Source organism: Ochotona curzoniae, unplaced genomic scaffold, assembly GCF_017591425.1.
Source record: "Ochotona curzoniae isolate NIBS_2020 unplaced genomic scaffold, NIBS_Ocur_1.0 contig_430, whole genome shotgun sequence".
Classification (NCBI taxonomy): domain Eukaryota; kingdom Metazoa; phylum Chordata; class Mammalia; order Lagomorpha; family Ochotonidae; genus Ochotona; species Ochotona curzoniae.
Window position 1 is genome coordinate 20,723,327 of NW_024466219.1, and position 71,026 is coordinate 20,794,352.

A 71,026-nucleotide genomic window follows, 5' to 3' on the forward strand; every position below is an offset into this window, starting at 1 on the left:
GAGTGAATCATCAGACGGAAGATCTTTCTCTCTGTCTCTCCTCTCTGTATATCTGACTTTCCAATAAATAAATAAATCTTTAAAAAATATATAAAATATAAAATTAAAATTGTATCAAGTCTACAAACCGATATGGAGGCAGTTGACAATTTTACTTGATTGACTTGTCAATGGACATGGTATTTCAATCCACTACTTAGGTCTTCCTTTGTGTTCTGCAGTAATACTGTCAGAGCTTTCTTCAGAGATATTTTGCATATATTTTAATAAATGTTCCCTAAATTATAACAATATTACCACTATGAATATGATTTTTCTTACTGTATTTTCTCTTCTATTATTACTATTAATTAATGCAGGAGGGGTGTGTATGTGTGTATGATTTTTTTGGTATCTAGTCTTCTGGTTAAGCACATTCTTTTTCTAAGCATATTTCTGAATTTTATTGAGTTCTTTTTGTAGAAAATCCCATTTCCTGCAAACAAGGCCATTTTCTTTCCAGTATCTTCCCCAACCTTTTTCTCTTTCTCTCTGTCTCCATTATTTTGTATTATAATAACAGACTTCCTTAATGGACATGGCTCTAAAATATCACCAGTTACTGTATTTCCTTGTAGAATTTTGAAATATGGCCTTCACCAGGTAAAGAAACCTGTTTTCTGTGCTTCATTTGCTAGGGTTTTGCTTGTTTTTTTTTTTTAATACCATAAGTGATTGTTAACCTGTCAAATGTCTTCTTTAAATTTTTTAACATGATACAAAAAACATAGACAAGAAAATCTTATCATTTCACTCTATTAGTTTAAATTGTTCTTCTGTTTTTGAACTACATTTTCATTCTTGAGATTAAATATACATGGTCATATTTTCTAAAGATTCTATGTTTACATGAAAGTGAGAATAATTATAATTTCCTTTCATTACATTATGATTATCTGACTTTAATAGCTCAAGAAGTAAATTCACTAATACTATTCCTTCTTCCTTCCCTCATTCTCTGAAACAGCTTTTAGTTTTTGCTTTTAAAAGCACAATTTATCTGTATTCTGAAGATCTGACAAAGCCATTTGGGCCTTGTGTTTTGGAAAAATTTTAAATAATAATTTATTTAGTGGCTAAAGCTTTATTCTGATTTCATGTGAATAAATTACTAAATTTTCTCTTGCAAATGATTCACTTCTTCTACACTTCTCTATTTATTGAGACAAAGTTGTCAATTCTACTCTTCTAGGCATTTTGAAATCTTCCCTGAATTTATTCTTTTTGTATTTCTAGTTTCTATTTGTGTTTTTCTTCTTTTTCATAATCACTTCTACTCAGGCTGTATTAATCCAAAAACTTTTCTGAAAAATCAACTTTTTTATCTATAATGCAATTTCTTTTGCTTTTCTCTTACACTTATTATTTTCCTAATTCTAGTTTAGGTTTCTCTGTTATCCTCTGCCTAGTTTCTTATGTTGAACATTTATTTATTGTCTGTGTTTCTTTGGAGTTTCATCTTGCTTTCACTGAACATATTTTTAAAAGTAGAACTCCCATTGCCCCTTGATCACAAGGGCCTAGTCCTTTTTAGTTACATGTTGAATCTTGTTTCCCATCTTATTTCTGCTCCAGAGTTTCAGTCTTGCCTTTCTTAAATATAAAAATAGGTTTCATTTTACAATCAGTATTTAGGTTATGCTATCAAAACATAACACCTTTCCTAGTTCTTTCAGAGACACTCTGTGGTTGGAAAATTCTCTTGATCTCTGAATGTCTCAAATATCTATTTGTCACAGAATTCTAGATTGATAATTATTTCTCTCTACACTTTGAACCTATTACCCTTATTATCTTCTTGAATTTACTGTTGACTTTGAAAGGCTGACATCAGGCTAATTTTCATTCTTTTGTAGGTGAAGCATCTTTTATCTCTGTTACCTCTTGATTATCTGTTTCTCCTTAATGGTCTGCAATTCTGCCTTAATGTGTCTAGGTATGAATTTATTCTTAATGTCGTCCTTGCACTAAGGTTTAAATCTGACTTAAATCTTCAACTCTGGAACATTATCAACAACTCTCTGTTTAACTATCACTTCACTGTCGGGCCCTCCTTGTCTCTTCCTTCAGAACTTGCACCCCACAGTACCCATCAGTCAGTCGACTGTGCCTTAAAACTGTCTCTCCTTTGCCTGTATGCTGAGTGGGTTCCTCGGAAGCTTCTCCCACTTCAACCAATGTACTTTTATACTTTATCCAGGCCAGGACCTGCATTACCCAGTACACTTTGAAGTTCAGTGCTTACATTATCCATTTCTGAAGCCTTTAGGAGCTTTTTTTCATAATACTCAGTATTACAAGTGTCTCTACCTATTTTGTCTTGTAACTTATCCATCTCCTCTGACATTTCGACTGCATCATCCTAAATTCTGTGTTAGCTGACCTATCAAATGAGCTCCAATCTGAAGTAAAAATGTTGACTGATTAATGACTTTGTTGACTATCTTCTTGAATATTAGAGTTCTTTCTGTCTTGATGGAATTTGATTTTTTGCAGGCACCTTTAAATGGAAATTATGATTGCTGTCTTTCTCCCTGTTTTGTACTCTAAGCTCACCCCTCCCTCTTCTCCCACTGGTGCAGTGGCCCCACTCCACTCACTAGAGTCTGACCCAGAACCAGTGTTTCCCTTAGCATTCACAGTAACTGCTACCTTGCTGATAGGCACCCAGCTGACTCAGTTCCAATCACCATCTCGTGCTTGTTTACTCCCACACACATAAGACGGCAACTTCAAGGAGCCAGAGCCCCAGGCTGGCTGGCTGGTTGGTTCGTTGATTTTAGTCTAGGATTGTCAAAGCTATCCCACTATAATTAAAAGAGCCCTGGTGCCCTTTCAAGGGAACAGGAAGACAAAACTTTTGACTGAATACAACTTAAATTTTATATGAAACCTTACAACACTCTTATGTGCCTTTGGTGAAGGGGGCTGACAGAGTGGGCTGGCTGCCATGGGAAGCACATCCTGGCTGTGTTGGTTTTTGAGTTCTTGGTCATGTATCTCAGTGGGGCTTCTGTGCTTGTTAACTCACACTTTTCTGGTCTTGTTGTGAATAACTTTAGTGGAAACTCTGGCCACCTCCTGGTTTGACTTCTACTGCTCCCCTGGCAGTGGAAAACTCAAAAGCCAAAAAGTTGGACTGGGTATTTAGCACAACTGAGACACCGTTTGGGATGCCTACATCCTATATTGGTTGAGTCATGTCCCACCTCTGTTTTCGGTTCTAGCTCCTTACTGATACATACCTTGGCAGGCAGCAGGTAATAACTGTTGGGACCTTGTTACACTTACGTGATAGACATGGATTGATTAAATAAAACAAACAAAGCCAAGAACTCAGATCAATTTCCAGGAAAATCAGCTTTGAGCAGATAACTGAGAAAAGTTTAGCTGTGTGACCTGAGTAAACTGCGTGAACATGAATTCCCCTGGCATCTCTTATAAAAGCTGAGAGAGCACAGGAGCTCTGCTTTGTTACTGCCATTGATGTTTTTACCAATGGAAGCAGAATTTAATGAATTTTAGAATGTGAAAAAAATCTATGGCTCCTTAAACATTTACACTGTTACAAAAATTATGTTATATTATAATTATAAATGATTTGAAAAGAAATGAGATAAACAATATATGGCCTTCACTATGAAAATGCAAACCACACAAATTAAAAGCATAAAACAATACTTTGAAGCAGACTTAACATGAATATGAAATATATCATCTACACTTGCAATCATCTCTTAGTGATAATTTGATATTTAAAGTTGCCCAATATCCTCCAGATAAGGAATATAACTACATATTCACAAAGACACACAGTTTTTTTAAAATTCCCAAGCACACAGACATTAGCACTTAGCTAGCAGGGGTCCAGCGTGATGGCTCAATTGACTAATCCACCCCTTTCAAGTGTCAGGATCACATCTTGGTGCTGGTTTGTTTCCCAGCAACTTCACTTCCCATCCAGCTCCCTGCTTGTGGCCTGGGAGGGCATCAGAGGATGGCCCAAAGCCTTGGGACCTTGTACCTGCCTGGGAGACTCAGAAGAAGCTCCTGGTTCCTGACTTCGAATCAGCTCAGCTCTGGTCACTACAGCCACTTGGGGCATGAACCAGCGGACAGAAGATCTTTTTCTCTATTTCTTCTCTGAAATTCTGCCTTTCCAATAAAAATAAATTAAAAAATTTTAAAGGACTTAGCTAGCAGAATGTTACTATATGTTACTTTATGTTCTCCTATTGAATATAAGGAGCACACAGGTGCTTCTGAGAGGTGTCAGGGTTACCTGCAAACAACGTTCTTCTTAAAGCCCCAGGAAAATGTCCCCTCTCCCATCTACAGGTGCCAGCTTTGGCAAATAATGATATAATGTCCACATAAATGTGAATTTGGGGTAAGAAAAAGAAAGATTTTTAGCAAAATTACAGCTAGTGGTTGCGTTGGACATATGTACACTAAATATTTTCAGTTGTTTATGTGAAACTCATATTCACCTGGGCCACCTGTACTTTATCTGGTAACCTTCGCAGCTAACATGTCGACCTGCATTTTATAACACCTTTAAGGAAGTTGGCCAACCTGGCCCAATCCCCATAAATTCTGTATGAAGAGAACTCATGTGAAGGCGTAGTCACATAGCCACTACGGAGCTTAGTGAGAGAAGAGGTCTACCAACTAGTGGCTCTCAAAGCCACCCCACCCTTACACAGCATTGTGGCTTTTGGAACTTGCCCAAGGGGAGGGCCATGTAGGCCCCCCCTCCTCCAAAGCCCTATTTTAGTCACAGTCATTAGCACTGGAGGAAAAGCACACTGGTCATGAGATCTAACTTTTGCCATGTCACAAGAGAGTCACTAAATCTGAATGCCTGGAGGAAGCGTCAGAAGAGACATGTTCCTTAGCTGGGAACTCTGCAAGCTTCCTCCTGGAATAGACCTGGGTGAAAACCCTTCCATTCAGCAATCAAAATCCCTGACATCTCTCCCTGCATAGACATCCAGCAGCACTCTTTAACCTGAGACTGAGTGATTCAGGGCAGGTATGCAAACTAAGCCCAGGAGACTTAAACCTGAGGTGGGGGTTGAAGGGGAATGAAAGAATATATGAATGATCTGTTTGAGTTTGCCATTTTGGATGGATAATCCTGGCCAGAATAATCTTGGAGAAAGTGTTCACAAATTCAACTTGGTGAGAGTTTAAAATCTCTACCATGAAGCATACGTGTCTTCTGCAAGACATACAAAAATATTACAGCCTGAGGCTGGGTGTTGTAGCACAACCGAGTAAGCTACTGCTTGGGATCCCTGCATTGCCTGCGCCAGCCGCTCTGCTGGTGATTTAGCTTCTCCCGATGCTCCTGGGAGGCAGCAGGTGACTGCTCCAGGACCTGAGTCTCTGACGCCCACATGGGAGTTCCAGGCTCCAGTTCCAGCTCTTCTGCTGCTGTTCATGCTGCAGATGGCCACAGTGGCCAGAGCTGGCCCAGGCCAAAGCCAGGAGCCTGGAACTGCAACCCAAGTCTTCCACATGGGTGCAGGGGGACCAGGGCTTGAGCTATTTTCCACTGTTTTTCCAGGCCTGTTAACAGGGATCTGGATGGGAGGTAGAGCAGCAGGGACCTGAACAGACACCCATAAGGGATGTGGTGACTTGACCCACTTCACTACAGTGGCTAGGACATGATTTCCACTTTCACCCAAGTCACTGGAGCACCCAGGGAAAACACAGTGAGCGACTTTTCCCGATGTCCCTGAGCTGGACCCTCCTGAGGGCTGAGAGGTCTTCAGGGTGCAGCAGAGCATTCACCAGGGGTTTACTGACTCTAACAAATGAACAGGTTTATGTCCTCTGACATCAGCTTTCCTTTTTCCCCTGAGGGTGGGATGATTGAATTAGGGAAAGAGACACAGCAAGAAATTTTAATTTAAGAAAGCGAGAGCCTTTTGGAAGTTAAAAACAATGAAAAGGGCCCAGTGTGGTAGCCTAGCAGCTAAAGTCCTCGTTTTGCACACACCGGGATCCCATATGGTCACTGGTTCTAACCCTGGACACCCCGCTTCCCATCTAGCTCCCTGCTTGTAGCTTGTGAAAGCAGTCAAGGATGGCTCAAAACCTTAGAACCCTGCACCCACGTGGAAGACCCCAATGATCCTCCGGGCTCCTGGCTTCAGATCGGCTCAGCTCCAACCACTGCGGCTACTTGGGGAGTAAATCAGGCAGATCTTCCTCTCTGTCTCTCCTCCTCTCTGTATATCTTTCACAATAAAAAAAAAATCTTTAAAAATATGAAAAGTGATATGTTTAAAACACATGATCATGGCATAATGGTTGAATTACATACAGTTGGCATTCAGTAAGTGAGAATTAGTGCAGTAACAAATAGAGTATATCGGCACCTATGATATTTATCTGAGTTAAATAGATTTTCAACAGCTAACCTGGATGTGAAAATGTTCCTTTATCACAATGTTTCTGTGGGAAAATAAGCTTTGAACTGCAAACAAGTGGCTTTCAAGCAAACGTTTGCAGAAGTTGAGGTTGCTGCCATGGGAGTGGGATATGCAACATAAACCACAGTTTCTGGCATGGAATTCTTGTGACCCACTCACATGTTGAGAAGGCCAAAGGCTGGATTTGGAGAAGCAGCCATTGGCCAGGGAACATTGTCACAGGGAACAGTGTCACAGGGAACAGGATATTTCCAAGGAAATATCCTGGAATGTGAACTTACGACAGGGCTGAGGAACTTGATCAATCTAGCCTTTCCATTTAAAGTTAGGTGCCAGTTCAGTTCAAATGAAACATTGACCACTCAGTCACTCGTTCGTGAGTCCATGCAAATCTTGTTTCTCCTCAAGTCTTGAAAAATAGCACTAACAGAATAGACAAAATGTGTTCCCTTTTCAGGACAGAAAGCACAGTTGATGGATAATGTCAGGCAAGAGATAAGATCAGCACAAATCAGCATACTTTCTAAGACAAGGAAGTATGAGGTGGCGCACCTGCAATTCACTCAATACTCCAGAAGGGCCCTAGTGCCCGCAGGAGGTGAATTGAGTGGGAAGTCTGAAACCAAGAAAATTATTTCTAAGTCTGAATCAAGACACGTGACTGCCTCAGTACCTCCCTCTACCCCATAGCCAGCTGTCTGCCCCCTTACCTTAAGAAGCTTCTTTAAAGGACAAGTTGAAATCCCAAAGAAGCTGAGATGAGAAGAATCCAGGTAGGGAGGGTGTGGATATGGATGAAAAGGAGAACGAGGGGCTGGGGCCATGCCAGAGTGGCTTAAGCTACTGTTTGAGATGCCCACATCCCATATTAGAGTGCCAGTTAGAATCCCAGCTACTTCACTTCTGACCCAACTTCCTGTTGGTGTGCCTGCCTGATTGAGAGGCAGTAGATGATGATCCAAGAGCTTAGGTCCCTGCCACCCACGTGGGAGACCCAGATGCGGCGTTTCTGGCTCCTGGCTTTGGCCTGGTTGGTTCTGACTGTTCTGGCAGTGAATCAGCCAATGTCTCTCCCATCTTCCCTATCAGTTGAACTTTCAAATAAATAAACCTTTTTTAAAAAAAGGAAAAGACCCAAAAGATTAGATACCACATGTTTGCCTTGATTTAACCTGTAATTTTTTGTTTGGTTGTTTGTTATTTTTTGAACCTGTCATTGATACTGTCTCAACCCAGATGTTTCGAAGAAAGGAACTTGCATTATTTTTAACATATTGTTTACCCAATACTATGTCAATTAATTCCATAATGTTGTATAATGATACTGAGGCCTTGTTGGGGCTTTTAACTGACTGGATCTTTACTCTGTTAGACCTATCTTCAGACCATAGAAGGTCTCCCCAAGAGGCCACTGAACTTATCTGGACAATAAGACGCTGAACTTTATGCTAGGCATGTGTTTGCAAGCAATGAATCTCAACTGAACTTGAACTATGGTTATGCAACAAGGTGGAGGAATCCACCATGGGGGGAGGGGTATGGGAGGGGTGGGGGGGATCCCCAGCGCCTATAAAACTGTACTACATAATATAATGTAAGCAACAATAAAAAAAAAAAAAAAAAAAAAGGAAAAGAGCGGTTTGAGTAGCAATCACATACTGAATTGGAGGATGCCCAGCATGCATCTCTCCTTGCTCAAGTCCCTGACCATGCATGTCAGATTCAGCATCACTAGAGGGAAGTTAAGAACCAGTCAGTCCCACAGCTGAGACTTGGATTGCTAACATTTGGCTTGAGGTCTACCAAGGAAGACTCACATGTCATCATCCCAATGGTTGCCACTAGGCAAGAAGACTTGTCCCATGCAAGGGGTCTGCCTCCTACTTTCAGTACCTTCTTCTTGTCTGTCAGTCACACTGGGTCAACAGGGATCATTTGGCAAGTCACATGAGAGGGATATTTACTCTTCCAAATTTTAAATTTAATTTGTGTCAAAGCAATACCTGTTACAAGTTTTAAAAGTCAAACATCCCAGCAATTGCTTTCACCCACTATGCCATAAGGCAGGCCCTTGTTCTGGGCACTTGAAAAAGGAACCAGCAATCGGAAAATCTCTCCTTCTCTGTGCCTTTCAAAAGATATCTAAAAGTTAAACAATATAAGCACATGCCCTGCACAACCGTGTGGTGGGTGCTAGGGGAATGCTGTGCAAGGATCCTGGGGGCCAACACATCTGCCCCTACACCACCTTTCATCGCAGGTAGGTGCTAAGCTTGTGCAATATACCAAGTTAGGGACTAGACAGAATGGAAACCACTGAGGACTTACTTGAGTGTTTGTAGAAAGCCTGTAAAAGTTTCCAGGGGCCAGGACACTGCTGAGTGAGAGGAGCAGGGCTGGGGGTAGATCACATAGGAGGGCCTGTTTCTTCCACTGGTGCATGTAACAGCCAGCTCTTGGGGCTGGCCTGGTAGAGGTTCTGGAAGGTGTCCCCAAACCAGGCCAACCTACCCACCTGTGTACACAAAAACCAGGGCCGCAGCAGGCTGAGCCAGACTGCCGGGCCGGACGATACACAAGATGAAACTAAGAGTTAAGGGCGGACTGGGAGGGTGGCTTACCCAGGAATGGGCTCCCTGAATAGCGTGAGTGCCTTAAACCAACAGGATCCCCCATCTCAAGGAACATCCCGTAGATGTGTGGTTTAGCTTTAGAGAACATGTTGCAGGATCGGGCCACCTCTGTTGCCAACTTCAGTGTAAGTATGAAGAGCATTCCCAGATGCACTAAAAAAAAAAAAAAGACAGCTGGCTCTTCTAATCCAATGGAAGACCTCAAGAACCTCTTCAAGGAGTAGGAAGAAAAGTTGAACAACACTTCAGGTTAAGTTCTACAGCAAGCACCCAAGTCTGTGGAAGTCTGAGGGAGACATAGCCAGCCATCAGGCCTTAGAAATCATTCACAGAGAACAAGGAGGAGCAGAGTGTGTGTGAGTGTGTGTGTGTAATGTGTCACCTTTTGTTCAAAGAGGCTGACAGCTTCTCAGAGTAATCAAGGTGAAGGGGGTGGGGGAGGACACAGCCATAGCCACCAAAGGGAAAGCCTCCAGCCAGGGATAAGGATCTCTAGATATGGGTCAGAATCAGGACAACTAAGCAGCTATCTCAGGACCACAAACTGGATGTCACACACCTGCATGTCAACTCCCCTCCCCCGTTACCTGGTACTATCATAGTCTGATAGCACTAAGCAGCACACCCTCGCCCCACCCCTGCAGACACAGGAGGGAAAGTATAAACATTTCTCCCACTCACCTCCCCCTCTCCACTCCATCCCAATCTGTAACCCACCTGGGTCAGCAACCCCTTAACCTCTGTAATAAATTGTAAAAAAAAAAAATTTAAATAAAAACAAAACAAATAAAAACAACACTACTCTAAGACCTATGACTAAGAACAACAATCAGTTCATGCAACCCCATCCAATTCCCACTCCCAGGAGGCAACAACTTTCAATTCTTTTAACTTAGTCTTTTATGTATTTACAAATAATGTTGCATGTGCTGTCAGATTCCTGGTGTCTTCATTTTGAACACTATCTCTCAATTTCCAACTTAGGGAATATTGGATTTTGTTCTCTTCTTTGCCATCCATATATTCCTCCCTTCAAAATGTTCAAAATTATGTCAGACTTTAGGTGTTTTCATATTCGGGCAACAGGTTCCCTTTCAGGAAATATAAGCAACACATGTATATGATTTTTTTTCTGTGAATAAGTAGACATATTTGTGTTTTTTAAAAAGAAAATTATTGGGCCCAGCACTATAGTCCAATGGCTAAATCATCACCTTGCAAAAGCCAAGATCTCATAAGGGAGCCAGTTTGTGTTTCAGTTGCTGTTCCACTTCCCATCCAGCTTCCTGCGTAGGGCTTGGGAAAGTAGAGGATGGTTCAATCCCTTGGGACCCTGTACCCATGTGGAAGACCTGGAAGAAGCTCTGGGCTCCTGGCTTCAGGTTGGTTCAGCTCTGGCCATTACAGCCACTTGAGGAGTGAACCAGCAGACAGAAGATCTTTCTGTCTCTCCTCTCTGTAAATCTTTCCAATAAAAATTAATTTTTTATAAAGATTATAATCCTTATTTAAAACTAAGTAAAATGCAGCACTGTTTTGAGTATTTGAAGTTGTGTTATAAGAAAGGGACTGGCATTGTGGCAGAGAGGGTTTAAGCTACAGCTTGTAACAATGGCATCCCATATGTGCACTGTTTCAAATCCCAGCTACTCCACTTTTGATCCTCCTCCCTGCTCATGTGCCTAGAAAAGCTGTGCAAAACAGCCTAAGTGCTTGGGCCCCTGTACGCACGTGGAAGACCAGGAGTAAGTTTCCAGCTCCTGGCTTCCATCTGGACCACTCCCGACTGTTCTGGCATTTGGGGAATGAACCAGTGAATAGAACACATCTCCCTCTCTGTCTCTTCCTCCCTCTCTTTAACTCCTTTCAATAAAAATCAAATATGTTTTTTAAAGAAATAATCTGTTGGACTGTTTTCCCTAGAATGAGTCTTTCTAGAGAAGGAAACATTGGCTAGGTCACGAAGAAAGTTTAGTTCAAGTTTATAGTTCTGTAATATGTAAACGCTATTCATATCCACTCTTCAATCTGTACACAAAGTAAGGATGATTTCACTAGAGTGACAGAGCTGGTTGTAAATATTCTCATTGTCTTTTAAAGTTTAATTTTTAAATACACTTGAGGAGCAGAGAACGAACACAAGCTCCCATCCATTGGTTCATTCCCCAATTGCCTGCAATGGTCAGAATTGGCTTGGGCTGAAGCTGGGAGCCCAGAACTCCTTCCAGGTCTCCCATGTGTGTGGCAAAGACCACAGTACTTGAACCATCACCTGCTACTTTTTTGAGCATTAACAGAATGCTCAAATGGGAGGAGAGCTAGGACTCATAACCATACACTCTGATATAGGTCGTGAGCAACTCAATGTGTGAAATTAAAGCTACAAATAGCAGATAATGGGAGAGGAAGAGAGATGGAAAGAATGGAACTGTGCTAATGACCTTTACTCTACAACAGGGCCTCAAAAGAAGTATGTAGATTGACATACAAGTGTATCATGTACAGCTGCAGAGAAAACCAAGAAAAGGACTAAATTTAAAAAGCTGGGAGGAGGAAGCTAAATATCCCAGTTTCACAGAGCTGAGTCCACACAGAGGTCTTAAACTAAGGAACAACAAGCACAGTATTTAGAGTTAGGAGGTTCACTTTCCAGCTAATGTTTAAAAGAGGCAGTTGAAGGTAGCAGTATCTGGAAGCACGCACGATGTGGGTGGGTGAGTTCTGTTACTTTTCACTATAAAACTATTTTTATTCTTATCATCTTGTACATAGACCACTTTCATTTTATAAATGTAGTAGGAGAAAGCCTCATTAAGAGTTGAATTTTCTATGAACACAGCAGCCATAACTACAGAAGGACATGTCATGATCTCAATCCACATCACTCCCTCAGAAATCGCACATTTCCTGGGCACTTCTGTAAATGGTAGCATAAGCATAGCGATCCTCTTCCTAAGTCTTACAAAGCTAGTACTGGATGAGGGCAACATTGCAGAAATAAGATAATGGTTTTTTTGTGTGTATGTGTGTTTTTTGTTGTTGTTGTTGTTCTTACTTGTGGCTATAAGCTAAGTGTGCTGACCACTTTGATAATGTTGGAGAGACTGAACTGAAGTGAAACCTATTCCTTTCAAATGGATCTGATTTCTTAAATCTACTGAGACACAAGGATCTAGGTTTTTGCACCAAACCTTCCTCTGAGTCTGGAATTGACTTTGATTAAGGGATTGGTTTCTTGGACTTTTCCTGGTGCTATTCACATCTGTAATACTGGACTTGCCAGAGTACTAGAGGCTCAGAGTGCAACACATAGCTTTGAACCCAGAGCTAGATGGCCTGGGTTATGCAGTGGGTATTAGTTTCCCTTTCATCATCCTTATTCTCAAACATCTTAGGAGGGAAAGGCACCATGTCTACTTCTGCGAAGATGGTGACCCTTAGAATGCTCCCAGATTGTGAACTTAATGAACGTCATGGCAGGACACACCGGACTACCCAAAATCTGACCCCAACTGACTTCCCCTGCTTCAACTTCCCTTATGTGCACGAAGGAAACAAAATCCTCTGTGCTTCTATGCCTTCACATACTCTTGTCCTCTTAAGGAAATGTCTTCAAGACCCGTCTTTTTAAAAGAAGCCAACTTCAGCGCAGTGCCCCCCTGTTCCTTAGACAGAGGTCTCCTGTTGCTTGACAGAAGTTCCTGCTCTATATTCCACAATTGCCACCCAGGCCCTCTTGTTAGGTGTCGGGGAAGAGGGAGGACTTAAACAGACCTCTTGGCTTATGTGTGTGGGAAACACCTGATCCAGAATTTGATCAACTTAGTTGAGACGTGCGTTGGGTTTTCCTACAAAGGCAGAGAGTGAGATACAGTTTTGAAAAAGTAAGCATGCTTTTAGACATCAATGAGCAATGGGTTAATCATGGGGAATGTTTTCCACAACCCTACCCCTGGCCTACTGTGTGTGTTGGGCCAGTTTGTTGGGCTGTTATGTCATGCTAATGTTGTCCATGTCCAATGCTCATGGAAAGCAGAATTAAAAGACAGTTTACCTTGGTTCAAAAATTCTGAAATCCATGAACAGGCTTTTAAAAATTTGCATATTCCATGAACTCTTGAACACCTTCTACATTGGTTTATCCTCAAAGGAAGGCATTTGTGCTCATTATGCTGTAACTCTGTGGATATGAATTCCTGTGGATCACTTTAGCTAGTCCTCTTTCAGTGGGCATCTAGGTTGTTTCCATGTTTTTGCAATTGTTGATTGTGTTACATTGAATACAGGGGTACAAGTCGCTTTCTCATGTGTATGTATCATATCTTTTGGATATATTCCCAGGAGTGGGATTGTTGGGTCATATGGTAGGTGAATTTTCAGTTGCCTGAGTTTTTCCATACCAACTTCCACAGTGGCTACACCAGACTGCAATCCCACCAGCGGTGGGGTAAGGTTCCTTACTCACCACATTCTCACCAGCAGGTATTGTTGGTAGTTTTCTGTATGTGGGTCATTCTCACGGGAGTTAAGTGGAACCTTAGTGTTGTTTTTATTTGAATTTCCCGTATTGCTAGGAAATTTGAGCATTTTTTCATATGTCTGCTAGCCATTTGGATTTGTTCCTTTGAAAAGTGCCTGCTCATTTCCTTTGTCCATTCCTTAACTGGTTTGTTTGTTTTGTTGTTATGGTTTTTCTGGAGTTCTTTGCATATTCTGGATATTAGGCCCATGTCTGTCAACAGATATTGTAATAATGTGCAAAGCAGTGGACATGGTAAGAGGAACAAAACAGGTTGTTATCCTCAAGGAGCTCACAGAACAGTGGGAAAACACACCTAATAACATGTGTTTGTACCAATTAAATAGATGTGCAAGACTCTTTTGCAAGGATCTGAAGAATCAGTTCAAAACAGCTTTAACAGTGCATATAATTGAACATGCTCAAGTAACTGTGACTGGCGCACTGCCTCTCATCACTTGGATCCAAACCCCCACCATCCCTCCTCTTCCCTTCCCTCAGCTCCCCTCCTCCCTAGGGGCTGCAACCCTAGTCATCCCACGTTCTCATCCCTCCAAGTCCAAGTCCACCAAGAAAATACGTGAACAAGAAACACTCCAAACCCCTCTACCAGCTACCAGCATCTCATGGGTTCTGATTGGGTCCTGAGCCTCTTCCTGTACCAACAGTGGTCTATTCTGACTGGCCACTTGCATGGAGTGGATCAGGTATTTGGTTTTAATTTGGATCAGGTATTTGAGGGCCCTGGCTTTCTTGGAGAACTGGGACAGAGGTATTAAATTGGAGCAGAAGAAGCCAAACCACTGAAAAATGACACCATCCATTAAGAGCTATGGGAACATAGAACAGGCATGAGCAGGGCTGGCTTTGTGAGTGTGTGGTCTTGCCCTGAGAAGGACCTGCACTTGGCTTAATTGCTCCGCTGTCATTAGTTTAACAGTCTTGTTGTTTTTCCATGTTTTCACCTAGCTTATCCTGGATGTGGCTAACATTACACTACCTGATGGAGGAAATGACTTTGGAACTGAACTTTGGAAGAGCAAACAAGCATAGCAATTTCCAAGTGGAAAAAAAATTGTAGAGACATTGAGTGGTGAGGGGGAGGGGTAAGATATGGAAGGAATTCCAAGCACAGTGATCTACATAGGTTTGAAAAAAAAAGGGGGGGGGCCAGGAAACATTTGGTGAGATATTGAGCCCACCACCAGCACCTCAGGTGGCAGGGCCCTGGGTGCCAAGCTGGGAGGACAGGGACTAAGAAGTGATCAGTAAATACTTCCTAGAGAAGTTCAATGTTAGAAAAAGAGGAGCTATGTATAGTAAGTCTCGGTGACTCCTAGAGATCATTATAATGACTAGATTCTCTACCTCCTGGTCCCACTGAAGAGGAAGGCAAACTCCTCACTGTGTAATCTGAGTGTCCAATGATCTTTATCACCAGGATGTTAGCAAGGTTAGCGTTCCACCTCTGTGATTTCATCCTCCAAGCATTTATGAATCAGAGAGATGTTTCTAAGAATGTGTTTTCCAACTGTTTACTTTATAACAATAATAGTGTGCTGCAATTACAAAGATGACGTTTTAGAGCCTAAATAGAACAAGCTTCCATTGTGTGGGTGTGCATTGCTTTGGTGATAAAAGAGAAACACAGACAGTGACTCAGGTGGAACATGTGTTTCATTTTCATTTTGTGTTTCCTTTGGTTCAGCATGTCAGGGCATGTCATAGGGCCGGTGCAGAAAATGTGCTGTAGGCAATGTGAAAGCTACAAATTGAGGCTTTACCTGTCAGGGAGAAAGTACAAAGCCTCTTTCAGGCTCTCAATTTCTAAGGCTAACATGAAAAGAGGATGGGGACAGGAGGCAGCACACAAACCATGACTTAGTAATGGTCAATAGTTTGTTCCCATATTCTTTCAAGAAATGTTGAGGGGACAACACCAGTTCTTCTGAATTGAGAATCTCCTTGAGTTTTCCCTGCAGCCTGTCGATTTAAGTGTCAGAGCATACATTAATATTCAGGTAGCTAAGTACACCAGGTGTGCTGCACTTGCCTGCCTTATTCATTCTTGTCCTAGCAGTACCATGAACTAAGCCCAGCATGTAGCAGGCACTTGACATGTATTTAATGAAGAAGTGGATGAATTTATTCCTAACAGCAATCTCATATGGCTGTGACAATCTTTTAAACCAAGAAACAGAGACTGAGGGTTGAAAATTAGGGAAATAGATAGTGTATCCAGCCAAGGAGGTCCTACCTAAGACAATATAGACCTTCTTGGGGACTGTTAGGTGAGAAAGTGTGCATATCTTCTGTAAAACCCTTGTCCAACCAAGAAGAAGGCAAAAGAAGCGGTCTCTCAAAGTATAGCACTGCCATTAGGATCATCGCTGACTATTCACATTGAGCTTGAAAATCACAAGGCTGTAAATAATTTCAAAATTCACAGTAGCAAAAGCTCTCATTTGTGAAAGATTGACTGTATTCCAGATACTGAGTTACTATTTCTTTTTCTACACACACATGCACACACACACGGGTACTTCAAGAAAGGTTATGCGGTTGGACACCTGGCCTAGCAGTTAAATGACTACCTCCCACCTCAGAATACCCAGAATCAATCCCACTTCCAACTCCTGTTTCCAGCTTCCCGTCAACGGGCAATGGTGATGGCTTCACTTACTGAGCTCCTGCCATCTACTTCTGAGACTTGGATTGAGTTTCAGCTCCCAGCTCTGACCTGGCCCAGCCCTGGCTTGCCATTGCAGACATTTAGGAAGCAAACCAGTGAACAGAAACTTCGTCAATCTCTCTCTCATTTTCTCTTTCTTTTTCTCTCTCACTCTTGTTCTCTCTGCCTCTGACATCCAGAAAAGAAAAAAAAAATGAGTTTATTTTCATGCAAAAAAAATTTGAAGTCCAGGTATACTGCTTTAGTAATCTTTTTCATATACTCTGAAAAAATATTTGTACCAAAATAAACTATTTTTACTTCCATTTTTCCATGAGTTGTTTGAAATGTGTGTGTCTGTCTCTATGTACATACACATGTGGGTAGCTACAATACCAATCCTGTGAAAGCAGGCCTGCCTGGCTCCCTTTTCAATGTCCCAGGCCAGTCAGTGGCCAGTAAGGGGCGAACCAAGACTTGAACCTTAGTCCTACACTATTTCCATGCTATTCTCAGCCTAGAGCAATATGCTTGGGATTGTTTTTGTTGTTTATGTCCATCACTGCTGGGTTTAGCAGGGCAAATACCAAGTCTATTAAGGACTAATTAATCATTCCACCCACCCCCAACTCCCCACCAGAAACTGTAGGCACTAAAGGTTTGGTACTTCTTATTCAGACAGGCTATGACTTGGATGGAATGTCACCCTTTGATATCCTTTAATAGCAGAACTGAAGGGGAAAGCCACCCTTAGATAAGCACAGGATATTAGTTTTTTCTTTCAGTATAAAATAAAGTATAATTTTTTTTTTGTTTAAGCATTAGCATGTCCCAACTACAGAACAATTAGAACATTCAGAAAGGTACAAGAGGAGGGAAAACTAGTCAGTTACCTATCTTTCTGCCATATAAACATTCATAGTATTTTGTGGTAATTTTTTCTTTTATTCTATTCTATATTTTAGTGGGTTTTTTGTTGTTATTTTAAAGATTTTTTTCAAGATTTAATTATTTTTGGGCCCAGCGCGGTAGCCCGGGATCCCATATGGGCGCCGGTTCTAATCCCGGCGGCCCCACTTCCCATCCAGCTCCCTGCCTGTGGCCCGGGAGAGCAGTCGAGGACGGCCCAAAGCTTTGGGACCCTGCACCCACGTGGGAGACCTGGAAGAGGCTCCTGGCTTCGGATCGGCATAGTATCAGCTGTTGCGCTCTCTTGAGGAGTGAATCATCGGATGGAAGATCTTCCTCTCTGTCTCTCCTCTCTGCATATCCGCCTTTCCAATAAAAAAATAATAAAAATAAATCTTAAAAAAAAAGATTTAATTATTTTTATTGCAAAGTCAGATACACAGAGAGGAAGAGAGACAGAGAGGAAGATCTTCAGTCCAATGGTTCACTTTCCAAGTGGCTGCAATGGCTGGTGCTGAGCTGATCTGAAGCTAGGAGTCAGGAGTCTCTTCTGGGTCTCCCACATGGGTGCAGAGTCCAAAGGCTTTGGGCCGTCTTTGACTGTTTTTGCAGATCACAAGCAGGGAGCTGGATGGGAAGTGGGGCACCCAAATGGGATCCTGGAAAGATTTATCTATTTTTATTAGAAACGCAGAATTACAGAGAGAAGGAGAAGCAAAGATCTTCCACCTGCAAGTTACTCTCTAAATGTTCACAACAGTCAGAGCTAAACACATCCAAAGCTAGGAGCTGGGAGTTTCCTCTAGGTCTCCCACATAGATGCAGGGTCTCAAGGCTTGGGGCCATCCTCCAATACTGTCCCAAGCCACAAGCAGGGAGTTAAATGGGAAGTGGAGCAGCCAGGACATGAACTAGAGCCCAGACGGATCCCGGCATTTGCAAGGGGAGGATTTAGTCACTGAGCCCTTACACCGGGCCCAGCAATTTTTTGTTTGTAGCTTATGTTGAGTTGTGATTGCATTCAGTTTACCATATATGTGTTTTGACTTTTAAGACTTAGGTTACTTCTACAGCTTTCCTAGGTCCTAAACTGTAAATGTCTTTTACATAGTAACATAGCATTGAGAAAAGAGGCTCTGTTTTAAATAAGTGTCTCCTCTGTCAGCATCCAATTATATCAGATCACTGGCTTTACCTGGTACTTCAGTGACTGCTCATTGCTTACTTAATCAGAAAGTTAAATGAGGGTCAATGTTATTGTCAGAATCCTGAGGGAAAAACACAGATTCCAGGAGCTACCAGAGAGTTAAACCAGTATTACACCAGGACTGGGTGGAGTCCCAATTGTTGCTCCACTTCTGATCCAGCTCTGTTAATATGCTTGGGAAAGCAACAGATGATGGTCTGAGTGTTGGATCCTTGTACCCACTTGGGAGACCAAGGCAGAGTTCCAGGTTCCTGGTTTCAGCCTGCTGTGGCCATTAGGCAAATGAACTAATGATGAGAAGGCACTTGGTAATTGACAGTAAATTTCTAATAACCTGTGAGAGGGCTATCTTGAGCTCTAGAACCTGATATGGCTCTCTTCTGTCCTCTTGCCTCCCTCCTATCTCAGTCTGATGTCCCTAATACGATTATCCCCAGAGGTGTGTCCCTCTCTGACATTCTCACTCCCTACAGTCTCCAATCAGCTCCCCTCCTCTCACCACCACACTCCATAACTCCCTTCCCTGGTTGTCCTAACAAGAAGTTGGTGTCTCAAAGTTTAAACAAAAAAAAAAAAAGAAGTTGGTGTCAAAATCTTAAAACATGGACCTTGGGGCCTGGCGCAGTAGCCCAGTGATTAGGGTCCTCAGCTTGCATGGGCCAGGATCCCATCAGGACGCCAATTCGTGCCCCAGCTGTTCCACTTCCCATCCAGCTGCTTGTTTGTAGCCTGGGAAAGCAGTAGAGGATGGCCCAAAGCCTTGGGACCCTGCAACCACATGAGAGGCCTGGAGGAGGTTCTTTTTTTTTTTTTTTTTTTTTTTTAAGATTTATTTTTATTATTTTTTATTGGAAAGGTGGATATACAGAGAGGAGATACAGAGAGGAAGATCTTCCATCCGATGATTCACTCCCCAAGTGAGCCGCAACGGGTCGATACTATGCCGATCCGAAGCCAGGAGCCTCTTCCGGGTCTCCCACGCGGGTGCAGGTTCCCAAAGCTTTGGGCCGTCCTCCGCTGCTTTCCCAGGCCACAGGCAGGGAGCTGGAAGGGAAGCGGGGCTGCCGGGATTAGAACCGGCGCCCATATGGGATCCCGGGCGTGCAAGGCGAGGACTTAACCACTTGCGCCACCGCGCCGGGCCCTGGAGGAGGTTCTTGACTCTTGGCTTTGGGTCAATTCGGCTTCGGCCATTGCAGGCACTTGAGGAGTGAATCAGTTGTTGGAAGATCTTTCTGTCTCTCCTTTGCTCTATAAATCTGACTTTCCAATAAAAATAAATAATTTTTTTTTAAAAAAAAATCTTAAAACACACACCTGGAAGTTCCCCAAGCCACCCTCTCCTATCTACTTTACCTGCCTGTTCTACTTCAGTCCCAGCAACCTTGCTTCACTCTCTGGGCCAGCCAAGTTCATGCTCAAAACACTGGTATAGTTGCTGGGATCCCACTCCCACACCAATACTGAGTGAAGCTCTTATTGCTTCAAGGAATACTGAATTTGGCAATGAAAATGTCTGGGGAGAAAGCATTGTTATCATCTCAGCTTACAGAAGAGCATTGCCCTTTGTGGGTCATTTTGATTTTGAACAAGCACCATGTGACACTGGGGATACTAATGTCCCCTTGGTTCACCTGGACCTAGATCACCTCACCTGACTGGTGTTGCAGCTTCTGCCCAGTCCACCCTCAGCCCCGCCCCAGCAAGCTTCCCAAAAAGCAAAAGGCATCTGCTTGTGTCCATCTGTCACTGCAGGACCCTGCCAGTCCCGCCGCTTGGTCCCTGTGGACACAGTACACACTGGGTGTTACTACCCTGGAGACCTCCCACGGTCTGTGCCTTCTCTACTCTTCCTCCAGTCTCCTTCCTTTCCATGCTCCCTCCTGCCTTGCCATTCTCCAAGTGTGCTCTGTGTTCTCCTAATTCCAAACCTCCCTTCACTGCATCCACTGACCACGGACCTTGTGCATGCCTGGCACTGTGTAAAATGTAGGGAATAAGCATGGAAAAGAGCAGGGCAGACAGGGTCTTCCTGTCCCCCACTTTAAACCTTATTGCATGAGGTCAAGTCTATCTCTCTCTGAACTGTGAGTACCTGGAGAGCAGGCACACATTACTGTAACTCCTGACCTGCAACAGCCAGTACAGAGTAGGTTCCCATGAAAATATTTCCTGACCACACACAAATATCCTTCAAATATTCATGATATTATAAAAATTAAAGATAAGGTCATTTTGGTGCAAAAGAAAATTAGAAATCTGTATGTCATTTTTTTCATAATAAGCATTTTCCATGATTTTTTACTATCTATGGGACATTATTTCATGTATGTTAATTTGTCACCTAAACATTGTAAAATTCTCAAGGTGAAGAAATGTCCTTCTATTGCCCTTGTAATTCTAAAGTGTTCTAACTACATTGCTGGGATCAGTGTCAGGGACAAGGCACGATTTGAGAAGTTGACTGACAGGTGTACAAACTCACCAAAGTGACTGACTCTACTCTCACCCACTTGTTTCAAATCCATCAAGTTCATCATCAGATGCTTTCAGTTTATCATATTTTGGGAAACAGAATAAAAGTTGAAAAAGCCCTACTCAGTTTACTCAGTCAATATCAAGGCTTATGTTTGTGGTTAAAACAAATTACGGAATAATTGCAAATTTGGCAGAGACAACAGTATCCCAAAGGGTACAAGGACCTAGAATTTGTCAAGCATGAATTACCTGGGACTTTGGGAGAGAGAATGTTCCAGTGCAGTCGGCTCTAGAAACCTCGGCACCTTTTGAAGGGCTTTGGTGAGATGGGGTGCTTGCTGCTAACAGGGAAGGCAAATCTAAAGAAAATGGACATGGGGATCGTTCTGTAAGATTTGGAGGATGCGATGGTTTTAACATCAGATCTGTGTTTGAATCAAGCATCCTGTGCAACTTTCCTAAGCTTTCTGAACATTGGTTTCTTATTCTATAAAACTGAGATAATCACACCTGCCTTTAAGGGTGATTATAGGAAGGAAAGAAGATACTGGGTATTTTTTTAAATGCTCACCATGGTATCTGATATGTAATGTGTTCAGCAAATAACAATCACTAAATATTACCTGGATGAAGACTGAAAAATATTTTTTTTTAAATTTGCTTCATATCAGGTGGTAAGTCAGCCTGAGAGATGGAACTTTCCATTGAGGTCTGGGCATTTTTATTATCCTAGGGCTCTAGGTGACAAAGTAGCTGCAAAGGAGAAAGCAACACGTAGTCAACATAGTGAATGCCTCCTGTGTAGACACCTCAGAGATGGAGGTCCTAATGTGCAACATTGTCCCAGGAAAGAGAGCTCTTATCTCACAGGAGAGACAGCTCCGGGACCCACTCAAAGCTGCCAAGGAGGTGGTACCACCTCCTTGCTCTCTCTGAATGTAGGTCCTTCCTGCCACCCCTGTTCCCACCCCTCCACATTCTTTTACTCTCCCCCCTCCTCCAGGACAGCCTGTATGGCCAGCCCCTAGCCAAGGATACCCCTGAGATGGTGGAATGGGTCTTCTCAAAGTTGCCCTTCTTCACCTGAGTCCTAACATTGGCAAATAGAGCATGTCCCCTGGCAGAAAGCAACATGGGAACTAGGTAGTCTGGAAGTTTGCTAAGGTTCCCAACAGCATGAGAATTTAGCATTTGGAGGCCATGGAGAGCTGCTTTTTTCTCTGGGCACAATTCCCACATTCATCAGATGAAACCATCAAAGCCCCACTGAAGCACTCCAAGTTCTCCCGTGAGCACTTGGCAAGAGGCAGGATGTGTTGTGGGAGTCAGGAGCCAGATTCCCTGGGTGGTCTTCCCTCTCAGGAACTTCTAGTAGGTTATTTTCCTCTCTGCACCTCGGTTTCTCCATCCATAGAATGTGTTGTTAGGAAAATGAACAACATTCTGTGTAGCAGACCTAGCATGTGGCCTCGAACACAACCCAGAATGTATTGGCATCTTTCCTGTTCCCTGTAGGATTTGTATTCAACATAACCATATTGTAAAAATATAAGACAAGTTTTAAGCACTTAGTATTTAAGGCAGACACCCCTGCAAGACCCCATGTGTATTTATCTCATGGCTCTGGTACATAGGAGAGCCCCCATGAGCATGCTCATGCTCCATTGGGGAAAGATGGAAGCAGGTGAGCACCACAGACTCCTGCACCTGCCTGGGTGTACACTGGGGTAACCACCTGCCTGTAAGCCACCAAGGCCACCGAGCTGGCACACAGGCAGCAGAGTTGAGATGATGCCTGTGACCCAGCCAGCTTGTTCTGTCTCACTTCTCACTCACATGGTAGTGATTTCCTGTCCCGAGGTGAACAAACAGAAAATAAAGGTGAGTATGAAAGGACAGGGAGAAGGGACTCAAGAAGCTGCTATCCAGGGGAAAACGACTTCAGGGTTTTTCTTTGGATTTCAACAAACAAGGCCAAGGTATGGGTATTCACTATTGGCAGAATCCTACCATCTTTCACTATCCCCTGTGTAGCACTTGGAGACAGAAATCAAGACCCCTTCTCTAACCCCATAAAGGTAACTTGGGAAAGCGTAGTGTCTGATACATCCTTTTCCCATAACATAAGGGTTGAAAGTGTGTGTATAGTGTATAGTGACAACATGTTGGCATCACCCTAAATATGAAAAGCAGGGAGATGTCTGGGCAAATCATGCAAGATCCTATAGCCATTACCAATTAGGGTTGTGAGACATAGGAAGATGGGTGGTTCTCTCTGGGAAGCAAGGATGTGGTTGGGAATGAAACACAGGGAGCTTCCAGGCACTGCAGGCTACAGGGAACTTGGGAGGCGAGCTCTCAGCATGTCTTTTATAACTCGGGTATCTATAGATTTTTACTATGGAATCCTCTGTCTGAATCTATCCTTCACAAGATGAACATCACATATTTAATAAACACTACAGTCTGTTCTTAGTAATAAGAGTGCAAATTTCAAAGTCCTATGTGATTTATAATCAAAACTATATCTAAAATATGAAGAAAAAAACTGAAGGGAAGCACATCAAAATGCTAAGAGAATATGGGTAATTGTTTTCTCCAGCCTGTTCCCCAAATTTTCACATTGGTAAAGTACTAAAGGGGCAAGTACTGTGGCCCAACAGTTGCCCCATACTTGAGATGCCCACATCCCATATCCAAGTGCCTGGTTCAAGTCCTGAATGCTCCACTTGAGATTCGGCTTCCTGTTGGTGCACACCCTGCAGACAGCAGTAGTGACTTGGGTGCTTGGATCCGTACTGCCCAGGTGGAAAATCTGGATGGAGTTACCAGCTCCTGGTTTCAAGCTACTGTGGGCATTTGGTGGGTGAGCCAGTGGATGAAAAACCTCTCTCTCTCTCTGTTGATGTATTTTTTAAAGATAAAGAAAGTACATGTTATCTTTTTTAAATGAAAATTTTCTTTAAAGAAAAATTTAAAAGGTTATTTTAAAAATTATATTCAAGTCACTTTCCTATTTACAAAACTTTCTAAAAGCTTTGGGGGGCATGAGTGATGGAATTAAAAGATAACTTCATTGTGTTGTAGAAAAAATTTGAAATCCATGCACATCCATAGAACTTTTGGAGATCCCTGGTACCATCTCATTTCATCCTTGTAATAACCCTCTGGGAGGAGTCAATGTTTAACAGCTAACATCCTCATTTTACACACTGAAAACTGAGACAAAAGTTTACAATCTACACCAAGTCACTCACATGGCACACGGTAAGCCTATGGGTTGGCCCAAGGCTCCCAGGTTCAGCTAACCCTGTAGAGGCTGCAGGATCCATCCTCATATAGAACAGCTGCTGCTGTCTGGGTGTAGACCAGGGCAGGTGTCCATCGTTGTTGATAGTGGGTTACACATACAAGCTGTCACCAAAGATTCAATCCCTGCCCAGGGGACTCTGCCACCCTCCTCTCTGGCAAGGCACCAAGTCCCCGCATGTGTAAAAATTCTTGTAACTGTTGAGGGGGCGGGGACAAGGCTGTGTTTGAGAATCAGGTCAGACAACATTTCTGACTCTGAGTTTTGGAGGGTAGAGATTACGGGAATGGTCTGGTTTCCCACTATGTCACACCTTCTCTCATATACCTCCTTTCTCCCCCCAGTGTCTTCACACAAGTCACCACCAGCCCCCAAGCTGGCTTTGGCAAGGTTGGGCAGCGTGGGGGAGTGTCTGCATGAGGGACCCCCCAGAGCTTAGCCCAAAATCACAGAAAATGAGGGTCTTGCACAAGAATGCCAAAGACAGGGCTAGATGAGAACCCTTCTCGGCTTCAAGTCCAGGGTACTCAGCAGGGTCATCACCCAACTCCAGGAGCCCTAGGGGTGTGTTGGAGCTTCTGAGTTGCTAGGGGTGGAAAATGGGAACCACCCTCACAGTTCTGTCCCTGGGGTCTTCTCCCGGCTTCTTTCTTTATGGTCATTCCTAGATATGGCTTGACTGCACCTGCAATGACCTCACCTGACAGGGAGGGGACAGAGCGAGCTGGAGCTCTGAGGGGCTAGAAAGGCCACCTGATTAATAATGACTGAGATCTCTACTGAGGGCTGGCTCTGCCCCATCCTCTGGATCCTCAACCATCTTGTGCTAATGGAAATGGGGGTGGGGGAAGGGCAGAGGCGTTGTTCAGTTTCAGAAACTTCAATCTGCAGAGTGAAAGGGCTTAGCAAAGGTGACTTGGCCAGAACCCAAACACCTGCCAACCATCAGAGCTCACTCTGCTGCAGTCCCCTGCCCCGCTTCCTGAGGGTGCCCACGCTGCAGACTCTGACATTAAAAGACCCTGGAATTCAAACTGAGTTTGAGGGAAAGTCTGGGCTCTGAGAAGTACCAGAGGAGAGAACAAACCCACACCAGCCCCAGTGAAAGGTGAAGTGGCTGAGCCAGGTAGATGGGACTGCCATGGACTCTGCTGCTGACTGGGTAGATGTGAGACCACACTTAACTGCTGGGAGCAAACTGGGGCTTGACGGCTGCAGGACGGAGCAATGAGGGAGAAAAGTGTGGGAAGGGAGTGTGCCCTGAATCAAAAAACTACTAAGACCTTTAAATATATCTTAAACTTTCTCTTTTTCTTTTTCTTTTTTTTTTTTTTTTGCTTTTGGCTCCCTGCAGTGTTTTTGTGTTTAGATTTGGTTGCCACCAGTGGGCTGTTTTTAGCTCCTCCACTCCTTCCCACTCCCCCTTCCTTTTGCACAAGCCCCAGCAAGAAGCCTAGTTCTTATCTCAGCAAAACAAAACAAAGCTGCTCTGAAAGTGGATTCCCCAGGCGAATCTCCCAGCAGGAAAAACCTCAGCTGGTTCAAGGCTCCGCTTAAACCGTCTTTCAAGAATTAACCCCCCTAAAATCACCCTCAGGCAGGACTTCTCGGAAGTGAGACAGGTGGGTGGGGGGCCTCGCCTTTGTGGGGAGGAAGGGTTTTGGGGAGGGACACAGGGCACTGCCCGGGTGAGCGCTGAGGGAGTGAATCCTTGGACACTGGCGGGATCAACTAGGACGCAGGCAACTCAGAGACCCACGTCCTCCTGGGGCACCTCGGGGGTGGGTGCAAGGGAATGGGGGTTCTACTCTCCCCTCCCAGTCTGTCCAAGTCAGCGGGCATTCATTTCACACTTCTCCTGGGGACTGAGGGAGAGCTAAGCAAGCAGAAGCCATTTCTGTTTTCCTTGGATAACAGTTTCACTCAAGTGGAGGTGGGTTGATTTTTCTTGCAAGACTGTCCCGGCTCTTGGGGTTGCAGCAGCAGAACGAGCACACAGGCAAATGCCCGGTTAGGACTCGGGTCAACAACCCACACCACCTCCAGCCTGGTGCTCCTCGGGGATGCAAACCTAGGAATTTCTGTAAAGCAAACAGGATGGACGGGCGGAAATGGATTTTTGTAAAGCAAACTGGATGGTCGGGCAGAAATGGAAAGGCGGGCACAGAAGCTACAAAGCTAAGCCGGCAATGTGCTGCGGAGCCTTTCGCGTCGTCATCACCCTTCCTTTGTACTGTATGGTAGGCGCTGCTCTGTCACTCAGCGCCTCAATCTAAGATTCTCCTCTATGGACGGGACCAAATATCAGTTGTTCTTGGGGTGTATATTCGGAACATTCCTTCCCCCTCCCCCCGGAAACTGGCTAAACAGTGCTGTGAACTGCTCAGAGAGAAAACTGTAAGAACGTAAATGAAAAGGGGGGGAGTGTCCCCGTGATTTTTTATCGCCCGGTTTTCGGTAGTAACAGTGCCACTTGTTGCAGCAGCTTGCAAGTAGACACAGTAGGCAAGTGCACATCTCCGACAACTTTGCTTTAAATGCACACTTTCTAATCTAGGCGTGGCAGGGGCCGTGCCGTGCCTCACCTGCGTGCACGTCGCCCTGCGCCGGCAGAAGGCGTGGGGCCGCTGCAAGGCGGCGGCGTGGGTGTGGGTACTGAGGGCGGGGCCGCCAGTGCCGTTACCAGGGAGAAAAGTAAAGCAAAACACCCGCCCCGCGCTTCCCGCGCAGCCCTGCTGCAAATCCGCTCAGCCCTGGGGCGGTTGGGTTCCCCAAAGCGCTGGGACTGAGGGGGAGGTGCGAAGAGGGAGTGGGGGTTGGAACTTCCGAGGCCATCTTCGGTTTGCTCCTGAAGCTGAACAGGACCAGGTCGGGGATTCTCGGCAACTGTCGGACTTGGGGGCGAGGAACCCCGAAGTCGAGGAGATTTAATTTCGTCGACAGCTTTAAGGAAGTTGACCCTCCCCCCCCCCAGGCCATCTCAACAGCCTGGGCTGCAGGTGCTGGGGGAAAGCGGAGCACCGGGTAAGACCCGGCCGCCGAACCGCCTCTAGTTTGTCCCCCAACTTACCAAACTATGCTTTTTGATTCCCACGCCCACTGCCCTCCAAACACACACACACACACACGTGGATGCAGGCGCCTGTCCTTTGCCGCTGCCCCCCATCCCCGCTAGCGCAAGCGTTCTCTCTTCCTGGCAGGTACCAAAGGTCCCATCTGTGATCGTTTCCGTCTGTAACAGTCCGAGCAGGGGGCGGGGGCGGGACGGCGTGGACCAGAGAATCACAAATACTAAATAGTTGTTGAGGTACAAACCCTTTCAGCCGAGGCTGAGACTCCGAGTCAGCTAGTGGGACCCCGCCCTCCTGCCAGCTGGGTTTGAGAGCTGTGAGGTTTCTCTGGCCCCCAGGGAGGCAGTAGGAACGGCCCAGCGCGATCCACGCCGGGCGCAGGGAAGCTCGTGAAAGCCAAAGATGGGTCCCCCGCCCCAAATATCACCGGAGAAATCGGCCACCAGAAGGGTCCGAGCTGCAAAGGCCCAAACGCTCCTTCTCTGTCTCCCTTTTCGCTGCCGCTCGGTCTCAACTTCCCACTCAGATCCCCTCCGAGCCTCCAATCTGTCCTTGGGCAGGGTGTTTCCACCGACTATCTGTCGTGGTCCAATGCTTTGTGGTTATTTCAAGAAACCTACAACGACACGGTCCCGCCGCTTGCCGGCTTCACAGCTGGGATTCTGCCGGGCAGGCAGGTGCTTCCCTTAGACTAACGGGTCGGCTTCCCCGTGGTCCACCTCTGTCTTCCGCCAGGACTCTGGCCCCTGTTCTAGAAGGAGGCGGCCGGTGGGAAAAGAGGCATGTTGCTGAAACTCCAGAAAATGACCACTTATTTTTAGAGAAAGGTCGTGTCCGCTTCCCAGCCTCACCTAGTCTGGCCAGTGGCCAGGGCCCGCCTCCCTGCCTTCCCCGCCGCCGACCCAGCGAAGGGAGAGATGCCAGCGCAGTGGAGTCATGCCGCTGGCTTGGGCATCATTGGCTCATGCCTGGGACACGCAGCGGCCAGCGCGCACCTCTGGCGGCGAGCCCGGGCAGCTCCGAGCCTGATATGGACAGCGAGGGCGGGCGATGTGCGCCGGGCGTTTGCGGGCCGGAGACGCGCGGCTGCCGGCTCCTCCCCGGGCTTGCATCACTGCCCCCTCGCCCCGCCCCGGCCCCTCCTCCACACCCCTCCACCCCGCCCCACTCTGTTTGGCCGGTTCTCCCGGGAGCTATTAATAGCATTACGTCAGCCTGGGACTGGTAACCCGGAGTAAACGAGCGCTATAAAAGGGGTGATGCAACGAGCTCTGAGCCACAGTCGCACTCGGCGAGGCGCACACTGCACTGAGCGCAGCCAGCAGCCCGCGCCGTCCCGGAGCCGTGCCGCCAGCTCGTGCGCCTCCTGTAAGCCCGCAGCGCTCCCCTGCCGACCCGACCCTGCCCGCCGTGCGGACCCCCGCCGCCGCGAGCGGAGCCTGGAGGTGAGCGGTGGACTCCCAGGGAGGGAGCGCGGCGGGGTCGCTCGCTTTCATTCCCCATTGCGCCCGTCTTGGAGCCGATCCTGGACCCCTGAGCAGACCCCACCACTTTCGTGCCCCGGCCTCAGTCCTGAGAATATCTCGGGTTACACTTTTCCCGGCCACCGCTGCTTCCCGGCGCGTCAGAAAGTTTGCCGCAAAGTGAAGGAACTTTCTCTTTTGACTCTGAGCGCGCGGTTCCTGACTCTGGCGGAGGAGGTCGGGCGTCCGTTCAGCCACGGCCCTCCGAACCCCCGGCGCTCGGCGGAACGGGGGGCAGCCAGGGTGTCCCAGGGTGTCCCAGGTCGTGGGCCCACCAGCCCACCGACCCGTACCGGCCTTCACTCCGGGTCCCGTCACCGCCACGCCAAAGCCCATCTCCCCCAAGCTGGACAGAGGGGCACGGCGGCCCGGGGTTCCTGAAAACGCGGCCGCAGGCGTCGAGCGGAATGAATGGGGAAGGGGCGGGCGAGCCCGGGTCTTGGGCACAGCCGCTGGAGGTCGCTCTGCGCACCTCGGAGACCTCGCCCGCCTCGCCCCGCCGGACCGCGTCCCGCGTCCCGCGCCGCGAGCAAAAGTTCGCTGGGAGACCTCGGGAGGCAGCAAGCTGTCCTTGCCGAAGGCGGAGTGGGCTGCACGGGGCTGCAGTTGGGCTCCGGGGCCCAAGACTTTGTGTCCCAGCCTCGCATTCCCGTTTTTCTCATCGTCGCGACTCTGGCTTTTCCTTCGGAGATTTCGTGGTGGGGAGTTGAAGCCGAGTGTAGATTGTTGAGTGGCTTTGCGGGCCTGTGCCGGGTGTCAGGGAACTTGAAGCCTCACTGTTCCCAGCTGGGGGGAAAAAAAAGGACCGGCGAGAGAACTTGAACGGGGCGGGATCGCTCAATTATCACTGTTTGAGACTTTGGTGTAAAGGGGATTTCTCTGCTCACCTTCCCTGTCCTCCCTCCCTCTCATTTCCATCTCCTATTTACTTCCTTCCCTCTAATCAGTTTCTTTTCATTCCTTCGTTATAGATCACATTTGCTTTCTTACAAAGGAGCTGATAAGTCCTTGATGGAGCCAGGAAACACAAGTGGGAGCTGTTCTTAGGGGAGCACCACGGGTGTGGGTGACAGTCACACCTTTTGTGGGGGCATCTGTATCCCTAACAGAAAATAAAGAGATGTGGGTATTACTGCCTGCTTGCTTCGCATCTGGCACCTATTGAAGAAGGATGCTCCCACACAGGAGCACTTGCTCTGAGAGGCAGCATCCTGGGGCAGCAGCAGGTGCCCTGGGGGCTATGGTGGTTAGTGTCCTGAGGGAGTCAGACAGCCAAGGGGACAGCGGCTAGTGGGGAGAGTGAGACACAGCACCTGGGGACTGCTCTGGGGCCCTTCCCATCCTCACCTCACCCTACTTCCCTCCTCGCCCTCTCACTATGTGCTAGTCCCTTTCTCCACATGGGCTCCTTCTTTTACAACCTCTTTCCGGCACAGTTCTGCCATAGGTACCAGGTACTAGGATTGCAGACCCCGACAAATGACTTTGGTTTCCATTGCCTTGCCCTATTGGTTGACCCTTCCAGGGGACAGATCCCCATGGGCAGGGGGAGCTGAGTGAGCAGTGGGTGGGCTGTGCAGCAGCTTGACCTGGGCAGGGCCACTTGCCAGCTATAGGACCTTGGGCCATTCATTTTTACTTCCTGGATCTTAGTTTCATCAATTACAAAATGTGATCTGACCTGGAGGACTCTTAATAATTGAGTCTTCCATGGCTTCTCGCTAGATAGGACTCATTCCTTCCTTTTGAAAAATTTGGGGGGACTGGTATGAGGGTTAGGAGGTTAAGCCTCTGTCTGCAACACTGACAGCCAGCTGTGTCAAGTCCCAGCTGCTCTTCTTCCAATCCAGTTCCCTGCTAATATGCCTGGGAGAGCAGGGAAAGATAGCTTGCACAAGTGTTTGGGCCCTCTGCACCTATGTGGGAGTCCTGGAAGAAGCTCCAGGTTCCTGACTTTGGCCGAGCTCAACACCTCATCGTGATCACTTTGGGAGTGAACCTGGGATAGAAGATTCTTTATCTCTCCTCTCTAACTTTGCTTTTCAAAAAACCACAAAAATCTGTCCATGCATGGAACAGAGTCAGTGCTTCAAGTGTGACTGCCAGGGAGGAGGAAGGACACAGACAGGACACTACAGAAACTTCTCAAGGGAGAAAAGTTTTTAGAGAAACTTCTCTGGTGTGTATGAGAACTACTTCTCTCTCAACTGCTGCTGTCTACAAAGAGCTGGAATTTACCAGGTGTGCTAGGAACCCAGGGCTTAATCAAAATGCAGAAGACTCTGAGACTGACCTGTTTTGAGGTTCCAGTACATTCCTGACAAATATAGCTAAATTGAGTTGACAAGAGCATGAATTTTCATTGAAAGGAAGAAAAGGGGAGGCACAGTAATGAGTGAGGGTTGCTCAGTGTGTATGTGTCAGTCACTGGCAGCCCTGAGAGGGAGGTAGGGCAGGCCACCTTCACTTATTTTACAGAGGAGACTGAGCCTAGAAGTCCCCTGTGGCCTGATGGTGGCCGCTCGGCTTGTGAGTGGCACTGACAGCCTGAGCCCCTAACCTCAAAGCCCAGGCTTACACCACAGACTTCAGGCAGGCTGGGGTGAGGCTCTGGCTCTGATGAGCTGGTGAGAGACCAGTGTGGACTTCCTGGTGCCATCAGTTAATGGGCAGTGCTTGGTAGAAGGACCTGAAGTTGAAAGTGAAAATTCAAAGCAGTAATAGCCATTGAGAAAGAAAATCTGGGAATTGAATTTCCAGTTAAAGGAATGGTGAAACTGCCAATGAGATGACATGATTTCTGATTGGAAATAATGAAGCAAAAAGCAAAAGTAAAAGCTTTGTAAGTAGGTCTGGGCAATGTTACAATCCACACAGAAAGTCATGCCATATAACCTAACCCCCCTGTCCCAGCTGTTTTGTCTTCAATGAATAGAATGTTGGAGTGTCTCAATTGCTGAACAATTCAAGATTCCTCCAAACTTTCCTTGTGGGAAATGTTAACATTTAGGCTGAACCATCCCATCAGAGACTAAAGGACAGCAGTAACTACTGTTCTATGTGCGGAGAAAGCCAAAACCTCTACACATACAACTGTTCTATTTTTGGGAAAAAAAAGCTTTTAATGTTTTCACAGCCTCTTTTTGCCCCAAGTTGCCCCACCCAATGGTTTTCATAAAGGAAAAACATTCTGTACCATAGACATTCTATAGTTTATTTCATCCAGGACTGCTGACTTTAACAGGGGGCAGGCAGACCTCAAGCCCAGAGAGCTAATGAAAAGACACTGTTGGGGGCAAAATGGAACTACACTGCAGTGAATTTCAAATCCCTGCACAAGGGGAGCCATGCAGTCCCCCCAAAACCACTCCAGTGAAACCTCTCAATTCTATTCCAGACCCTCACCCCAGCCTGCCTGAAGTCTGTGGTGTAAGCCTGGGCTTTGAGGTTAGGGGCTCAGGCCTGTCAGTGCCACTCACAAGCCGAGTGGCCACCATCAGGCCACAGGGGACTTCTAGGCTCAGTCTCCTCCTCTGTAAACTCCTATTGGGTTTCTAATAAAGTCAGAAGGGAGGAAAAACGCAGATATACCAGAGGCCCTGAAACTCCTGGCTGGAGAAGGCAAGTTCTTCACAATCCATGCCTGACAATAGTGTCTTCATAGCATCCTAAGATTATGGGATGAAGTAGAGAGAACTTCAGTTCTGACTCATGACACATGGCCTTGGGAAGGAAAGGACATAAAGGATATTTCAAATACAGAAAACTTTTAAAAGGATTAAAAGGTAAACTTATTTTGGTGCAAAAAAAAAAAGAAATCATATATATGAAGGGGGTCATCGAAAAAAGTTTATGGGAGAAAGCATATTACTAAAAAATGTGTATGGAGTTCACGTTTTTTTTTTTTTAGCACCAAAACAAACTTTATCTTTTAATTTGATTTTTTGCATAAACTTTTATTTGAAAGGCAAGAGGACAGGCATAAGCAGACAGATCTGTCATGTCCTGGTTCACTTCCCAAGTGTTTACAACCAGTTTGGGGCTGGGCCAAGCTTAAACCAGGAGCCTAGACCTGGACGCAGGAGCTTAACCACTATGCCAAAGGCCTGCCTCCATGTTCCCACAGTTTCTTATGTCCCTGGGTTTCCTCCACTAGTCAGAGGCAGCATTCCATGGTCTGGAATTCCAATCTCCAAGGGGAAGCAGTGATCAGAGAATCCAAGAATGTTTAAAGATCAAAGGGGGTGACTAGCCACGCTCCCATGTGGACCCTCTGCAAGGCCTAAGTCAGAGAGCCAGCTCTGGCTGTAAAGGGCCCTGGGAGACTGCATCTCATGACACAACTCCCAGCTGTGCAAAATGTTTTCTGACACACGTTCATGTATTATAGTATCAACTCCTTGAACAAGTTTTGTGGGGAAATAGAGCAGGTGTAAAAGCCCCTTGCATGTGGCCAGCAGGGCTCATGCCTTGTGAATCTTGTAATAGTCTCCTATCCTGTTCCCCATGCCTTCCCCTGCCCAAATTCTCCAGGTTTTGTCTGCTTTCGTCATGTGCAAATGAAAAGGTGTGAGTTCTGAGCCAAATTCCAAATCCTGACACTTTGAGGCAGACTGCTTACTTTGTCTACCTCTGTTAACTCATGTTTAAAATAGGGCTAGGACCTCACTAGGGTTCTTATGAGGATTAAGTGAGATAATGTATGTAAGTTTCTGGTATGAAGGAGGCATTCCTTACATGTTAGAGATTTGCTGGAGGGCTTCCTGTCTGGCCTGGACTTGGTTGATGACCACAGATCCCTGACTGAGAGCAACATGCAGGTGACTGCTGGCCTGGGACAGTGCCCAAACTGCATGGTTGAGCAGAAGAGTTGTAGCTGGAGGGAGGTCACAGCAGTAACAGACTTAAAGGGGTTGTTTTCAGAACCAGGGAGCTGTTGCTACTTCCATCATTTTCCTGTCTTTACTGGTTCCCTGAACTATGGAGTGATAAAGGGAGACAGGACTTCAGAGCCACATGATTTGATTTTCCATCATCCTTTCATTCACTTGGGTGGGCAAGTTTAGTGACCAGGTGCTGAGCCAGGCTCTGGGATCAAGGGATAGCAGAGGAAGAAACAGAACTGGATTGAATTGACCCAAGTCACCTGTTTTTGAATGCCCAGGCCAGTCCCAGACCCTACTCTATCCCAGCCCTAGCCTGTCTCTACATCACAGGGTTCAATACCCCCTCTCAAGTTCTCATCTTAGCTCCACAATCTTCCTTATTCTGAAGCCTTTTGCTCCACCATCCTTAACCTTAAGAGGGGCTTCTTGTCTCCTGACCAGCTGGATCTCCTGCCAAAGGACTGGAGTACACAAATACTGTGGCTGCAGTTTCCCTGGGGAGAAGCTTCAGCCATGCACTTGCTAAATTCCAGGCCTCCCTCACTTGCTTTTACTTTCACTTGCTGATATAGTCAATTTGACTTCAGGTTTCCTCCAGGTTTCTTTTTGAAACTGCTTTTTTAAAAAATGCCCTCCATCTTCCAAAGCTGATGCATATATCTATATTATCTGAAATGTCAACCCTTTAAACTTAGGTATCACTGTGCTAGGTTTTGTAAGATTTTCTTTGACTCAAGAAAAGGACAGCATGAAACCAGGCTAAGAAATCTGAAGGCTGATTGGACTTTTCCTCTGGGGCTGGGGCTGTGCTGGTGGAGGATTATGGTGGTGACTGGGTGGGGGAGAATGGGGAAAGACTGGATCCAGAGCCCCTGAAGCACAGTGGGTTTCCATGTGTCTTTCAGCAAAATGATGCTTCAACACCCAGGCCAGGTTTCTGCTTCGGAAGTCAGTGCCTCAGCCATCGTTCCCTGTCTGTCCCCTCCTGGGTCGCTGGTATTTGAGGACTTTGCTAACCTGACGCCATTTGTCAAGGAAGAACTGAGGTTTGCCATCCAGAACAAGCACCTGTGCCACCGAATGTCTTCTGCACTGGAGTCAGTCACTGTCAGTGACAGACCTTTGGAAATGTCTGTCACAAAAGTTGAGGTGAGTTCTCCCACAGGTGTTCAGTCTTTGCAGCACACCTCTGTCACACATCTGCCATGATGAGCCAGGTAGTCTAAGCAGGGAGCTGCAGTTTGGAATCCAAGAAACCAAAGAGCAGGCGTTAGGATGCTTACCTTCTGCCTGGGCTGGCCTTCTGCTGGCTGCAGACAATGCACAGTGCAGGTATATACACAGTGAGGGACAGGTGCGAGCAGAATATACAGAAGGAAAGAAAGACAGGAAGAGTGGCTGGGGGTGGGGTTGTTGTTCAATTAGTAAGTCAGGGCAGGCTTCCCTGAGAGTGACCTTTGAGCAGAGACATGAAGGAGAGGAAGGGAGTCATGTGGGCACCAAGGTGAGAAGACAGTGATGTGTGTGAGGTGGAGTGAACAAGGGGCAGATCATGTTGGATCTTAGGCTACAGAAGTGGGAGCGTGCTCTCAGTGAAGTGAGAGACCCTGGGGGATTTCTGAGCAGAGGAGCTACACAGTCTAACTTGTATGTTCAAACAATCACAGTGGCTGTCATGTTGAGAAGGGCAGGGGGGCAAGGGTACTGCAGCAGGTAGTAGAGCCCTGTGTACAGAAATGAGACGGTAACAGACATCCCTGTCAGTGAAGCAGGGTGTAGTTCAGGATGAGAGCAGTGCAGGTGCAGAGAAGTGGTTGGTTTCTAGATGTGACTTAAAGGGAAAGCTGATTAACAGGGATAGACTGCTGACCTAGTGACCATGAACTGGTGACTCCTGGGGTCTCCCTGGGCACACTGGGAGTGGCTACTCTCTGTCTCCATTTCCTCATCAGCAAGATGAAGGAGATGAACTCTCTGGTCTTTAGAAAGCCCCATGTGGAGCAATCCGACTCTGAGATCTGCTTCATTTTCAAGTACTTCCTCTTATGAGCCAACCTGAATTCTCCCCCTGCCTATCTTAGATATTTGGGCTGCACAGGAAAGACTGAAGTTGCTGAGGTCTTTCTATGATTGTGAAGCCAATCATAGTAACAATAGCTCACACAACACTTAATATAAGTTTAGTTTGTGCAGAGTAGTTCACATGTGAGCTCATTTCATCCCATAACAATCTACCAGGTAGGTGATGTTACAGATGAGGAGGCTGAGGCTCAGAGGAGGACAGGAACTTGCTCAGGGACTCACAGCTAATTAGGGATGATACCGGGATTCAGTCTGTTCTCAAATCTAAATATGTGCTTGTGTGGTTCTGGGGTCCAAGATGTGAAAGGTAGAGGTCACCCTCACTATATTTCCCTCTTGGTCTTTGTTTCTTTTTCTTCAAGATTTATTTGAAAGCTGAAGTTACAAACATTCATACACATCTTCCATCTGCTAGTTTTCTTCCTAAATGGCCACGCACAGACAAAGCCAGGATCTGAGAGATTTTCCATTGAGAACCAAAGCCAAAGTAGGATGGGGTCTTGGTCTCCAAAGGTCTGTAGAGCTGGCCCAGGGAGAGACCTAGGGAAAGGGGATGATATTTCTTTGCTGACTCAGTAAGAAGCAGACAGGTTCCTTCACTGAAAGATTCCCGAAGGCTGCCCAAGTCACCTGCCCTGATTCTGTGTCTTTGTTTTCCTAGTTCAACACAGGTGACTCCCAAGCCACTATCTGATTCAAGTCCCTTTGGCTGGAAAGGGACTCCAATTCCTCTTTCCCAGGAGCTCTCTGGGCTGCTCTAGCATTCAGGGAGGTGGTACCGTGAGGCTCCAGGGAAAGACAGATGAATGAGTGGCCTGGGGTCTTGAAAAGATGAGCCTGGAGGAGAGAGAGGGAGCTGGGTGATGATCCTAAGGCCAATGCCTACTTCTAGGGGTGAAGATGAATTTATGAAACAAAATCTGATTCCTGCTACAAATTATTACAATTCCTATTAATGGTTATCGATTTAAATATCAAAGTCTTACTTGAAAATCTAAACATGTTTTTAAAGGAAGTTACATTTTAATTTGCTCACGGTATCCCTTGGTTGTCTGTGGGAGTTAGGCTTCAGGATTCTCTGCAGATACCAAGATGCAGATGTTTAAAGCCCTCTTATAAAACGGCCTAGTGTTTGTGCAGAACCTACATGCATCTTCCTGTATGCTTTAATTAGCTCGAGATTACTTCTGAGAGCTAAGACAATGTCAATTTGCTGGAACTAGCTGTTACACTTTATGGTGTAGCATATAATGACAAGGCAGGGGAGTATCCATCTTTAGGACAAATGCTATTCAAATGTATTTTTAATCTGCAGTAGCTTGAATCCATGGTTGGGGAACATATTGCCAACATAAATGGTACTGGTTTGTATTATGTATTCTGAAGTATGTGTGTGGGAAAGGAGTTTCATGTAAAAGTCTGGGTAGTATTGGGACTGCCTCAGTTTGCCAGTTTATGCTCAATGTGTCTGGGATGGGTAGCATCATTAAACATGCAACTTTTGGGTTTTATAGGTAGCTCCTGAAGAAGATGAAAGGAAGAAGAGGCGACGAGAAAGAAACAAGATTGCAGCTGCCAAGTGCCGCAACAAGAAAAAAGAGAAGACAGAATGCTTACAGAAGGTAAGTGCCTTCCAGCCATCCCACCTCTGGCTTAGACCTATACCCTGCCAGCCTCATATCACCATCAGAAGGGGAGTTAAAAAGCGGTTACCCAGTCAAATTTCTAAGAAGGGTTTTGTCTTGATTGTAAACATTCCAGTAGCAGCACGAGGAGGTAGCAAAGCTGTTAGCACACTAAGTGTGACTGGCTAGAGAAAGAGCAGGTGTGTGTACTCACAACCACAGGCTCTGGGATGAACTGATTCCCAGCAGCCTTAGTTGGTCCATACACATCCCCGGCTCCGCAGCTGAGAATATGCAGGCCAGTTAAGGAAGCTTCACTTGCTTGATTTCCCAAAAAAAGGAAGCTGCCAGCTCTCATTTGGCTCACTATGAAAAACCTTTAATTAATCTCTTCAAACAAGTTGTTTCCATAAGCATTGCTTACATGGTCTTTGCTTTCCTGTCTAGTTCATGAGTCGGTAGCCCTTCAAACCCTGGATCACCCAGCAAACTGAGCTCTTGGCTGCATTCAGCTGTGCCCCCGCCCCCGCCACCACAAACACCAGAGGGAACATCATTGGTGGGTGGGCAGGGCAGCTTCCACTGCCTAAAGTGTGGACAGGCCAGGGAAGTCTCCTCCCAGGGACCCTAGGTCCCAAGGAGTTCTGTTAATTGCTTTAGGAAAGCAGTGGAAATGAGCAGAGTTGGGGTGCAGCCTTGTCCATTTGTTTCTGGGGAAATGAGCTTGACATCAGTGACGACAGTGACTCTTGGAAGACTAAGCACCCCAGCTCTAGGTTCCCCCAGCACCTCTGAGTGCTGGGTCCTGCAAAGGAGATCTCTAAACTACTGGTTCTACAGCAGCTTCAGTCCTAGAGGAATCAGAACTGCCTGCTGTGACATCTCCAGGCTCTTCCTAAAGAAGCCCCTCCCCAACCCCTCAAATGCAAAGGTTTCCCCCAGGGTCTGGATTATCCTAGGCTTAACACTGGCCTCACATGTTTGTGGAGACAATGTTATCGCAGCAAGTGGTGGCATTCTCTCTGTGTAGGTCTATCCTACCTTGATAAGCCCGGGTGTCCCCAGTGTCCCCTGCTGCACCTGGGCCCTGTACTTCCTTCCTTATGCCTTCATTGCTTGTGCTCTAGGAGTCGGAGAAGCTGGAGAGTGTGAATGCTGAACTGAAGGCCCAGATTGAGGAGCTCAAGAATGAGAAGCAGCACTTGATCTACATGCTCAACCTCCACCGACCCACGTGCATCGTCCGAGCTCAGAATGGGCGGACTCCAGAAGATGAGAGAAACCTCTTTATCCAACAGATAAAAGAAGGAACATTGCAGAGCTAAGCAGCCGCGGCATGGGGCAACTGGGGAGTCCTCACTGAATCCTCCCTTTACACCAAAAACCCTGACGCCATTGGAGAGCTGACTTCCTGTGCACCTCTAAGATCCCAGCAGCAGAGAACCACCATGGTGCGAAGGGCCCTTGGAGACACACTGGGCCTTCCCATTGTGCCCCAGAGTGAACTTTGGACCAGGGCAAGCACATCTTTTGCCTCAGCTCCAGGATTTAGGCCTTTACTTACTGGCCGTCTTTAGATGTTCCGGATGGTCCCTGGCTAGGCTCCTGCCTACCTTTCATCTGGATTCTATGAACACCAGGATGCCCACCCCTGGGATTCATGCAGAAGTGTCTGTACCTTGGAGTGGATGAGGGGATGCGATCTCCGCAGCAGGGGCTGCTGTCCCTTATAGGAGTGGAGTGAAAATGGCATCATTTAGTGAACTTGTACTATGGCCAGGGCTGTGCTTCCTAGCAAACATGCTGTTTTGTCCAGGAATGATCATGCACGAGGCATTTGTTTCAGAACTAGGCTTTGTGCTCTTCTCATGTTTGCCATACCACCTGTGTGACTTGCACATGCTTCTCCTCAGGTCTGTCGCCACTAGCAGTGTCTAACAATGTATGCCAGTGGCCGTGAGAGCATGTGGGGCCCTGGAAGGCATAGTCCTCCTGCTGGCCGGCAGGCTAGCTTTGTGCTAACCAAAGAGACCTCCTTTCCTTTGGCACTGGGGCACGACAGCAGGGCCCCTGTTGCAGGAGCAAATTGAGGAGTCCAGCTTCCAAAAGGTGAGGCTTCTCTGCCAAGTGATATAGGTCAGGAGTTAGTTCTAGGCCAGAAAAGCCCAGGAATATTCCATTTTCCTTTCTCTGGTCAACAGGCACAGTGAGTGAAGGACTGTTTGAAGCCAGGTGATGTCTAGGCTTTCTCATTATTAGATGTTAATGGCATTGTTTTTGTCATGTAGCTGTTTCCAGAAATAAACCCAGAGTATTTGCCACTGTGAAAAGTCACTCATGCTGGCCACATGGACTCTGGTTACTGTCTGTTGAAATTCTGATGCTTCCATGAAATTCTCAGAGTGTTTAATTCTACTCAGTAGTACCATTACAGTTTTCCGTAAGAGAAACTATTACTTATTTATCTTAGTCTTCCTGACCTGTCAATATAATAAATATTGGAACCAAGACATGGTGAATGTTAAGTGTTGTGCTGGTTTCTGTTCTTTTAAATCTGTGGGTGAGTAACTGGATCTGCTCCTTCTCTGCCCTCCTCCCTCCTTGATGGGGAGTGACTGGCATTAAATGGTCTCTGGGCTGTCAACCTTTGTTTTGTGGACTATTACCAGATAGGACAAGGACAGCTGGCCATTAGTCCCATTCCTCATTTTCTTCCAGACAATCCCTGCCGCACAGAACCAAATATAAATCCCTCAGAGCAACTGTTTGGCGGTGTTAAGATGGAACTCTGATCCAAAGTCTGAATTGTATACCTCAACTGTCCATCTCTCTGAATGTACAGATGCCCAACATATACCTGGTATTAACCTGAGCCTTTAATGCCTTCACTTCTGCCCCAGAACTACTCAGAGAAGGATGCATTTTATTGTGGAAATGTGTCTTGCTACTGCAAATATATATTCCAAATATCAGCAAAGAATGGGAAAATAGTTGGGGAGGCAGGAAGAATCATTTTAGCATAAATGTGAAGATTCCATTAGGTCTGGAAAAAACATGGCTTCCTTGCTCCTTGCCTGTGCACATATGTTATGTTACACCTTCAGGCTAAAAATAAAAATTGACTACTCTGCTATAAATGTAAATCTTTAAAGAAACAGCAGCTGCATCAAATGTTAGATTCATCCATATAAATGGTGGACACTGCTTCTTTGAACGCATGTAAGAGGATGGTTCCTTTAAACCATCACCTGTGATACAGGCAGCCTGATTTCGCTGCTTTAATTGCACATCACAGGTGGGTTTCTAATCTGTGAAGAGCCATCTGGTGTTGGTATCACATTTCTTTGAGGAGATAATCTGTTTCTCATCTTCAGTAGAAGGGTGACAGATCCCTTGGGTTTACCTTCTGAATATGGGTAAAGGTGCTCCCCAACAATGCTATGAAACTCAAGACAATTTATAAAGTGCCATGAGAACATATCAGAGGAAGGAAAGGAGCTGGCCATGCATGGAGAGGGGGCCCGAAAGATGCACTGTATATAGTTAGTAGAACTGCAAGGTCATTAAACAAATTCATTAAGAAGTTCTGTTTTCTGTGCCCAAAGTCTATGTTTTGATACTTTAATAAAGAAAAAAAAACAAATATGCATTTACCAGTAAGTTGTTTAGCTCATCCTTTTTCATATTTAGAAAAGAGGAGCAGAGATCATTGAGGTTTGAGAGAACAAACTCAGATGGGATTGCCAGTTTGACAAAGTCTGCCTTGAGCTGCCTTCTGCTCTGTGTGCTGACATCACACTTGGAGGGCATCACACTTGGAGGGCACTCTTCCCCACCTCCCGCCTTCCTCCTGTCCTCTTGCCGTACCCTGAGATCTAGTAGATACTTGTTCCAGACTAAAGAGTTAGGATGCTGGTTCTAGGCAGGGATTCTGGAATTAAATCCTTTCACTTTCAAGAATTAAAATGCCACGTATTTCCCATCTGTATTCTTAATTTCTCCCCATGGACACTGAGCCAAGCCAGTAGAAAGGCTTGCCCACTCTTCCTGATTCCCTATCCTCTGGGACTCAGGTATAGATCTGCCATTAAGCATTTTCCTGTACCCAGAGTGCTTGGTTCCAAATTTTCCAGATCTCATACCATAAATCGCTCTCAGAAGGAGTAAACCACTGAGGACTAATGTGAATAGCAGCTGCCATTTACTGAGCAGGACGGCATGCTAAACTCTTCCTGTGCATTATTCCATTTAATCCTCATCACCATCATTGTCCCCGTTTACAGAAAGGGCAGTGGAACGCCCAGCCACTTGCTGAAGGTCATACAGTTAACCTTTTGAAAGCTGAAGCCTGCGTCTTTAAGCATAATGCTTCTGAACACGAATATGTATTTGTTATGTGTGTGTTTGTGATGAAACTATAAAATTTCACACTGTAGCCACTTTAATATGTACCACTGAGTGACATTAAGCATATAATACTAAATAACCACCACCATGTTATTCCAGACCATTTCAATATCTCATAGGAAATCTTGGGCCCAGTGAAGCAGTCACTCCTCAACCTCTTATTAGTCCTTGACAGCCAATAATAACTCATATAAATAGACTCACACCATATGTAGTCTTTCAGTATCTAGCTTCTTTGACTTTGCATAGTTTTAGCAAGGTTCACCCATCTGGTAGCTAGTGTCAGCACTTTGTTCCTTTTTATGGCTGAATACTACCCTATTGTCAGGATGCATTTTGTTCATCTGTGTGTTGATGAGCAGATACATTTTAGAGAGTAGCTTCCAACAATACTTCCCATCATAGTTCCTGGCACATCACAGAGAGGGAAAGTCAGGGACAGGGAGTCCTCAGAACTCCCCATTGACAGAGATCACTTGTTCTGTGGCTGGCTGTATAGGAATGGTGACAAGCAAGGAGACACAATGCCATGTGCTCCCCATAGGTATATACAACTACCAAACTACCCAGGCCTGGGAGGAGAGAAGTTAGTGCAGCAGGGTTTTGACAGGCTCCTGGAATGGGAAACTTACACATCTACTCATGCACCCTGCACCTGCACCTGGCATTTCACTGGGCAGGGGAGTGGAAAGATGAGGAGGAAAGAGAGAGAGGGACCTGCAGAGAATAATGGGGTTCCCTTGCATGAGCTGTTTTTAAAAGCTCAGTGATGGGGAGGTCCCTAGCATATTCTAATCCCCATGTCAACCCGGCCACTGTCAGAAGGAACTGTCCCATGTTCCTTATAACATTTTAAAATCTGGACATAGCTTCTTTATTTTACCTGAGCTTTTTGAAGATCCCTTTATACACATACATACATATACACAGTCTATTACAGAACTTCCCATAATGCACGAAATTGGTGTTTTTGAAGACAATGAAGCCAGCCCAATTTTAAAAGCATGGCCAGCCCAACCCTTCTTTGTGATGCAAAGTCCTGCAGGTTCAGAAGAAAAACTTAGTGTCAGCCAGAACTGGTTTCCAATAATGCCTCCAATTATAGTTTGAACAGGATCTGACTCCCTAGCCCATACAGACATTTAAACCTCAAAGTCATATGTTAATGGTTAATGGTTAATGGGCTGATGTTCAATGGTTGATAAATTAAAGGTGGATGCTTGATCTGATATGGTATCTGTATGGTAGGCACAATGACAAGTCTTTGGATCACTGGGAATTTGCCCTCAACAGCAGTTCCCAAGACAGGGTTAGTGTGTGGGCCTGGGTCCAATCCAGCTGTTCTCAGCTTCCTGCCTCACCAGGTGACCATCTCCTCCACACATGTGCTGCCCATCAGACACCACATCAATGGAGGTACCTGACCTTGCACTGTGGGTCTCCCAAACCATGAGTGGAAATAAACGTTTTCCTTCTAAGTTTGCTCCTCTTTGTTCTTTTAGTTGTAATAACAACCTAATACACTTCTATCACCTGTTAGTTCTGCAATCACAGGCAAACCACATAGCCTCAGACTCCTTCCCTATAAGACAAGGACAGTGACGATAGAACCAAACACAGAGGGGTCTTACAGCGCTATATGAAAAGCCTAGCACAGCAACCAGGAGAAGCAATCACTGATGTCCACACTGAAAGCCAAGGTTCTAAAGAAAGATATCCATCAGCAGCTTTCACTGAGAATTTAGGGAATGATGGGCTAAGTGCCAAGGCCACCAACTCCAGGTGATTCAATAAAATTAAAATCAAACTCAAATGGTTCAAATTTAGCCCATTATCCTACAGTCTTACTGTTTAACCTTTTAGATTTACAAGAGAAGGAGAAAGAGGTCTCACACTAAACATTCCTGTTTTGGAGGAAAAAAAAATCTATTTTGGCACTCACCAGAGTCCCTCACACAGTGGCCCTGTCCTCTCTGGGAGGAGCTGTGGGGGTGGGGGTGGGAATGAGAACAAAGGGGTATGTGACAGTGCCAGGTCACAAAGGGCAGTGGAGGATAAATATGGCTGAGCAGAAAGGGCTGCAGTTTGCAGACTCTCAGGGAGATAAAAATCAGAGGTGGAGGGGAAGAGGGTCAGTCCCGGAAGAAAACCTCTCTGGAGCCCATGCTGCATCTCTACCTCTTTGGAGAGATTCCGTTTGGGATCCAGGCACCTGACAGCCTCCCCTCATCAATCACCTGCACTCCCACCCCCCAGCTCCAGCCTCCTGGAGGCTCTGAGGTGCAGGGGAGCCTGTGGGTGCAGCAGGGTTGAGCCACCTGCTACGGTGCCACCCTCGAGATCCAAGAGCACCGCTGCTCCCTCATCTGCCAACGAGGCCAAGAAAGCCCCAGCCACGTGCCTCACCGGTGCTGCCGCCGTGACAAAAGATGACTGCGAGCAACGAGTCCTTGCTCCCATATTACACGGCCCAGAGCGGCTCTAGAGTGGGCATGTTCAATACCGTCATGGGGAAGCTGCAGCGACAACTGTACAAGGGAGAGTATGACATATTCAAGTATGCACCCATATTCGAGAGTGATTTTATCCAGATTACCAAGAGGGGAGAAGTCATCGACGTGCACAATCGCGTCCGCATGGTGACCGTGGGCATTGCGTGCACCAGCCCCCTCCTCCCACTGCCTGACGTCATGCTGCTGGCCCGGCCGGCCACTGGCTGTGAGGAATTTCCTGGACGTGGCCAAGCCACCAAGAGGAAAAAACGCAAGGGTTCCAAGACCTTGGAGCTCACCAGGCTCCTGCCCTTGAAGTTCGTTAGGATCTCTGTTCATGACCGTGAGAAGCAGCAGCTGCGCCTGAAATTTGCTACTGGCCGTTCTTGTTACCTACAGTTGTGTCCCCCTCTTGAAGCTCGGGACGACCTCTTTACTTATTGGGAAAAGCTGATTTACCTGCTGCGACCTCCCATGGACAGCAACAGTAGCACCTACGCCATTCCAGCCGAGGACATGATATGCATGCCTGTGTTTGAGGAAAATGACAGGACCAGCCTGGCAGCTGCAGAGTTCCAAGGAAAAGGGGATCAGGACCAGGTTAGCATTCGGAGCCTCCACATGGTCTCTGAAGTGTCTGGGACTTCCTCTGCTGCTTATGCTGGTGGGGAGGGACTCCAAAATGAGTCCTACAAACCTGCTATGGTGGTGGGGGTATCCACCCCCAAAACAAGATCTCCAAAGCTTGGCAAAGACTCAGTCACAGGGACCACAGAGGCAGCAGAAGCAGGGGCGGTAGCCGGGACACCAACAGGCACTATGAACGTGGCAGCCACCAAGTCTGCAGGCCCTGGGCAGGTGAACAGAGCCGTAGCAGGAGGTACAGGAGGAAACCAAGACAACATCAACATCACAGGCACAGCCAATATATCCCCCAAGAGCTTTCAGGTGGCCCTGGCAGGTGCTATCAGCCAGTCCTCAGAGTACATTTCCAGTACGTCCAGCAGCCTCTCCCCAGGAGGCAGTTCCAGTGTGACCACTGCAGCGGGGAACCCTACCAACAAGACTGCTGGGGAAACGACGAGTGATCCCGCAGAAGGTGAAACAGTCCTGGGTGACAGCCCTGAGGGTAGGCCCGCACGAGCCTCCCGCTCTGGGGCTGAAGCCCGCAAGCAAAGGAGAGAAAGACGGGGGAAGAGGGGGAAGGACAGAGTTCGCAGGAAGAGCTCCCGTCACCGCAGGGTGGGAGAAGGTCGTAACAAGAAGGCGGGGGACAAGATAGGCCGAAAAGCATCTCGCCACAGAGCCTCTAGAGATGACAAAAAGGAAAAAAGCCGAGGAAGCCCTGGCAGACGTAGCCCCTCACACAAAGGCATCAGCCACACACCCATCACGGAGTCCAGGACCTCGCACAAGTCCGGGAGGAGCCTATCCACCGCGAGCTCAGGCTCTGCGAGCAAGCGGCTCCACAGGATCAGCTCCTTCCTGAGGAACGTCAGAGCCAACCTCAGCACTAAAGGGCTGGCCTCGCCGCAGGGGCAAGATGTGGACATCACAGCCAAGACAGTGGAGAGGACCAACATGGAGGCCATCGTAGAGGCTGGAGAAAGTGGCCAAGGACTGGAAATTGTGGGCTCTGTGACATCTGAGATCATGGAGACAGTGACATTTGAAGCCCGTTAAGTTGAACCTAGATCCGGAAACTGCAGAGCAGGACCAGGCCTCAGGGGGCTACCCCAAGAGTGCCTATCCCAGCTTCCTTTCCTGCAGTTCAAATAAAGAATGATACAATCAGTGAGTAGCTTGCTGCCTTCTGCCAGAAAGCCCGCAGCCCATTCATGACCTCACAGTGGAGTCTGTGGTGTCAGTGGTGCTGACTTCTTAACCCTGATCTGGTTGGGGTGGGGGCTGGGACTCATTCCATGCTGGACAGAACTACTCTGACTGTGTATGCCCCGGCACTGGCTGCCCAGGCATGCAGCTGATGGTTCCAGAAACTCCTCCTCCATCACCCTACCCTTTGAGCCTTTTCTTTCCCTCTAAAGGTCGCTTCACAAACCAAGAACAGGACTGAATCTCCTCAGACTTTTAGAGGAGAAACAGTGGAACAGGAGCACACATCCATGTAGACTTTGTGATTCCTCTCCTGGATATTTCTCTCTCTCTCTCTCTCTCTCTCTCTCTCTCTCTCTCTCTCTCTCTCTCTCACACACACACACACACACACACACACACACGAAGAGCCAGCTAAGAGAAGGTTGTTAGCAAGTAAACAATGGAAAAACACAGGAAAGAGCCCAGATTAGATCCCATAGTGACAAGTGATTGGCAGCTCTACACATCAGCATAGATAACTTGTAGCAATTTAAAAAAAAATTCACAGAACAGGATGTAACTCTACTTACAGAGCAGTTCAAAAACAAGATCAAATACTATGCTGTATGCAGGTTGGATAAAACCATAAACAAAACTGAGAATTTTAGTGTTTTTCTGACAAGCAAAAAGAGAATGAGGTGGGCACAAGACTTGACTAGCCTGGGAATTGTTTAAGTGGGTACAGGGGTATTTGCTTATTGCCACTTTATACATTTTTACATCTTGGAAATTGACAGCCATGGCAGTAACAATGAAGTTGCTGTACTGGACCCATCTTCACTAAATTTCATTCCTTTATGTTTTCACTCTTATGCATGTACAAAAAATGGCTTACTATAAAAGTATTAAATGACATTTGAAAGAAGCCTTAGCTGGTGACTAGGAAAAGATGACACTGAGGACCAAGATGGTGACTTGCCCTGGTCATAAGCTGGGATCTCTGAAGAACAGCAAACCACCAGCCCTATCTGAGTTATGAGGAAGGTCAAGTGACCAAGTCTAAGGAGACTGGCTACTACAAGAACCCAAGACTTAGCAAAACTCTCCAAAGATGAGCATCAAATGGACTGGGTTGAGAGGGCGTGGTGGGGGCTGGGAGGACTCTTGTAAGCTGGTTTTTCAATTTCAGTGAGCTCTCACCCCTTAAGCAAGTCTTATCTGAAGAACATCCAGACCACCCCCAGCCTGTGTCTGGCTCCCAGGCTTCTATGCCCAGCCTCTGCAGTGGTCATACCACAGCTATAAACAGACCCCTGCTTGGAATTCCAGGCTTGGCTCCCCAGCAGGGACTCCTGCCTGCACTGCATCCCTCTGCAGTCCAGATCTTTCCCAGCTGCTAACTCATGAAAGCCAGGCTTAAGACAGCTCCTCCTCCACATCAAGCCTTCAAACAAATCCCTTAAACCTCCCATGAGGAAGATTACTGGAAAGTAGATACACGGTGGGCATGGCGTAGGGGCCCAAAACCTATCTTGGGCAAGGTCCCTTTTCCCAGGATGATCTGTTGCTGGAGTGAGTCAAGTTATTCTTAGGAATGGAGGGAGCATGCTAAAGATTAGATACAAATTGGCTCTGTGAGGAAACCAGCCTCAGAATCATTAACCCACAGCTCCAGAGGCATCTGGGTGGGGGTAGAGGCAGTGGAGGTCCAGGGAGACAAATTAATGGTTTACTTCTGACTAGCTTCTTCTAGCTTTTCCATCTATTCAAGATGGGAAAATTATAAAATGATCACATTCCTTTTATTTTATAATTTCCACAGGCAAATGTAGGTAAACACCAGTCGAAGATGAAAATGCAATCAAAAGATTTGCATAACATGGCTGTTTCAACATACATGCTGAAATGGCATCACCAGCAAAGGGTAGTCCAGGACACTGCTCAAGGTGGGAGGTGTGGGTGTGTCACAGTCCCTAATGACAGACACACTACAACCTGTTTTTGGAAAACAGGGTCTTGGGGTGAAGGAAGGTGTTGAGGGTCAGGCAGGGATTCTGAGACAAACTGGAAGTTTTGGAGGAAGACAGGTAAAAGAATGAGGCACAGGGGAGGGTGCAAGAGGTGCCAAGGGAAGGCTGGGGCAGAGCATGAGGTTCTGGAACAGAATGCCCTGCTGTGGTGGGTGACTGCTTTCATCTTGTTGGTGGAAAAGCAAAGGCAGAGGAGGGACATGCAGCTGGAGGAGCAGATAGCTACATTTCCAGGGCTCTGGGCACCATGTGAATGTCGTGACCTCTGAGTAAGATCTGAGATCTCTCCAGTCTCATACTGGAGAACTGAAGCAGGGGACTGTTGGGGTCTGTCAGAGACACAGGATCCTCTGCAACTGTACCAATCCACACCACAGATAGGGTCCCCAGAACCTAGGCTGAGACAAAGGGCAGCAGTTTCAGGAGAGGTGAAAGAGAGGAAAGATGGGGATCTCACAGCTGAGGTCTGGTACTCATGCAGAGGTGAAATGAACAGAAGTGGGAGCACCTTCTTCCTACTTGACTGTTGGTCTATAAATTGGATGGGAATAAGAGAGGCTCATGCGAAAGCAGAAGAAAGCTATAAACAACTTCTATTTGGCCACAGGGTAGAACACAGGCTAAGGCAGCCAAAAGGGCTGTGGGGCTTCAGCATGGGAGATCTGTGAGAGAAGACACCCCTTGAGTGTTTTCTTGTTCATCTGCCTGGGCCGCAGCTGGAAATTCTCCTACTGGACCCTTCTGCCTTGGGCATAGGAGTTGCCCAGCAGAGCCCCTTGTGGCCACATGTGTAACTGCAGGTGGCCCTTGAGAGAGCTCCTCCCTGGGATTGAAAAACAGTGGCCCTTTCTCTGTCACAACATAATGAGCCTAATGCTGATTCACAGGTAACCAGCCCAGTCTCTTAAAGGGCAGCCGCCTCTGTATCAAGTGGCAGCCAGAGGTATGAGCAGGTTAAGAGAATGTGCTGCCTTCCTAGCACTGGTCCCTTGGCAGTGGGGCTGCAGGCTGTGGAAGGGCCACAAGACAGGTCCCTACAGGGAACACTAGTCCAAGAGAACAATGCAAAAACAAGAACAAGGATAGGGGTGGATTTAGGCAGCATCAGGATCCTTCTGCAGTTGGGGAACCTACTGAGAAACGGCTTTCTCATCTACAATGACCAAATGAGAAAATCAGGGATCATGTAGGTGAACATGGGTGTACACACACACACACACCAGTAGCAGCAGGAACAGCAGTAGGAGATATGATGGTAGCTCCAGGCATCGTATGGGAGGAAGCTTAGTCGAAGGAAGATCTGAGCAGAGGCAGGCTGAGCACTCTTGGCAGAGGCAACAGCAAGATAAGGAAAAGGGCCAGGGAAATGTGGGTGTGTCCATAGACAACAGACACGTGTGTTAGCTCAGGGGATTGAAGGGGTGTGAGTATTGGGGAGGATGAGATGTGGTGGAAAAATAAGGCTAGAAGGCTAGAAAAGGCCACCTTGTAGAGGCGACAACCAGACTGCCGCGTCTCTCCCTTAAAACCTGTGATCCAGGCTAAGAGGGGTATCCACCTCATCGGGAGATGACAAACAAAGGAACCCCAGCCTCTCTCCCTCTGGCAGTTCAAGAAACCGGAGATGTGTTGCGCAGGCCTCTGCTGGGAATCTCTCCAGGTGTGTGTGGTACTGTTCCCACCCCCCTTAACTGGGGAGTCGGGAGGAGGGATAAGGCCAGCTGGCATTGGCTGTCTATAGCTAGCATTGCTGGGAGGCATCTTTTCTATTTGTGAAAATTTTTTCCTAGTATTTCCAGTTTTCTTGTTTCTATTTATTTACTTAGAGGCAGAGAGATAAGAGAACTCCCACGTATGGGTTTATTTCCCAAATGCTTACAACAGCCAAGGCTGAGCCATGACAAAGCCAGAAGCCAGGAACTTAATCTGAGTCTCCTACATAGGTGGCAGGACTCCAGTTACTCAAGCTGTCACCTGCTGCCTCCCTGGCTGTACATTTGCAAGAAGCCAGAATCACACGCAGAGATGGGACTTGATCCCGGGTGCTCCACTGTAGGATGCAGATGTCTTAACCGCTAGGGCAACTACACACCCAGGGTGGCATCTTTCTAGATATGCATTCATGTGCACGTGGCAGTGCATGTAAACTGTTAGGGCAAGGACAAGGAGCAGCTGGGCAGCTCCTTCTAGCTTCAATTGACACCAACAATGTCACTGATGTGTCAGAGCTCCAGAACCTGCTATTTTGTAGCTTACACAGGTTCAAGCAGACATCAGAAAAATATAGGTAAATACAGCAGGCTTTTCATAGCAGTTTGTAAAGTTAAATTTGTCTTCATTTCATTTTGACATTTATTTCTTTCATTTAAGCTATTCTGTGGAATTCTGTGACTTTTCTTCCTTTTTCATAAGATAATATACTGTAAAAATTATGATGTAGAATATGCTAGCTCTGTTGTAAAGTCCTTAAAGAGAACAATTTAAAGCAAGCTTCTAAATTAGTTTTGAAATTTCACATATTCTTGAAATTTTGCAGTCTTTTAAACACATTTGAAAGGGCTTTAAAGCTATGTGATGAAAGAAATTTTTTGGTTAGCTTCTTTTCCCATCCTGTTTCAGTGCCTTTCTTTGCTAACTCTCAAACTTCATGACTTAAAATGAGTGTTTTCTTAAATCTCCTAAGTCCTACATCAGCAATTTGGGAAGGGCTCGGTGGGGTAAGTAGAGTGATTCCTGAGGAACAAAGTGAGGTCCATAAATAGTTCTCAGCTGGAGCATGGGCTGGTCTGCAGGGTTCAAGATAGCTTCACTTACAACTGGCACCTTGAGGGAAATGCTCAGATGATACTATCCACAGAAATGCTTCTCTCTCACACAGCTTCTCCAACACGGTGCTCTCAGGTCATCCGATGAGCACCCCTTCTAACAAGTGTTCCAGGGCAACAGCGTGGAAACTGTTTCCAATGGAGCCTCAGAGGTCACTTGGAACAACTTCTACCATGTTTTACTGGTCATACAAATATTAGTGCCCACTTAGACTTAACATGAGAGGAACTGAGCTGCACTCCTTTTGGCAGTAACATGGTAAGAACACATCATAAGAGATCATGTGTGATGGCAATATTAATGTGGCTCTCTGGAAAATGCAGCGTGTCACCCCTCCTTCCCCCATCCCTAATCGCGCCTGGCTGGGATGTACCTGAGGAATATCGAGGCAATTGTCTTGGACACTGTGTCTTTCATACTTTCCCTCTCCTTGCATCCTTCTCTTCTACTTTTGCATATTATTTTCTTATTCTCACTAGAAAGGACCTAGCTCCTTCATTGCTGTCTCTCTCCACGTATCTTCAAACGCTTAGGTTCTGGAATAATGGGACATTTAGATCGCAACTTGGTCTAGCAGAGTGTTGGATCTTTGCTCTAGGTCTGAGAGAGCCTTGACTAATCCCAGATGCACTTTACATAGGAGGAAGTTGAGGCCTCAAGAAGGGACTTTCCCAGGGCATAATTCTGGCGAACACAGCACAGAATGTAGCCTACAGTGGAGCTCAACAAATGTCAGCAGCTTCACTTCCATTTCTGCCTGCCTAGAACTAAAGCCACTTGGTTTTTGTTTCACTATTTGGACGTCCTTTGGTTAAGGAGTGAAATCACACTGACAGATTTCTGTGCACAAAGAGAACTGTCCCAGCCCTTGGCCCTGCTCTATCTGAGCCATGGGTGCAGATATCCCAGAAGAAGGGTGGTAATGAAGATGAAACAAGCCCGGATTGGTGCAGCCAGACCCTGCAGCAATCCCCAGGAACAGTAACTGCTCCTTTCTGATCCTAAAGTCAGCATTTGCTAAACTCTAACATGTACCAGCTTGCTTATAGACAGGTTTTGAAATGTTCTGGGCCTCCAAGGATGGCAAATTTTACTATCAACAAGGGAAGTCAGGCTGAGGATGAATCTGGAGGACACAGGCCAAAAAAGATGCCACTAGGTGGTCAGATCCAAGGCACAGCATCTCTACTATATTAACATCTGTTTCCTTTGATAACAACTGCAAGCTGGAGGAAGTGAAGGCCCAGAGAGGGGGCTCCTCAGATGGTCTGACACCAGGCATCCCAGTGTAGCAGGGGCTGGGCAGGGTAAGGACTACAGCAAATGGGCTGGCACACTGCTCCCAGGTCTGAATGTTAAGGATATGAAGAACGATATGCTCACAGGCCTCTTAGTACTTTATAAAATCGGCCAGCTAATGGTTTCCAGCCAGCAGATAGCAGTCCTGCAAATCAGTGATAAGCTGAGAATGCAGCATTGAGGACTATGGCCAAGAAGAAACTGAAATAATTATTTTCTGTTTATTTGAGAGGCAACAAGGGACAGAGAACTTTGATTTGTGAGCTCATTCCCCAAATGCCCGTGATGATCAGGGTTGGTTTGAGGCCACATCTGGGAGCCAGGGACTCAATCCTGGTCTTTCACATGAGTGGCAGGCACTCAAACACTGTGGGCCATCACTGCTATCTCTTAGGCCCTTGTTTATAGAAACCTGGATTCCAGAAGTGGTGCCAGTAATTGAACCTAGGCATTTTGATGTGGGATGTGGGTATTTTAACTACTAGGCCAAATGTCCACCCCTGAAATAGCAATTATCTTTTAATTCTTACTTGCTTATTTTCACTGTGCTGGAACAGCATATGCACATGTGCACGCACAGACACATACACACATGAACACACACACACATACACACAGTCTTCCACTTGTTGGTTCACTCCCCAAATGTCTATAATAGCCACAGCCTGACCAGACTGAAGCCAGGCCCTGGACTCAATCTGGACTTCCCATGTGGATGACAGAGAACCAAGTACTTGAGCCATTACCTGTTGCTTCCCAGGATATATCTTAGCAGGACTCTGCAACTGGAAGTAAAGCCAGGATTGGAATCCAGGCACGCTCATATAGGATACAGGTGTCTCAAACAGAGTTTTAACCACTGCGCCAAACACTAGCCCCTGGAATAATTATTGACATAGCCGACAACTTCTTTCAGAGAGATGTTGGGTCAATAGGACTAGCACAGAGCTTGGTACATATAGGGGTTCCCAAAATGTCCTTTAGAATAATCTGCTAGTTGTACATCCACACATTCCACCCCTCCACTGATCTCCATCCTCTTGGCCTCCTTCTGGAAGCCCTCCATTAGCTCTAACTTATGGATGGCTCAGGTCATGGAGAGACACTGCCAATGACTGTTATTCCCACCCTCCCCCCACCCCAGATTCAAGGTTAACAGCCCCTTCCCTGGAGAGAATGATAAGAAACAAGCTGTGCAGGTTTTTATGCCTTTCTTCCTGCTGCGGTTCCTTCCTGAAGCCCATGTGATCCTTCCAGACAAACAAAGAAGGGGACCATTTTTTTCCCCTTATACTCCTGTCCTGACGGGAGCTGAGGAGTAGGTGGGGGAGGTAGGAAAGGTTAACTTCAGAAAGACAGAGTCATCATCAGCCAACACTGTAATTTCCTGACCTGTGAGAGGCAGGAACTTGTGCCCTCAGTGGCTGCAGCAGCTGGAGCTGAACTTGCAGGAGCAACTGCCACATTGGGTATGGAGCAAAGACCAATCCATTCCAGTGGCTCTTCAAGCTCCACAATCTATTGAGGGCTGAGCATGTAAGACCATAGCACCTACTGAGTGGCTACCCTCCGCCAGCCACCATATCAGGAACTCTGTGAGGACCAGCAGATCTCATTCTTTCTCCACAACTCTAGGAAACAGGCATTATTGTCATTTTATAAATGAGGAAACCAACGCAAAGAAGACTTAGAAGAACTCAACCAAGGCCCCCAGTGACTGAACCAAGATTCAATCTCCAGAGCCCTCACTGGGATGATTCCACAGAGTACACGGTCTTAGTAGCTGATCTACACCATGGCACGTGGCCAGGTCACATATAGACTCATTCAACTCCATGGTTTAGGGCTACATGTACCATACAAGGGAACATCCTCTCCCCTGTTTGTGGAGACTACACTGTTTCTGCCATAAGCATTGTTTTCTGCATAGACACAGGAATGATCACAGGGAGAAGGAGAAGCTCGTGTGGGTGGCACATTCCATCTCCTAAGCGGTGGGGGAACCCCTATCTTGAGTCCCATCTTGTGTCACCTGTTGTACCTAGAATCACCTTAACATCTGAAACCTGATTCTTCAGGCTTTTTGTGACATGTCAGCCAGTCTCAGCACAGATCCCAAGGATGACTTCTCAGCCCCTAGCAAAAAACCTCAGTGTCATAACCTGCCTGGTCAGAGAGGACAGAGAGGGCCCTGAGGAACTGGCTGACCATACCCTCTCCACCTTGGATCATTAACTGCCTGGCTCACCAATCCACTCTCCACCAGCCACGCTGTGCTTTGCTGCCAGCTTACCTCTGCTTAGCTCCTGCACCTTCTCATCCCTTCATTCTCTCTCCTTTTCCTTCTCAGGGCTCCTCTACCCAGGAGCTGTCTCCATCTCATGCTTGCCAGAGCTTTCCCAGCCCTGTCCCTTGCTGGCTGTCTTTCTCGCACTGTTTCTACCCCCAGTTCCTTGCTGTGTCCCTGCTTCTTTTTTGCTTCATTACAAATATGAGGATCCCTCACTGTCCCAACCCCATCCTACTAAGCACAATGCCTTTAGTCACGACATGATTCTAATTCCCAACACATTGAGGATGAAGCTTCAGGATACAGGGAGGAAAGACTCCCGGGTTAACTTGTCACTGGAGACTCACGGTGAGGATCTACAGGCTAGTCTTGACCCAGGGCTGTGATGTTCTGTGAGGCTGAAGCTGCCTTCCTCTGCCACTTCCCAGGGACACAAAAGCTTGAGCCCATTTGCATTCGTTCCCTGATTTGCTTTGGCTTTGAAGTCCAGGACTTGGTGCCATACTAACTTATGCAAACTGAATGCAAATGAGTAGACCTGAAGAAAATTAAATGTCCCCAGATTTACTGGAAATCAGAGGCACCCCTGATGGGAAGACTTAGGGAAAATTTGGAATATACTTCCCGAGGGAAATTTAAAAATAGAGTGGGTTTCAGCTGGTTGGGTGTTGGTCAGAGATGCAGCTCGAAGTTGCCAAAAGGATAAAAGACCCATTGGAAGACAGAGGAAGAAAAGGCATCTGACCGCCAAGGCTCCCTTACCTTTCTCCTTCTCTTGGCTCTGGTTCAACTCCCTGCCCTGTTGAAATCCCTGATGTTGCACACTGGAGAGCAGAGCAATGGGTGTTACTGCCTCTTCGTAACCAAGGGCTGGTTACTTGCATGTTGCCTCCCAACAACAACATGCTACCCTTCTCCTCTCCCCTTGCATCTCTCCCACTGACCTTATGCTGGGCCTTCACTGGGTATGTCTTGTCAAAAGGACAGGATGACCTGGAAGTAGGCTGGCAGAAGGACCGGGTGACCACAGGATGCTCCTTTACAGAAGGCCTTAGGGGACAGGGCTGGGGCAGACTAAATCAGGCACCAAGGCCTGAAGGAGGGAAAATGGCCATTCCATAGAATGGCAGCAAAGGAAGCTGGCCTCCACAGCCACAATCCATTTTTCTGAGCCCAAAGATGTGCTAAGTGACGATAAAAGGTACAAATTGATCTTATCTCAAAAATGTCAAGAAGTAAAGATTCTAGGGCTAGTGGTGTGGCACAGTGGATTAAGCCATTGCCTATTATGTTGAATCCCATATCAGAGCATTGGTTTGAGCTCTGGCTACCCTACTTCCGATCAGGATCCCTACTAATGTGCCTGGGAAAGCAGTGGAAAGTTGCTCACATACTTGGTCCCTGACCCATGTGGGAGACCTGGATGGAGCTCTTGGCTCCTGGCTTGGGCCTGATCCAGCCCCAATCCTACTGATCATTTGGGGAGTAAACCAACGGATGGGAGGTCTCTTTCTCTCTGTCCTACCTCTATGTCATTCCACTTCTCAAGTAAATAAAATGCATATTTTTAAAAGAAATAAACTAGATATTCTCTTTAAAAAACATTCTTTCAAAACTTATCCAGCATCTCAAGATTTCATTAGACATTGATATAGATGCTTGGTGCAGCTATGGAGTCATTTTATTCTGGCACCTTCCTCCAGGGAATTAGAGAATAGCTTTTTTGGCAATTAAGGTGTGTTCAGCAAACCATTAAGATACACCATGAAGGGCCCGGCACAGTGGCCTAGCAACTAAAGTCCTCGCCTTGAACACACCAGGATCTTATACGGGTGTCAGTTCTAATCTCGGCAGCTCCACTTCCCATCCGGCTCCCTGCTTGTGGCCTGGGAAAGCAGTTGAGGACAGCACAAAACCCTGGGACTCTACACCCATGTGGGAGACCCAGAAGAGCTCCTGCCTCGTGGCTTTGGATCGGCTCAGCTCTGGCTACTGTGGTCACTTGGGGAGTGAATCATCAGACAAAAGATCTACCAATCTGTATATCTGACTTTGCAATAAAAGTAAATAAATCTTAAAAAAAAAAAAGAAAGAAAGAAAGATACACCATGAAAATACCTGGAACAAACTCCTCCTGGATTCAGAGACCTCCTCATTGCTTCCTGGAGAGGAGATTCCCCCAAACAAAACCCTCTACCCCTAGTAGATAGGAGTGGTGTGGGCTGATCCACATCCCCTAAGCAGACGGAAAGCTTGCTGAGAGCCAACTTCCCACAGGTCAATACTTGATGCTTCCCAAAGGAAGGAAAAAATGTTCATTTGTATAAACATGATCCTTGACCAACAATGGTTCTACTTCAATTCAATGCTTTTTCCACTTTCTGATGACTTGAAAGTGATAATGCATTCAACAGAAACTGCACTTTGAATTGTGAGCTTGCTCTTCTATGCTAGCAATATGTGGTATTTTCTTCTGTCTCAATGCTGGACGGTGGCAGTGCATGGCTGCTCCCAGGCTGACCACCAGGAGAGTATAATTTATACAGTGTGCTGTGCTGCCGAGCTATGGGGTCGAGTAGGTTAGGTTTACTAAGCTTGATCTTAGCCAAAAGGCTGAGAAGCGATTGAGTAGGTTAGGTTTAATGAAATACATTTCAGTTTGCAATATTTTCAACTTACAGTGGGTTAATTGGGACTTATAAGAAGCACCAGTATTAAAAATGTAAAGATCACACTGCATCAAGAATATTATGTGTACTACATCCTTTGTGTCTCAAGCAAAGCCACTAGGATATTAAGGTTAAGGGAGTTAAAATCGTTTGCCCAAGCTCACACAGCTAATGAACAGATGTGGTAGATCTTCTGTTAGAAGCCATTTCTCCTTTTCTTTCTAGGTATATACTAAACTCCATTTCCTAGCCCTCCTGCAGTTAAGACAAGCTACAGGACTGAGTTCCGGCCAATGAAATAAAGACAGAAGTGATGTTTACTGCACCCAGGCCTGGCCCATAAAAACCTTGCAAGAGGTCTTCCACTCCGTCTTTGCACATCACTCTCTGGATGACCAGAGCACCAAGAAGCCTGGCCAGGAAGAAGGGAGGAGGTGCAGTCCCTGAATGACCGCATGGAGCACAGCGCGCCTCATCCCACCCTCTGCCACCTGGATTTGACTAGGACTTGGATGAAAACAATCTTCACTGGTTTAAGCCACTTATACTTTATCCTAACACCGTGGAGGAGGCAGGATCTGAAACCAGTGAAGTAGCATCTAATTTAACAGCTCCCCTTCCCCCATCCATGCCTTTTTTACAGCCAAGAACTACACTGCTGAAGATTTTAGAACAATGGGGTAAATGAAAACATAAAATCAAGCAGGCAACTGACAAATATTTGTTGCTGGCATAAAACATACAGACCACCAGGGTAGAGTATCAGGGAAAGCCGCCTAGCACTCGTGCCAAGAAGGGTCTTTGCCATCACCTCTAAGAGCACCTGCGCCTGACGCTTCACCCCGTGGGAGTCCACAGGGCACGAGGGCCTGTAAAGCCAATGATCCGCATCTCATTACTGCAGCCTATCGTCCCTGCCCCAAGCCGAAGAGCACCGAGTAAGGAGTCGGCATAACAAAGGTCACACTCTGATCATGATAAAAGAAACCGATTAAAAAAAGAAAGAAACCTGCTTAACCAATCTTTCTTCCACAGGCTGCTCTTCTAGCAAAGAGAAACTAAAACCTACCAACACTGCAAGCAAGATACAATCTGCATAATCTGATTTTTAAAAAGGAACACAAAACATAACAATCATGGGGAAGGAAAAAGTAAAGCGTTTATAACTTTCTTTTGAAAGAAAATTTTAAAGTTAAGGATCCAATGTTGTGGCAAAAGTGGCAATGTTACCCTTTTAATATATTCATTTAAATTTTATTGGAAAGTCAGATATATATACAGAGAGGAGGAGAGACAGAGAGGAAGATCTTCCATCTGTTGATTCACTCCCCAACTGGCCACAATGGCCAGAGCTGAGCCGATCGAAGCCAGGAGCCAGAAGCCTCTCTAAGGTGCAGGGTCCCAGGGCTTTGGGCCATCCTCATTTGCTTTCTCAGGCCACAAGCAGGGAGTTAGATGGAAAACGGGGCCACTGGGATAAAAACCTGTACCTGTATGGGATCCTGGCACATGCAAGGCGAGGACTTTAGCCACTAGGCTACTGTGGCAGGCCCACAACGTCACCTTTGTAAATGCCAATTTAAGTAACTCCCAACTGCTCTTCTTCTGGTCCAGCTTCCTACTAATGTGCCTGAGAAGGCAGCAGAAGATAGTCCAAGTACCTGGTCCTCCTGAGAGGCTCACAGGAGACCCAGACTGAGTTATAGCCTCAGCTGTAGTGGCCATTTGGAAAGTGAGCCAGCAGTGGAAAAATTTGTGTTCTCTCTCTCAGGCCCTTTGTTTTAGGATGTGGGAATCTTGATTACTAAGCCAAATACCTATCTCCTATAGTTTTATATGTTTTGAAAACTAATTATTTATTTGAAAGTTGGAATAAGAGAGAAGGGGAGCTACAGAGAGAGACTGATGCACTGGTTCATCCCTCAGATGGTCCCAAGTTGCCATAGATGCCAGAGCTGGTTGAAGACAGGAGCCTGGCGCTTGTTCAGTTCTCCCACGTTGGTGCCAAGGGCCCAAACACTGGGCCATCTGCTGCTGATTTTCCCTGGCCATTAGCAGCGAGCTGGATCACAAGTGGAGCATCTGAGACAAGAACAGCTGCCCATATAGTATACAGTCATGGCAAATAGAGTTTTACCTGCCATACCACAAAGCTAGCCCCACAGTTTTTCTACTGAGATAGCAAATACTGCAAGAATAATTTTCAGGAACTAGAAAGATCTCTCTTGTTACCCTCACACGTAGTTGTCCCTTCTACTTTAAATATCGACCTGTCTGTAAGAGTAATCCACAAGTCTTATTATTCAATTGCTATCTTACCAAGACGTAAGACTTGGTAGGAGCTAGCATTTCTTGTGTTCCTCTTATCTGCCAATTATAGCTCCAGGACCTAAGTACATGGGATCAGCATTCAAGAGTCATCTCAGAACTATTTTTAAATTCATCGGAAAGAGAAAGATTCTGACTGTGCTAGTCACTTTCCTGCTGCGATGAAGCAGCCTTGGCTTAAGGCTCACCGCTTGCAGACCTGTGGTCACTGGGAGGTAGCAGGAATGCAACTGGTGGCCAGGCTGTCTCAGAGGCCAATGCATGAAGGAAGGAACTGGATGGGGAAGAAGGCATGTTTAGTTACCAGAAACCAAGTGGCCACTTGACAATGCTGTCACGTGTACCTTTGTGCCTAACTACGTACCACAAAAGCTCTGCTTGGGAACGGTACCAGCCCCTGCCATTTACTGACAGCTGACTTGGTACAGATTCACAATCCCTCATCCAGGATGGATTACATAATTTAGCATCCAAGCTAGGCAATTCTGAAAGTGAAACGGGAGGAAGAGTGGCATCAGTCATTTCGTTAGGACTAAAGCAGAAGTCGGTAGTTGCTGACACAAACTAGGATGTATGATAACCCACCTTATCCATCACCCTGGAGTCAAATGTATCCCAAATTCAGACATTTTGCATTTCCTAATGGTATCCCTGCATAAGGGAAGGTACTTTAAAATATCAGAATAGGGGCCCAGCAGAGTAGCCTAGCAGCTAAAGTGCGTGCCTTGCAGGCACCAGGATATGGATGTCACAAATCGTGGTTTAACCCACTAACCCACAATACCAGCCCCAATACACTACATTTCTGTGGCAAATGTATAAATGGTGATCTCAATGGAATAGACACTTCAGATTCTACCACCTGATGATTTATGAAAAACATTAGTTTTCAGAGAAATTTTGAGAATTCTTTTTTCAAACTGAGGAAAGGGCATGTCACCCGGTAGCAAGACTGTATGCTAGGATGTGCTCTGAACACACAGCTTGCCAAACAATCCCAAAATATCAGCCGGCCATCCCATTTCTTTATGGATCATCTTCCCATCTGCTGCAGACTCTGTTGTGGGCCTAGTGACCATTCAGGATACGCTCTGCCCATCAGAGGTGAAGCTAGGGGACCAAGCCAGACTGCACAGGCATGTTGAAAAGCTTCTGCTAGTGCTACTCTTATTCCACCGGGTAAGACACAGGAAAGCTTGACAGGGAGTGCAGAGGAAGCCGAGACACCTGCTGAGCAGAGGCTAAGGTAGGAGCTGCTGCTGATGTGTGGAAGGATGCACCCATGTGCAACCCAGTCCCGTGGCTGCATCTATGCGGAGGCCTTGACATCCTGGGCTCCTTCCAGTATTCCACCACGGCTGTGGGTCACTGTGACCTGATCTCAGCCAGCAATTCCAAGCATGCTTACCCAGCACCCTGCAGCCCTGCAAGAGCTAAGCGAGTAGCAATAACTAAAGTCTCTTTTCCTTTTACTCTCCAACCTCTTGGGGACTACAAGACCACAAGATCACTCATCAAGCTGTACAGGTTTAGCTGGAATCCCTCCCCAAAGCAGTGATGGGAAAAGTTAAATCCAAGAGCTGTTTGGCTTTCTGCTTGAGTCTATCTCCCAAGGGCCTCCTTACAAACCTCTGCTGAGTTTGTACCTGATGGCTCTGTGGGCTTCCATGCTCACATCCAGCAAAGCCAAGGGACTGAAGTGTTCTCAGAAGGGTTAAGCAAGTACATTTGCTACAGCACCCCACTAAATCTACAGCTTTAGTGTCCAACCACAAGGACCACCCCTGTTCCCCACCACCCTGCAAAACATTAATTAGAAGGTTCAGGAAGGGGATTAGGCAAATTAACCTCAACCACACTCCACACCTAAATGCCTGAAAGAAACGCCAATGGAAGTTAGCAGCCAGTGTGGATATTAGGGATACTGCCCACTGCTGTGGTTTAAATGTGTCCTTCAAAGATCAAGACTTGGGAATTGGGGGTTCGCTCTCTCTCTTTCACTTATTTTAAAGAAGTTACATAAATTTTTGAAGTGAAAGAGATGGAATCTTTAAGGCTCTCCCTCACGGATAAATTCTGTTCTCTCTGCAAGGTGCTGGGCTTCCTCAGGATGAACTGAATTTCCTTTTGTCTGCTTCTCCTTCCCTTTCTTTCTCTCTCTCTTTCCCTTCTGCCTTCTGTCAGAAATAAATTTCTGCTCACTGGTAAGTTACCCAGTCTGCGGCATTCTGTTACAGCAACATGGAAGGCATGCGTGCACTCACCCTTCGCCAACAGGGAGCTGTTCTGAAGCAGCAATGCCACTGGCTGACCGTGCTGTTGACCGGTTGTGACCTCTGGCAAACCAGTTCCTTTTCTGGAGCTTTGTTTGTTTTGCTTGTTAGGGCGATTGCCTTGATGGCATTTTAGGCATTTCCCATTTCTGACAGGATGATCTGAAGGAGAATGAAAAGGAAAAGATCAGAATGTAGGTGCCGGAAAGGACATGGCATGGTGAGGCCTCAGCCACCATGAGGATAAAGTTCAAGTGCTTCTGCCCTTATCACATAGTAACCCTTACCTGCCTCACCCTATCTCTCAGCCAGCTCCTAAGGCACCACACCCACTCACACACAGAATTATGTACAGCAGGGTTCTAGCACTGAATACTGCATGGATGACAGCCCGCACTGAATACTGCATGGATGACAGCCCATGACATTGCCTCAGTTCCAATCCTATCCCTTGTCTCAAACTTTAGTTTCCGCAACTTAAAACTACTTGTTGTTCCCAGCAAACATGATGGTGACTTTCGGCCTCCAGACTTACTCATGCAGTTCTCCCCATGTGATATTACTGTTTCTGGATCTTCCTTCCTCATCCTCTTCCCCTCCGCCTGGCTGTTGACTAATCATTCCTCTGGTATAGTGATCAGGTTGCCACTTGACATATCCATGTCCCATAGGGAAAGGCCTAGGATGGAATCCCACCCCTGCTTCGGATCCAGCATCCTTATAACCCACGTCCTGGGTGCGGCACCTGTCAGCTCAAGCGCTCAGACCCCTGCCACCCACCTGCGAGGTCCAGACTGAGTTCCAGCCTCTTTATTTCAACTTTTAACCCTGCCCCAGATGTTATGAGCACTTGGGGGAGAGAATCCGTGTATGGAAGATGTCTGTGTGTTTCTATGCCTATCTCTTTGCCTTTCAAATAAATAAATTTTAAAAATTCAGCTAACTCCACCTTCAGATTCAATTCACCCCAATGTGGCTCCCATAATGTTCCATCATTGCTCTTACTGCACTGTATTTTAATCACCTGCTGTGGGGGGCCTAGTGCAATAAGCCTAGGGGTTAAATTCTAATCTTGCAACCACGGGGATTTCATATGGGTTCTGGTTCATGTCCTGGCTGCTCCACTTCCCATCCAGCTCCCTGCACGTAGCCTGGGGAAAAGGTGGAGAACAGCAAAGGCCTTGGGACCCTGTACTCATGTGGAGAGACCCAGAAGAAGCTCCTGGCTTTGGACTGGCTCAGCTCCGGCTGTTGTGGCCACGTGGGGGAGTGTACCTGTGGACAGGACGTGCTTGTCTCCCCTTCTCTCTGTAAATACGACTTTCCAATATAAATAAATCTTCTTTTAAAATCACCTGTTGTCAATCTCTAAATACTGTCCAGTTAGGAGCTGAACTTCTCCGAGTTAGAAACGGAGGGAGGGACTGTGTTTTGTCCATTCTGTTTATAACCAGTACTTTCACAGTACCTGACAAATCCAAAGTAAACAATATATGTTTGATGAATGAATGAATAAACTGGGGAGCAAATCCGGAAGGAGGGTACAGGCAACCTTGTTTTCCCACTCCCTTCTGTTTGCCACACATACCACAGCTGTAGGGCAGGGAAACCACATAATGCAACAGTCAAGGGCAGCCCTTGAGCTGGGAAGCAGAAGTGAGCAAGGGAGAAGCTTGCCTGAGGGCAAGGAGAGCCTGGCCTTCATGCTAGTGGGTGGAGAGTGGCCTGGGGTGGTTGAGAAGCCCAGCCAGGACTTCAGACTCAAGAAAGGAGTGTTGGGGAGAGCGGGGCTACTAGGTTTGTGGAACTGGGCTCACACATACCTGTAGAAGCCCCTGGCCTAGCCTGGAGGTGGGGGGAGGAGGAAGGTGTGAGTGGGAAATCTGGGCACAGGTGTGTGGGCACAGGTACGTGGACGCAGCAGCAGGGTCAGCTGAAAAGCCAAGACAAGGGATTCTCCAAGGAAACTGGGGAGGAGGGTGGGCTGAAGCCCTGCCTGGCGGTCCTGGCCGCAGCTCCGGGGACTCCCTCTGGGGAAAGCTTCAGAAAACAAGTGGGACTGAACAAACTGCGGAGAGAGACTTTTGTTTTAAACAAGACGACGAAAACCACGCAGTGACTGGGCTTGGACACCAAGCACGGAGTGCGCCAAGACGCGCTAACCTGCCCGCTGGGTTCCTTCCCAGGGCGGAGTGGACGTCCGTCTGCCCCTCAGGATGTTCCCCAAGTCGCCACAAGCTGGCGAGCCTCGCATGGCCCTAGCACAAGGCCCGAAGCCCATCCTCACCCTCCAAGGAGGAGGCCGCTCGGCTCCACAGCTGCGGTGGCTCGGCCCTCACCACAACTCCAGCGTTGTAGCACCATCCTGGATTTTACCTCACTTCCTCTCCGGGCGCAGGTTCTAGTTCCTCCGTGAGGCGGGCTTTATGTATGCGCATGCGCCCAGTGCTTTGTGCGCATGTGGGATTCCGTGTCCACGCACGCGTACCTCTGCCTCCCAAGGGACCTCCCCCATCCCTGCCTTCAGCGGAGCTCCTTCACCAGCAGCTGACCACCATGTCACCCGACACCACAACCTGGTCGGGGATGGTGGAACTATGTTGTTTGGTCGCTTATTTTTGTCAGAGCTGGTGTGGGCTACCAGAGGTTTGGTCTCATTACAGTAGATCTTACAAAAAACCCATGACCACCTACTTCTCTCTGTGTCGCCAGCTCAACCTGTGCCCAGATCCAAGGAGGTGGAACCAATGTCTAGGAACTTCTTTGATCCAAGGGAAGACCGGCGAGAGAAGCAGCTACAGGCCGCATCCCTGGAGGCACTGGCCCTACTAATCTTTTGTTTGTTTGTTTTCAGCTCTGTTATAAGTTCTTAGAGCTGTAAACAGCTATCCATACTGCTAACTTGGCTGACATAAACATGTCCGTGTTGTAATCCAATTAAACTTACCCAACAGTTAATAAGACTTGAAGCATACTCATTAGTTTGCTTTTCATTTCTGGTCATTAATCATGGTGGACGTAAATAAGTCTAACCACTCGCCTCCTGAGGACTGCTCTCCCAAACCACAGCACCAGAAAGGCTGTTGGGATTCCTGGAGATTAGCTGGCTGTCTGGTTTTGTTTTGGCTATGGACCAAATCCTCTTTCCTGTGGAGGAAGGAATTTCCCATTGTAAAAGCCTATTAGGTAGCCCCTTTGGACGTCAGAAGGCTAAATCCTCTCTCTTGCACCCAGCTAGCCAGGTCCTAGGCCTGAACCCTAGGAGCCATGTCTGCCACCATCTTGAACGAGACCCTAGAATTCTCCCACCTTGATGAGGAATCCATACCAGGCTGTCCTGGCTACAAGGCGCCATTGTGTTTTCCTCCCTTTCCTATCTGTTTCCTCCAGACTCGCCCCATACCTTCCTTGCAATAAATGTCCTTCCTGCATACACCAACCAGGCGCAGTCTCGGATAGAGTTTCGTGTTTTCCACAGTGTAATCTCATGCCCTTGGAGCCGGGACACCACCTGAGGGTCTTGGTGTCACTTTGGAGTAGAAGATTGAGACATAAGAAGAAGCAGAGCCCAGAGCCCCCCCGAGTCTCATCCAAGGACAGTTTTGCCAACAGCTTGAAGGAGTGCAATGCCTGGACCAGACACCTGTGAGAAGCCACGAGGACAGAGTCTGGATCCTGCCAGGCACAGAGTGGGCCTTGGCTGGGCTCGTGCGGGTCTAGAGGTAGAAGTGGCTACCATGGTACCCGTGAATGTGTGTGCACATACACGCACACACACCTTGGTCCAGGGTTCCTTTCTGATTCTCCCTGAGCCTCTGGGTGCCCCTGCCCTTCAAGTCTAGGGACAGCATCATCTCCCTCTCCCAACGAATGCTTTTGGCAGATTCTGGTTGGTTTCATGCCGTTGATTTTGTTTCAGGCCACTTTATAGCTTTTTCTGCAGCTGAGGCCAAGCCACACAGAACTTGTGAAAGGCCGGAAATGCTTCAGAAGAGTGAATACTCAAAGGAGACTGCACTGAGAGGAATGAGCGTGGAGAAGGGACCACATAGGTCAACATGGGCACCAGAAAATTCCCCTTTTTACTGAGATTAGGCTCTTGAGTTTGCACAGCTGCTGAAGCAGGGTAGAGAGGAAGAGAGTGGTGGAGACAGCTGTGTCCCTTCTGGGAAAGCCAGAGGAAGGTGGTCAGGATGGCCAGGGCTGTGTCTGGAAGGACCTGTGACAGCAGGAGGGCTGCATGTGGTTATTTCTGTAGTGGCCACTGGAAAGCCACTGGGGGTCCTAAGGAGACATAGTCTGAAAGGCAAATCTGGCAGCCATGTAGACAGGGTCAGAGGCAGGGACTGACTTCAGGGAGCCCAATCAGGCCCTGAGCACGAACGTGGAAGGCATGATGGAAAAGTCGTGAGAAAGGAGCCAAGAAATGGAGCCAATTTAGGGGACTCAATCCCTAGATTGACTGGGTTTGTGCAGGTCTGGAGCTAGGTGTTTGGCACAGCAGTTAAAATGCTACCTTAATGGAGTTAGGTGCCTAGGTTTAAATTCTGCCTCTACTTCGGATTCACCTTCCTGCAAAGGTACATTCTGCTTAAGTACTTGGCTCGCTGTCACCCACATGGGAGAACTCGACTGAGTTCTGGGCTCCTGGCTTCAGCCTGGCCCAGCTGCTCCCCAGGCATTTGGTGGAAGGTCTTTACCCATCTCTGTTTCAAATAAAAATAAGTAAAATTTTAGAAAGAATTGTAGGAAGCATGCTAACACCTTTAAAGAAAAACAAAAAAGCAAGGTTAGGAAGCTGTATACAGTGAGAGGAATAATGAGTGTAGGGTACTTGTTGGTGATCAAGTGAAGGTGTCATGATTGTGATTATTATAGGCTGTCTCACATGGAGAGCTTCCTGTCTGCTGGGTACCTGAAGCCCTTCCCTGCATCATCCCATCTGATTCTCACCATGTCCCCAGTGGCCAATAGGATTATTATCCCCAGTAGATGAAAGACTGAGGCTCCATAAGCTAAGTCCTTGTCCGGATTCCCCCATTTAGTGAGAACCCAGGCCCGACCTCAAAGCTCCGCATCACCATTATGCCCTGGCACTGGGGCAACAGGCCAGAAGCTGGGCCTGGCCACTGAGAAGACAAAGGAGGTTTTGAGACCGGCTGAGACCTCCCCAAGAGAAATGAGAAGGATGAGGAGAGAGGACTTAGTGTTTACCGAGATTCCTCAGACAAATCACTGAGCTGTTGTTTCCACCATCAGGCCCCTGAAAGCAGTGGCCCTGTTTGGCAGCACCGAGGGCAGAGTATAGAGCTGGTGTTGGCAGCTCCCCCCCCCCCACACACACACACATACAATAGCATAGCTGTGCCATCACTGGGGAGCCCTTAGCTGCATGTGCAGGAGGCCACTTTCTACTTCCACCTTCTGGTGCAAGTTTCGACATATTTTCCCTTAATCGGTACCGTTCTTTAGGCTTTGAGTCACGGAGCTGAGCTTTGAAGCAAAATCTGTGCAGTGCATGCAGAGGTAGGGCAGGGGAGGAGGGGACAGGTTTGGGGATCACTGAGCCTCAGATGTAGTCGGTTAGGGAGGCACTTGGGGGACATGAGAGAGGGTGGCCAGAGAGGAAGGCAGGAGAACAAGGAAGGAAGGCCCTAGGGGAACAAGCTGGGGAGAATTTCCGCTCTTCTTCCTCCCTATTGTTCACCAGTCCCCTGACCCTGTGCAGCTGGCCTCTCTTTCATCTCTGGAAAAAAAAAATAGAAAAGATGTAACCAAAGTCAGCTTCACCCTCTTCCCCTCCAAATCAACTCGATCAATGGTCTTGGTCCCGAGGCGCGATGCCAACTCTTTCCCTCTCCCACAACCCTACAGGATCCATGCTCAGCCCAGTCTACCTCCAAAACTTTTCAGCAGGCTTCCCTGCAACCCACGAGAAGAGAGGGGAGCCCAGAGGAAAGCTGTTTCCACACTACTCCAACTTAAGTTGGGTGATAGCAGGTCGCGATGGCAGGTGGCAATACGTCCAATCTCTCCCCTCTCACAGTCTGCCTCTCTCTAGGCCAGAAATGCCAAGGGCCCAGCACCCCCTGGGGGTGTGACAAGTTGTCTGTTAAATGAATGAATGAACATGTAACAAAAAGCTGTAAAAGCAGAGGCTGCTGGCTGGCTGGAGGCACTGCTAGGGTCCCAGGCCGGCAATGCTGGGTCACAGGGCTCACACAGGGCTCACCACACAAGGCAAGCTTTGGAAACCACTACCTCTGATTCAGACCCAGCTGGCACACACAGAGCAAGTCTTAGTCACCCAGGCTGCAGAGTCCACTCACTGGGCATTCATCCCCGGGCCCAGCTCCCTTGTCTTCCACACCCAAGCCCTGAGTCCCACAGGAGCCAACCTTGGCCTCTGCTGTTATCCAAATAGGACAACAGGATGGGCACAATGCTCCTGTGATGGGGGGACACATTTCCCCTCTCTCCCAGCCTAGGAGAGACACATGATAGGCAGCTGGTCAATGCTCAAGGAGAGAAAATGAAGCTAAGCATTTGCTATGATCTGAATGTGTGCCCTTCAAGTTCACAAGTAGAAATCCTAACCCAAGGCCATGATCTTGGGAGGTGATTAGGGTAACATCCTCTTTAATGTGGTCAGTGGTGTGTGCGCGCGCGCGTGTTTTTGAGGTTTACTCATTTAAAAGGCAGAGTGACAGAGATGAGGAGACACAGAGATCATCTTCCTGCCGGTTCAATATCCAAATAGCCACAATGATCGAGGCCAGGCCAGCCTGAAACCAGGAGCCTAAAATACCATCTGGGGCCCCCATGTGTGTGGCAAGGGTCCAAGTGCTTGAGCCATCTTCCATTACATTCCCAGGTACATTAGCAGGGAACTGGATCAGCTGGGATTTGAGCCCTTGCTCATAAGGGATGCTGACATCACAAGGGGCAGTTTAACCCTCTATACCACAATGTGGTCCCTAGAGAGATCAGTGCCTTGATAAAAGACTCTAACAGAGACCCCATCACTCCACCAGCCACACGAAGTCACTGCAAGATGACAATCCTCACCAGATGCCAAATCTGCCAGCTCTTCCACCTGGGGCTTCCCTGCCTCATGAACCAGGAAACATGTTTCTATCGGTTGTAAGCCTCCTAACCCATGCAACCACCCAAGATACTGTCATTAGGTGCCAGCAACTCTGACCCGCAGATGCCCCTCATCTAAATGGCAGTTATCAGGGGGTCCTCCGGTGTCTACCTTTCCTGATGAGAAATGAATGGCAAGAAGAACAAGATTTCTTTGATACCAAGCAGTATTTTGGTAGCAGAGACCTGGCTTTGGCGCCCATCAGGTCTTTTTTTTATTGGCTCTAACAACTGTATCCATTCCACCAGCCATAAGAGGCATGCAGCTCTGAGGGTGGGAGGAGCGAATGAGAGTCAGAAGCCCCAGTGTCCCACAATCCACCCAGAGTTAGTGCCCCAGGCCACCCACAGAAGGTGAGGGCAGATTCTGCAGTGGAAGGAACCCAGTACTCTATCTCCCAGAGTTCCAAGCCCTTGAACAAGCCACTTACCTCCTTGTTTTCAGTGGAGGTGTTCCATACCTCACAAGCTTGTTGCTGGGCATCAGGTGAGACGGTGCTGCCAAGGCTGTTTGGGATGCCTGTGTTCTCTGTCGTAGTACCTGCAGGTGAGAGCTGGCTGCACTTCTGATGCAGCATCTTCATACTGCACAGCCTGCGAGGCAGCAGAAGATGGCTCAAGCACTTGGGTCCCTGCCACTTGGAGACCTGGACGGAGATGCCTGCTGCCAGCTTTGGCCTGTCTCAGACCTGACTGTTGCAAGCATTTGGGGAACTGACCCAGCAGATGGGAGACCCCTATTTGCCTTTTTGTCTCTATTTCTTTGCCTTTCAAAGAAAACAAATAAATCAGTAGTCAAATGAGGTGGGACGTGTGAATAGGACCTACCCAATGAAATGCATGGGCGAAATGGAGAAAAGACATTCAAGTGACTTGCTGCTCAATGGAACTATTCTTATGAATAACTAGATGCTGGGTTTGCAAGCTTGTTTGGCCTTGGGTTAACAGTCTTATTAACTTCCTCATTTTCCTTCTAATTTGTGCCTAGGTGGCTGGGGAATGACAATGAACCTTAATTGAAGGTCTAATCGGTTCTAAATCAGTCCTCAGTGCTTGGCCCGTAGACAGATTGTGCCAGCCTCTTGGGATGCAAAACAGAAACACAAATTCTTGAACCTTCCCCAGACGTGTGATTCAGAAACTCAGGGTGGGGCCCAGCAACTATTTAATAAATCCTGCAGCCGTGCTGATTCACACTTCAACAGCCAAGTGTTTTACCCGAGCAATCCCACTTAATTCCGTAAGTGCCAAAGGAGGCAGGACTTAACATTCCTGGTCTAGAGATGAGGAACATGAGGTTTGTACAACTTGGGGGCTTGCCCCAGGGCTTCACTGGTAAGGGAACCTCAGGTTTGTGTAATCCACCCTGCTGCCCTCTCAACATGCTGCCTCCCACAAAGTGGGGTGGTTTTGTTCCAAGAAGGCTTTCCATGGGAGCTGCTGATGAAGAGAGTTGATGGATGAAAGAGCTGGCTTGATAGAAGGGCTGGACTGTCGTTTATGAGAACAGGATAAGGAGCTGGCATTCTGACACAGGGAGTTAAGCCTGGGACACCTCATCCAATATGGGTATGGCTGGTTCATGTCCTGCCTGCTCCACTTCCGGTCCGTCTCCCTGCTAACACACCTGGGAAAACACGAGAAGATGGCTCAAGTGCTTATATCCTTGCCACACACAGAAGAGACCTGGAATAAACTTGGTTTCTGGCTTCCTCCTGGCCCAGCATTGACCACTGATGCCATTTGGGGAGTAAAGCAGTGGATGGAAGATCTTGCTCGCTCTATCTCTCCCCACTCTCACTAATTCTTTCAGATAAATAAATAAGTAAATAAGTAAATAAATAAGCCTCTTAAAAAGAAAGAAAATATTTAGCACTAGGCCTGTCCCACTCTTGAAGTAGGACTAGTAAGCTGTCACTGCTGGTTTGCAGGATGCCCAGGGCACCTTCACATGGATGCCAGCTGCATCAACACCTGCTGGGCATGACATGGTCGGTGGGAGATCCTGTGCCCAGTATCGGCAGGTGTTGTCCCAGAGGCTTTGCTACACCT

The 71,026-nt window shown here is 47.0% G+C and overlaps 2 protein-coding genes across 2 annotated transcripts; both read left to right on the plus strand.

Moving 5' to 3' along the window:
• Nucleotides 1–28,660: 28,660 nt before the first annotated feature.
• On the plus strand, nucleotides 28,661–39,918 carry ATF3 (activating transcription factor 3). Its single transcript, XM_040985647.1, has 4 exons — nucleotides 28,661–28,728; nucleotides 34,598–34,841; nucleotides 37,289–37,396; nucleotides 38,527–39,918. The coding sequence occupies exons 2-4, from the start codon at nucleotides 34,602–34,604 to the stop codon at nucleotides 38,722–38,724; spliced, it is 546 nt and encodes a 181-aa protein (XP_040841581.1). The 5' UTR covers nucleotides 28,661–28,728; nucleotides 34,598–34,601; the 3' UTR covers nucleotides 38,725–39,918.
• Nucleotides 39,919–44,235: 4,317 nt separating this feature from the next.
• FAM71A (family with sequence similarity 71 member A) lies at nucleotides 44,236–46,090 on the plus strand. Its single transcript, XM_040985796.1, has one exon. The coding sequence runs from the start codon at nucleotides 44,236–44,238 to the stop codon at nucleotides 45,979–45,981; it is 1,746 nt and encodes a 581-aa protein (XP_040841730.1). The 3' UTR covers nucleotides 45,982–46,090.
• The last annotated feature ends 24,936 nt before the right edge of the window (nucleotides 46,091–71,026 follow it).

Excerpts from the sequence above, each read along its gene's own strand:
- ATF3 (XM_040985647.1), top strand. The coding sequence starts at position 34,602 with ATGATGCTTCAACACCCAGGCCAGGTTTCTGCTTCGGAAGTCAGTGCC. Across the intron at positions 34,842-37,288 it reads TGTCTGTCACAAAAGTTGAG|GTAGCTCCTGAAGAAGATGA; the intron begins GTGAGTTCTCCC and ends TGGGTTTTATAG. Across the intron at positions 37,397-38,526 it reads AGACAGAATGCTTACAGAAG|GAGTCGGAGAAGCTGGAGAG; the intron begins GTAAGTGCCTTC and ends CTTGTGCTCTAG.
- FAM71A (XM_040985796.1), top strand. The coding sequence starts at position 44,236 with ATGACTGCGAGCAACGAGTCCTTGCTCCCATATTACACGGCCCAGAGC.